This window comes from Netta rufina (assembly GCF_964035555.1).
Source record: "Netta rufina genome assembly, chromosome: 3".
NCBI classification, from domain to species: domain Eukaryota; kingdom Metazoa; phylum Chordata; class Aves; order Anseriformes; family Anatidae; genus Netta; species Netta rufina.
Genome location: NC_140125.1, coordinates 83367899 through 83439987, shown reverse-complemented (window position 1 = coordinate 83439987; position 72089 = coordinate 83367899). Strand labels below are relative to the sequence as shown.

General features: G+C 38.1%; 2 protein-coding genes across 4 annotated transcripts in view; one reads left to right on the top strand and one right to left on the bottom strand.

The window, feature by feature from the left end:
- Positions 1-8168, bottom strand: part of ENPP3 (ectonucleotide pyrophosphatase/phosphodiesterase 3) — a 41830-nt gene extending 33662 nt beyond the window's left edge. The window contains exons 1-4 of the mRNA XM_084284685.1: positions 8048-8168; positions 4841-4919; positions 2205-2327; positions 1002-1127 (exon numbers count right to left, since the gene is read on the bottom strand). Coding sequence (XP_084140811.1) covers positions 1002-1127; positions 2205-2327; positions 4841-4919; positions 8048-8164 — 445 coding nt within the window. The 5' untranslated portion in view covers positions 8165-8168. The remainder of the gene's footprint in view (positions 1-1001; positions 1128-2204; positions 2328-4840; positions 4920-8047) is intronic.
- Positions 8169-12340: 4172 nt separating this feature from the next.
- On the top strand, positions 12341-49633 carry MED23 (mediator complex subunit 23). Of its 3 annotated transcripts, none has more exons than XM_084284676.1 (30): positions 12341-12449; positions 13398-13429; positions 13540-13627; positions 14412-14536; positions 14683-14794; positions 15574-15672; positions 16203-16304; positions 17172-17241; positions 18995-19107; positions 20306-20401; positions 20996-21013; positions 27461-27661; positions 29172-29315; positions 30475-30620; positions 31264-31509; positions 31685-31827; positions 32390-32564; positions 34272-34435; positions 35559-35683; positions 36132-36337; positions 37266-37446; positions 38276-38446; positions 39365-39581; positions 40365-40601; positions 42118-42283; positions 43258-43330; positions 44375-44589; positions 45445-45565; positions 47632-47763; positions 48480-49633. In XM_084284676.1, exons 1-30 carry the CDS (start codon positions 12384-12386, stop codon positions 48651-48653), a joined length of 4158 nt encoding a protein of 1385 aa, XP_084140802.1. In that variant the 5' UTR covers positions 12341-12383; the 3' UTR covers positions 48654-49633. The 3 variants fall into 3 exon arrangements, with proteins under 3 accessions (XP_084140802.1, XP_084140801.1, XP_084140803.1); XM_084284675.1 differs by having other exon boundaries at positions 12343-12455; XM_084284677.1 differs by lacking the exon at positions 20996-21013 and having other exon boundaries at positions 12343-12455.
- The last annotated feature ends 22456 nt before the right edge of the window (positions 49634-72089 follow it).

The following is a 72089-nucleotide window of genomic DNA, read 5'->3' as shown; positions in this document are numbered from 1 at the left end:
AATCCAAACTCCTTCAGTCTTCCCTTGTTGGCCACAGCTTCTGACGTCCAGGTCTTTCTGTTCTCCCTTGAACCTACACCTGCTTCACATTTCACATTCACTCATTTATGATAATGATCTGCCCATCCCTTTGGAAGAAATAAGGGAAATAAAAGAAGAAGTAAGAAAATCATGAAAGGAAGGAAAAAAAGAAAGAAAGAAAAAAGAAGCAGTGGCTGTTAGAGTTCTTGGCTTACCACAGAAAACTCCTATCCTAATAAGCAGCCAGAGGTGGGGATGTACACTGATCTTAATTAGGTCAGTACTCTCTGCTCAAACAAATTAGCATCTAGCCAAACTCTTGACTGTTTTTAGCTTCCATTTGCATTTAGGTGACAAATATAATATTGCAGAACTTGACTTCAATCTCAGCCACCTCACAATATACAGGAGTTCTAATAACAGATAACATGTTTTAAGTCACCAGTATACTCTTCAGATATCATATCTGTAATCTGATTTTACTAATGATGTTATGTTTAGACAGAGTCTGTATAAAGCAATTAAGTATGAACAACATTCAAAATAAGTAAAACAAACGAAACTCATTCTATAAATTAATTTCTATTAAAAAGAAAGGGAAAGTTTTAATTAGGCTCATTACTACTACTATAAGTACTTCAGATTCCATGGAATTTGAAGCTGGAACCATGTCTCCAACTATTTTTTGGAAAAAAACAAACAAAAAAAAACACAAACACAAAACCACATTCGGGATACTGCTGCAGTATTCAGAACACTCTTTCTTATGAATGACAGTTCTCACACTTCTCTCCAGAAATCTTCTTCTTCCTAGTCAAAAACACCAAAAGCTTCACCTCAAAACATCTTCATCTTCCAAGATGTAACTATAAGAATCTAACCTTGAGAAACAAATGTATCGACCTTTATATTTCTAATGTTTGAGCAAACATTTATTTCACAGGAACATTTGCATAAAATCCTTCTGACTTCTGATTTACCTTTGCAAATGCTGTTGTAATTTACACAGCAGTCTTTATTCTGCAAACAGTCATCAGAACAAGAACAGTAACTTCCAGGTAGCCTTTTCTCACCACAACGGAAATTAGTGCATCTCCAAGATCGGGCTGAAAAATGTAAGAAAAAGATTACTATAAAGCTTTTGTTAAACAAGTATTTATATGTCCTACTTGATTTACTTTAAAAGTTTCATGTAAGAGGAAAATTCAACACATTTAACGCATAGAAACACATAACATGTTGCTGCCGTTGAATGGTAACATCAAATCATAGAATAATTCATTTTAGAAAGATGTTACCAAAGTCATCTTGTTCAATGCCTTCCACCCTTCATAAATAAATAAATTAATTAATATGAAAGAAGGCAAGAGATCTTTTTTTTTTTTTTTTTTTTTTCTTTCTCTTGTGCTTAATTCCCAGCAGATAGGAAAAGATCTAAGGGATCTAAGGGTCTAAGGGCAAAAGCAGGCAGAAAGTGATAAGGATGAAGAAAAACTGAACTGCTGCCAAGACAGCATAGGGACTAACTGGAGAAGAATCTGGACTCAAAGCGGAAATAAATTTCCGGGAAGAACATTGCAATCCTCTGATTCCATTAATTCACAAGTAATCCCCAAGCCTACATAAGGTCAACGATATACTTTACAGGAACTCCCATTAATTTTCAAAAGGACAAAAAGTTCTGGTGCACAGGCATTGTTTCAGACCCCTAGTCAAAGAAAACCTGTCATTTCATTCACACTCGTCCATAACTTCATCTGGACCAGGAAACGTGCACTACAAATGCTCTGGTTATCTTCAAAAGAGTTGGCTGTTCTGTGCTGCTGTGCTGTGCACTGCTGCATTGCACTGTGCTATACATGAAGTCCATAAAAATTGCTTCAATTAATATTTTTGCCTAAAAAGCATGTCTCTTCATAAGAAAAAAGATGAGGATATAATTTGAGAAAGAGGTGGAAAGGTTTCATGCTAGGCACTCTAACAACCTGAAACTCAACACCACTGGCTTCCTCCCTCCCCAAGTCAATATATGGCATAGCAAAGCCCAAAACCTTTTCCCAGCATGGCAAGAGGGCCTTCTGTATATCAGTGTAAATACAAGAACTGATCTTTTTCCAATTAGTACTATGCAATAAAACAGAACAGAATAGAAACCAATGAGCACGGACTGCTCAAGACCATACTTGGCTCCACACAGGCATCTTCATAATCCCAGCAGCAGTCTTGACGCTCTTTGCACCCACTGTCACACTGACAGCCTGCCACCTCTTTCCGATAGGGCTCATCACATTTGTGTCTGCAGCTGACTGCAAAGAGAAGGAAAGGGATCTCAATGACCAGGCTGCAAAACAGTCCTGTCCCAGCCACATCAGATGAATGGATCATGGACATGTAAAGAAAGGTGATTAATTTTCCAAACCAATTTCCCAAATCATTTTCCACTGCAGCCGCTAGTGCACAGGTTAGACCAAGCAACATGAGAGTCATAAGAGGTCCTCTGGATGCTGAAGGTCCTGGGTTTTATTTTTCGTGTGCTCACCCGGGACTTCTGGCATAGCTGTTTCTGCTGCACTTCTCCCCAGAGAGGCAATGCCCAGGTATCCCACCCTCCCACTGGTGTCTCCTCTGCTTGTTTCTGGATTCAGGATGCTGAGAGAAGAGCAACACCCACCCTGGGTGTGGGTCAGGGGCTCCCTGAGGGCTCTGCAGCAGCCTCATCTGGGCCAGGGCTGACAGTCCCCAGGCTGAAATGGTGCCCTGGGTCCCGGGTGGTGGGGGGAGGCCCAGAGTGCTGGGCAGGGCTTATTGGTGCACTCCTTGGCCTGACCACATCTCTCCCACCTAATCATCAAGAAGTGCCTTAAAAAACTGCAGGTTTGATGGTTTTGACCCAAAGAAATAAAAGGGACCACATAAAGGGCCCTGCACAGGAAATGGAGACATGCAGTTCCTCACCACAGCTCTGATACCTTCAGCTCTTGCTCCCTGCCTCTGGGACATCCAAGGGCAACTCCAACTCTCCAAACATCACCTGCAGCTCCACACAAACCACAGTGAGCCTTGTGTCTGCAGTCTCTGTACTGTAGAAGTACGGTCTGAACCAGCCTGAGCACCTACATTCCTAGTGTTCTCATCTAGCCACAGTTATATTGCGATGGGTATCCTATTATGCTTTCCAAACGGTTCACGCTTCTGCAAGGTGGACTGCCTACAAAAATCAGGCTTTAATATTCACTATGTATGGATATGGAGCTATGAGCTAAGATTGCTTTTTTTTTTTTTTTTTTTTCTTCACATTAGTCAGCTTGTTTCACATGTAGAAAGTTCACAGGTTGTACTTTGCTCTTTATGTGCATACAATACCAATAATCATTCATTCAAGAAAGCTAGGCAAATAATTAGAATAACAAATATGTAATGAGCAAAAATGAATCTGTGAAAAGAAAAATAAAAATGGAAACATGTAATAAAAGGTTGCATTCCATATCTAGGCCATGTTCTGCTAAGGAAAAGCTGTGATTTTTCACAGATGTTTATAAACATATGCAATCATTTTTTCTTCATTTTTAGTCTCTAAAGTATTTTATTTAATTTTCCCTCTATCCATTGGCTTTAGAACAATCAAGTTGTTCAGATAGTCTATCTGAGTTAAAATGATATAGAATATACATGGTGAGTCTTTGTCAGAAGAAATATGAAACTTTTTCTTTTTCTGAAACAGAACTGTTCGTACAATCTGCAATCCATACCTCTAATTTCTTCACAAGATTTACAAAACTGTGTGAGTTCTGTTAAGTTAGTATGTTGCTTCATACTTCACAATGTTACTTCATCTTTCTTAAGTAGATCTGGTTATAAAGGTAGCAAATAAAGTTTGGCAGTCCCTTTTTAGGATTGCTCTGCAACATTTGCAGTCAGAGACACAAAAATTTTCTTTCAGTGCCATCTTTCACCTTCCATTCACTTTCCACAACTATGATCAAGTTCCTCAGGTAAATGTCATTAAAGACTCATGTGGTAGGTATCTCCCTATTTTACACAGAAAGTTGTAATACAACACATGTGCCATCAAACAGTAATTATAACTCCGTTTCATCCTGCTAGGACTGAACAAGTAAAGAGTTGATGTAGGTACATATGTCTGATATATATTGATTAGGAGTGAGAAAGATACCGTGCTTCCTTGAATGCCTCCAGTATGAGATTATTATTGTTTTGATTCTAAGTGAGGTGTTATAACTCACCATGGGATGTTTATTTGTTCTGATCCTGATTGACCCTGACATCAACATGCTATTCCATTTTTTCAAATTAAAAAATAATATTCCACAAATTCAAAGCATTATACTTTTTTTTTTCTTTTTTACCACAGATTTACAGAAATTGACAATTTCACAGAAAATTCATGATCAGTTTTAGCCACCTGAACTATGCCAAATGCACCTGAACTACGAATCGTGAATGTGGTCCAATGACATCTCTTCTACAATACACATTGCTGAAATAATTGCAATGTCTTATATATAATAAGAATGTCCTATCTCAAATTTTCTAAAAATATTATCAAGATAAAAATTCCAAAGCTGTTGTGAACTAGGTTTAACACTTCTAGATTGAGAAGCAAGATGTTCAGTGGTTTAGCATATGTTTTCAGGTATAATTATGTGTACAGATTTTATACAATCCAACTTGAAAAATGCAAGAACTTTATTTTCGTATATGGCAGGTTGTCACAGAACATTTATACTTTATAAAAGAGGGTTTGCTGAAGGCCTTTAGCAGATGTAGCTTAATTATACTGGAAGTATCATAAACATACCTTGCTCCTGGGCTCCACGGTTTAGTCCAAGTCCCAAACCTAGTCCCAGTGACACAACCACCAAAGCAACTAGCAGAAACTGTCACACAAATACACAAAAATTAAAGTTCATAATTGTGATAAACTGTTACATTTATTAGGATTAACTATATGGCATGGGAGGCACAGAAATAATAATCTTGTGAACTGTTTGTAAGGCAACGCCTAAATACTGCACTTTTAACCTATGGCTGATCCTATCTTGTAATCAAGGAATTCTTTGATAGGGAAAAGATAGTAGAAAGCAATGACTGTATTCACCTGTTTTGCAAATTCTTAAGCTTTGTAAAGAGAAGGAAATCCCCACCTTTCTCAACTCCAAAGCCTGTTTTATAGATTCTGTACTTTCCTAAAATGCCCACAGGGTTTTTTTAAAAAACTCGGCTGGACTGAGGCTGCACGTTTCAAGTTTTCATCCACTAGCCAGTTTCTTTTAATGAGTAAGACATTGTATTAGTGAGGTTAGAGAAAACAGGAAATGAACAAGCAGCCCAAGGAAAACACATAATAGAAAGTTGTATAATGGTTGGAAGACTGGGAAAGAGCTGAGGAAACCTTCATCAGCTTAACAGACACTCTAGATGTGCTGGCTAAAAGGCACAGTGAAAAATGACAACCCTCTGTATTGCAGCATATCCATTTTTTACTAAGGCAGTAACAGAAAGGAAAATGTCAGAGAAAAGAACCATAAAACAATCCAGCTTACTTCCTGCTTTTGTTTCAAAGCCTAATTCTGTTTCCCGCCACTTCCGGCAACCATCAGGCACTAGCAAACATCGAGATTCAAAACAGAGTAGAAATAAGAGCAGCTTACCCTCATACTTTGCATTACTGTAATAGAGCCTCTAGGGAAGCACCCTGGGTTCTTCGTTACTGCCCATCTTGCCCCAACATTTCACCAAGTGGCAGCAGCAGAGAGTGCTGCCCTGTTCTCAGGTGAGGGGTAGGTGTACACTTTGCAGCTCCACTCCAGGACACAGCCTAAATGCACATCATTCCTACCTGAAGACTGGGAAGATCAACCTTACTTGCTCCCTGCTGCTCACTCCCTTGTTTTCGGACAGGAGAAATACCCCAGCAGTAGGAATGGAAATGCAATCGGTGAGAGAAATGGGTAAAAGAGACTGGTGGGAAAAGCACGAATTGGTAGGATTGACCAAAGTGGCAGAAGAGTCTCTTAAAGGGAGACCCCAGATGTGAAGGTTTAATGTCACATCCAGTCAAGCAGGACTGAGAATTAGCAGTCGCATCTGGGCTAGAACACCTGCCTCTTTCTGGACCGGGAGCACAATTCTTCCAGTGTACTGTAATTGGTTTTGTTTCCTGAGCACAGATGAGATCAATCCCCAGGGCTTGCAACCTTCATCTAAAAGTTCACTCTCCATTTTACCCTCCATTTTCTTACAAACTTACAGTTTATAATTACAAATTTTTATTTGTAATTGAAGTAAACAGATAATACTAAGTTTAAAGGATAGCTACTACAGCAACTAAATGTTCTCACTGCTTCAAGTCATTAGAGAGCTGAAGTAAAAACCAAAAACTCATGTTTAAAAGGTATAGACACAACGTATTGCATTTTATTACCAAATTTACACAAAGGCCCTTGATTTTGGGACAGTGATCCTTAAGGTAAAATAACATCAGTAGCACCTGTTCAAATCCTCAGACTTTCTACTGCTAACTTCTATGTCTAAATTCATGACTAGGGCTTCTTATTCATAAAACAGTTGTCCCTAATGCATATTCTCTGACTCTCCTCTGATAGTGTGGACCTTCTAGGTAGTGTAACTACTCACTGAGTACACAATTCTCCACCTGATCTTTCAGGAAAAAACTTACCAAGCAAATAGTAGTAGTTTCATGTAGTTTCTCAAAAGCATAAATCAGTGGTGTAGAATATTAACAGCTGACACCTCCAATACTGAGATTTTGTTTCTTATAAAGGCAAGCATTTGAAAACCATTGCATTTGGAAAAACAAATGTTTTATGATACTTAAACTTCTCAGTTTACTCTTCTAAGTACCTTTGGAAAGTACTGTTTACTTTCCTTCCTGATTAAGCATTCTTCTTACACTCTGTCTCGATTAAATTATTTTTACTGATGACTTAAGGAAAACAATGTCTGTTATTTTCACTTCTCTTTTTTTTTTTCTCCATTTCCAATATTTCTCCTATATTTTATGCAATACTTGCATAATGCAGCATTAAATAGGAACTTGCATTACGTGAAATTGTTCTGATGACATAACGCTGAAGAATATCACAACCTGCCTCTCTTTTTCATAGAGCTGTTTTCAAAATTAAGTTTTTAGTCTTTTGAAAATCAGTACCTGTCATCCTGTCATTTTCAGTAAATTCCAATTCTAGATGCGAGAGCTTGTATAAACACACACATACACATATATGTACATGTATGTATAAATATATATACACCTTTAATATTTGTTTCATTTATGGTCAGAAGCAGAAACCTAAAATGTGTATCAGTTCTAACAAAAGATTTCAAAAATGTAGGGGAAAAAACAAAAACAAAACAAAACAAAACAAAAAAAACCCACATTCTTATCTACAAGGTAGCTGAATGACTCTTAAAGCCCTGGGGAAGAAGGAAAGACTTGACACGGCATTTGAGACGTGAGAATGACAATACAGGATGAAATGGTTCATTCATCTTTTCCTATACCTTGCTTCGGGAGTGTTTTTCATCAATGCATTGCCTACATACTCTTTTTATTAATGACAAATCCAAAGACACAAAAGAATAAGCAAAAAGGAACTGGGGATACATTGGCCACAAACAAATTAATAAAATAACATACTGAAGCACTGTCTTTGCTGTGCAAAAGATCTGTCAGTTTATCATAGCAAAAGTCTAATTACTTGCCAGGAAATATATATATAAACATATATGTATATATATATGTATATATATATTTGACAGTGTTAAACTGTTGGATAAGTACCACAAGAACTTTAGAAATCTGCCAGAGAAATTAGTGCCTTAGTACTATAGAACTTTAGGTATCAATTACCAAGCTACCTTGAATCATTACATTAATACAACAAAACTAGTAAAAAGCCTGCAGATTTGAAAATTGTAAAGTTTCTACAGTTCTGAAAGGAAAAAAAAAGAGTAGCAGCCCTGAAGAACAGTGCCTACTTACAGCACAGATTATCTTGTATTTCTGGAGTGTTTTTTTCTTCACATACTGTGATGGTTGTAACATCACATCATCCAAACGTCTGCCTTCATGCATGTCTAGTTCATTGTGACGATTCATTTTGCTGAGGTCTGCCTCTCAGCTGTGTGTATGCTGTGCTCCTTTGGCTCCCCAGCTGGGTTAGCTGCAGCTAAGAGGCTGCTTTTGCTTCAAGTGTGTGTGTGTGCTTTGCTCAAAGGTTTTTAATGAGGTTTTAGCTTTTACATTGGTGATAGGTTTGCAGGAAGCCAAAGTAAGCAGGAAAACTACTCAGCAAGGTCAAAGGCTGAAAAGTTCTCTCATGTAGAGAGAACTGTTCTGCCACATTTCAAGATAAAGATGGCATTAGATAAACTGCAGATTAGGAATAATATGTTGCTAAGCAATAACTTGCAAAAACTACACAAATTTGACTACTCAACTATTTGCCTGTCATCCAGAGTATTTCTTGACTTCAAAGAAAGTATTTGTGATTCTGTTAAATACCTTAAACAAAACCAATACCTAAGTAGATGGTTACCTTCTGCTCTGTGTTACATCTATGTTTTGAGTTCCCTTCCCTTATTTAGCACCAGGGGATTCCTCCCATTTAATTTCAATCCATTTTTGTCATAGACTTCTTTCAGTCTGCTACACTTTTTTTTTTTTTTCCAGTAGTGGTAGATGCACTCCTTAAAGACAAATGGTATACAGCCAAATCAAATTCAATAGAAATAAAAATTAAACACAATTGGAAATGTATTCCTCATTCAATTTGGTGGTTAATGGGAGGGCTGTTTGTTATGGAAATATATAGCCTTCATAGCCTACCAGGATTGAGAAGCAGGATTCTTGAATCATTACCAACTGTAACTACTCAAATGCTTATCCAATTCTGAAGTTGAGTACCACATGAGTCATAATTTAAAATAAATTTATAACATTTATTATAAAAAACAAATCCAAAACCTAGAACCATATGAGTGGGTATGAAGAAAATTAGCTCCATCCCAGCCAGCCCAAACCAACACGATCTCCACACCTTATTATATGCCATTTACATTATGCTTATGTCCCACACTATATAATACTTCTTCATTTAACCACCACGTCCCTGCCCATCCTTTGATATATACACAGATATCATTCTCTTAGTCTGCGGTTCACCTTTGTAAAATGTTCCTGAAATGTCCATGGACATAATCTTCATGACTTGGGTTCCATCTGTTATGGTGGTCACAGGAGAGGAGAGGTAGTGTGATGTTACTGGGTGCCAAAGCCAGCTCAGGTGGGGTCACTGCTGCGCTTGCGTGGCTTTTTGGGAAGCTCATTCTTCATCGGTTTGAGTGGTTCCTGCTGCAGTACTTCCTACAACATGCAACTCAAATCATGGGTTACAACTTAAGGGTCTATCCATACCAGTCTTCACCCTTCGTCCCTTTGGACCAGACTATCAGACTTAACTTTGCAATGGACTCCTCACCCTCACCCCTGCTCCTAACCAAGGGTTGCGATTCCTGTAGAGGTAGTGTTGCAGTGTGGACGTACTTGGAAGGCACAAGTCCCTCTGACTTGAGACACTGCAATTGCAGCCTGTCCGGTCAGCAGCACAGGAAAAAACAGCAAAGCCCTGGCAATTTGCCAGTCCAGGGACATGGCCTTTGCTGTTATCAAAATGTTCCCAAGCACAGCAAAACATGATGCTAAGTGCAGCAAATAGCAGCCGCTAGCAAGCACTAGACTCTAATACAAAAAAGCAAGCAAGACCTGTGGCAAGCACAGAAACCTGCCAATGAATAGCTAAACAGTGTAACAGCTATAAATCTGGCAGCTTATAAATCAAATCTGTTGTTATCTTGAGCGCCACTGGCCCCAAGTTGGGTGCCAAAAAGCACTCTGGTGGGTTAACCCCTGTAGGCAGCCAAGCCCCACCCAGCCACTCGATCCCTCCCTCCCAGAGGGATGGAGGAGAAAACTCTAGGGGTAGAAGAAAAAGAAAACTCAGGGGCTGAGCTAGAGTCAGTTTAATAGGTAAAGTAAAGCCGCATGCAGAAGCAGAGCAAAACAAGAAGATAGAACTTGTTTGCTGTCCTTGTATAACAATTGTGAGAATTAAAGCTGTGTTTTTGCAATAGAAAATACCACTAACCTTGCATATTCAAAAGTGATTGCGCAGGCACATCAGTGAGAAGTATGTTAGGCAGATAAGGGGACAGTGGAAGGTCCCACTGCCCCAAAATAAGGAGGATGGCTACAAAAAACAAGACAAGCAGTTGTGGAATCAGCAAAAACAAAACAAACAAACAAACAAAAGATCATGGGCCCTTCCAGTAATGAGAGAAGAAGAAAAAAGGGGAAAAATGAGAAATTACAGGTTGGTCAAATAAAATTGTACATATATGGTGTAGTAACAAGCATCAAGTAGGTTGTGAAGCTGTAGTACTCAGCCAGTGAGGAAACAGTGGAGGAATCAAGTGTTGGGTAATAGGGGATATAAGGTTATGATACACTTCTGCTGTGGGCTCCAGCTTGCAGGATGCCTGCTATTGCAATCGTGAATAAAAATGCTGCTTCACTGAGATCCTCACTCGAACCTATGTTATTGGTTGCAGATTGTTTCTCATATATATTGTTGCTTGTCAAAATGTTTGCTTGCTCTTTTATATATTTAAAGTCATTTTGTAAGGTGCATTTCCTTTTCTGTCACTGGAATTTCAGGGTCATTTCTTTCTCATGCAAACGTTTCTTTCCTTCCTTGTTTGGTCAGGCTTACAGCTCCTTTTTACTAAACACATGGAATCTGCCATGGCCTCATTCCTTGGCAGAGACAACTAGGTGCAATCCCAGCCCTTAAGACTTGTACTGTTCTTCCTCTTTGACACTTGGGTCCCTTACAGAAGGCACGACGACCTTTACTTAGACCTGATTTGCCTGTGTAATGGCCCTGACTTGGACCTCAGCTCTACCTCAGGGACCAGGTTCTCTGCTATAGGTAAGCTCATATGTAGTTCAGTTTTATTAAAATTAGATCTGGTTAGACAAATATGGTGGTTTCACATTGATGGTCAGCTAAACTCCACCACATGGTCCTCCTGCTCCCTTTCCTCAATACAACATGGGCAGAAAATATGATATAAAAAACATGGGGCTGAGATAAAGACAGGGAAATCACTAACCAATTACTATCACAGGTAAAACAGACTCCGTGTGGGAGAATAATATCCTTTGCTGCTTATTGTTAACAGAGTAGAGCAGTAAGACACTAAAGCAAGCTCCAAAGATCTTCCCCCCATCCACCCTCTTCCACCTCCTCCCCTCAAGCAGCACAGGAGAATGGCGGCTCCAGTCTATAGCACTTCATCTCTGCTGCTCCCTCACGGTCCCTCCCTGCCCCTGCTCCCCGTGGGGTCCCTCCCATGGATGCCGTCCTTCCTGAACTGAGCCTACGGGGGCTGCCCACAGGCAGCAGCTCTTCAAGCACTGCTCCCACACAGCTCCGTCCCACGGGGTCCATCCCCCAGGAGCAAACTGCTCCAGCACGGGTCCCCCACGGGTGGGCAGCAGCTCCCCCCGGACCCCCTGCTCCTGCGTGGGCTCCTCTCCACGGGCTGCAGCGTGGAGATCTGCTCCATGTGGGACCCATGGGCTGCAGGGGTACAGCCTGCCCCACCAGGGGCCTCTCCCTGCACAGGCCGCAGGGGAACTGCTGCTGCCTGCCTGGAGCACCTCCTGCCCTCCTGCTGCACTGACCTTGGGGTCTGCAGGGCTGGTTCCCACTCCTCTCTCCCAGCTGCTGTTGTGCAGCAGTTATTACTATATTTTTTCCCTTCCTTCAATCTGCTCTCCCAGAGGCCCACCCAACATCACTCCCTGGCTCAGCTCTGGCCAGCAGCGGGTCCCTTTTGGAGCTGGCTGGGCTCTGCTCCCAGGGGCCACCCCCGGCAGCCATCCTCTGCTAGCCCTTGCTGTGCAAATCCACAGCGGGAAAGGCACCACGTATGAGATAAATCACTCTTGGGACCTACATGCATTAGGGAGCTCAAGACCATCTTACGATCCACTTTTAAAACTCAACATTGGGTGTGGCATTTGGGGCAAACTGCGTGGCGCAGAACCCTAGTTATAAACTTAGATTAGGTTTAAAATAAAGGCAACTCTTCCCTTCTCTCCATTCCCTCCCTCCCTCCCTCCCCGCCCGGAACGCAGAGGCGGCGGAACGCCGGAGCCGCGCAGCCGCTTCCCGGGGCGGGGAGGGGAGGGGACGGCAGCGGCCGGGACCTTCCGGCGGGGGCTGCGGCGGGCCCGCGGGGGCGGCGGGGCCATGGCGCTGCCCATGGCGCCGCCCATGGCGCCCATGGAGACGCAGCTGCAGAGCATCTTCGAGGAGGTGGTGGTGAGGCCGGGGGGGACGGGGGCGCCGGCCAGGGCAGGGCAGGGCAGCGGCGGAGCCCCCCCCCGCCTCCTCCCCCGTGGGGAATGGCGGCCCGGGGTGGTTCGTGGCGTGGTGTGTGCCCGCGCCTCGCCGGCCCCTTTGTGTGGCAGAAACGGCCTCGTTGCGTTCCTGCAGCTGTGGCTGAGGAGATGCCGGGCTGGCGCTCTCGCTGCTGCTGTTACCGATCTCGTGGGCAGCAGTGAACCCGCCTCGCGGTGCTGTGAGGAACAGGCGGGCGTCAGGCCTTGTGTAGCAGCTGGAGAAGGCCGAGAGTTGCATCCAGGGGCATTTCTAGGCGTTGCAGTTGGGCATAATGGCATTTAAGAAAAAAAAAAAAAAAAAAGCTTTAAAAAGATAAACTGGGTATTCATAGATAATCTACTGCAAGGCCGTATGATCGCTTCATGGAATTTTAAAAGCAATGGACTTAAACTCAGGTGGAGCAGTGACTGTGTGTCCAATTGATTTGTGTAACCAAGTGTCCTGAAACAGGAGTGGGACAAAAAGCTTAGCAGGATTCAGAAATACTAGAAGGATTTCTTGGAGTGTGGGAGGAGAGCTGCAGTTACAGAATTAAACGATTTCTACAACTTTGGGACGTAAGCTAAGAAAGAGCCTAGCATAATAGGCTGCCCAGGGAAGTGGTGGAGTCACCATCCCTGGAGGTCCTTAAAAGACGTTTAGATGTAGAGCTTAGTGATACGGTTTAGTGGAGGACTTGTTAGTGTTAGCTCAGAGATTGGAGTCGGTGATCTTCCAGCTTAGATGATTCTGTGATAACAGAAGAAATGCATCCCCCTCTGATACAGTCCCATTAGAGCCCTCCTTAGCGCTGTGTCCTGCTGGTTAGGCACCCTTGGAAAACCTTGTCACAGCGGCTCACCTGGGGCTTTTCTCTTGCAGAAAACGGAGGTAATTGAAGAAGCTTTTCCTGGGTGAGTGCAATGTTAGATTTTTTGTTTGTGACTTTCTGTGTAAATGCATTTTTCTACTTGTACTCTTTCACTGTTGTAGTGCTAATAACCAATTTTCTCATTTGCATTAGTATGTTTATGGACACTCCTGAAGATGAGAGAACCAAACTGATCAGCTGCCTGGGTGCTTTTAGACAGTTCTGGAGCAGTCTTTCCCAGGTTAACATTTAATTTGTTGCTTATATATATATATATATATATATTTTTTTTTTTTTCCTGCCCATGTAGTAAAACCTTGTCTAGCAGACAAACACTGAAGCTATAAGGTGTGTTTCCAGTTATTCAGAGTCTGATTTCAGGTATGGCCCAGTAAAGAATATAGGAAGACTATGCAAGAAAAAGATCAGCTTTTACATTAGTAAGATTACATTAGTAAGATTACATTTTACGATTACATTAGATTTTACATTAGTAAGATTAGTTGTTCAGCAAAAGTTGTGCATTTCTAATAAAGATAACCAAGTGAAAGTAGTAACTGTTCAAAAATAACTTTTTTTTTTTTTGTAGAAGTGAATAATTAAAATGAAATGAAAATAATGTTTATGCTCAAAAATGACCTTTTAATAGTTGGATACCTCTAGGCATTCTTCTTGTAATGGGAGATCTATTTCATTTTCAGTCAATTTGATTATAAATGATACGGGAAGAACAGTATTAAACAGTTCTACTTTATTCTCTTCTGTGCTGAAAGTATGTGAAAAACAAAGTTGACTATAGAAATCAGTTTCGGGTATGAGATGAGACTTCAATGGGAACTGTTTCCAACATTGTATCAAATGACTTGTAGGGAAAACTGAATGTTGGACAACTGGACTAAAAACACTTTAAATTTCATTCTCATCTCCTGCCAGTTTCAGTTCTTCATGATAGGAGATTATATGAATGTTATGGTTTGTTTCACTACCCATAAATACATTGTTTCTTCCCTTTGCTGTTTTTTCAGGAATCCCATGAACAATGTGTGCAGTGGATTGTAAGATTCATTCATAGCCAGCACAGTCCAAAAAGAATTTCTTTTCTTTATGACTGTTTAGCAATGGCAGTTGAAACTGGACTTCTGCCACCCAGGTAAGTTAAGCCACAGTGAGTCAATAAATAGGATACTTGAAAGCTGCAGTATTGCAGGGTGCTCTGTGAGAGTGTTATTAAAGAATGTGAGAGCACATACATGCTCATAATCCGACATTCATTCTTGCATTATCTTCTTCTGCTAGGATGGTTTGTGAATCTCTGATAAACTCCGATACGCTGGAGTGGGAAAGGACACAGCTATGGGCCTTAACATTTAAATTGGTCCGGAAAATTATTGGAGGTGTAGACTACAAGGTATTTCCCCCCCCCCCCCCCATTCCTTTCTTTGCGAGAAGATGTATTGCTTTATGGCTTTGCTTTTATGCTTTTGTGCTGGTGAACTCCATTGTTTCAAAGTGTGCTTTGTTAATGAAAGAAAAAGGTAACTGAGTGAGGCCTGTTTTAATGCTTTTTCGTAACTGAGCTTTATGTTAATAGATAATTCTGTACAGATATGCAACTTCTCCTACTCTCTTTTCTAGCACACAATCTTCCATCCCTTTATTGGTTACTAAATATCCCTAATGCAGTTGCATAAGTGGTACATGCAGAAAAGTAATGCTATCAAGCAGTAAGGCTAAAGTTCTTGCATTTGCTCTGCCCCCTGTTGCTACGTAGGAAAAGCAATTCTGAGTCTTTGGCATGGTCCGACTCCAACAAAAGGAGCAGAAAACCATGCATATCTCTCAGAAGAAGACCGCTCCACAAATGTTGGTGGGTGTGTTAGAGCAAACCCATAATGCACAACATTGTACGTTGGGCAGTCTGCACAAGACGTCATATGTTGGGTATCTGTGGATGCACATCAAGATTTCAGCAGTTATTTTTTTTACCTGGGGTATGCCAAGATTGAGAAGTCCCATAAGAGGTTTAATGCCATTAGTGTTCACATTTTCCCTAGCACTCTGTCTGCTGGCACTTAGCAAAAACCATCTGATTTCACTGAAGATGCTGTCTGGTCGTATTCACTGTGTAATTTATCTGCCTGAAATGAAAAATATCCTGGAACATTAATTTTGTGTGCTTTCTTTTAGGGTGTGCGTGATCTGTTGAAAGTAATCCTAGAGAAAATCTTAACAATTCCAAACACTGTGAGCTCAGCTGTTGTGCAGCAGCTTTTAGCAGCAAGAGAGGTAGTTATCTCAATTTTACATGATGTCACATCAGTCTTTCAAATAGAGCCACTCTAGCTATCAGAGTTGATACAGATCAACAGCAAAGACCTGTTGTTTTCTGTTACTGTGTTTTGTACCTCATACGAGGAGCTTTTTGGGGATGCTGTTGTGCACTAAAATCCCTAAAGGAAAAGTCAGACCTCATGTTTGACTTACTGAAGTAAGTTGTATGAGATAAAATGTTGAGATTAACTACTTTCTTTTTTCTTAGTTAGTGAAAATACTATTAGTTTTCAACCTTTTATAGGCAGGCATAAAGGCATAGTTTTACTTGAGCTTAAACAGCCTAACTTACAACTAAACAGCTAACAACTAAACAACTAAAGCCAGATTTTAATCTAATGAACTATCAGGGTACTACTTAAGAAAAAGTATTTTAATCTTGCTAGTATTTATTTTTATGGATTGCCCCAGACTAGTAGACAGGCCATACCTTTGTCTATCTTATCCCAACTTTTTTTAACGCTGATACATTCTTCTACTTATAGGTGGTAGCCTACATTTTGGAAAGAAATGCATGTTTGTTACCTGCCTACTTTGCAGTTACAGAAATCAGAAAGCTGTATCCTGAAGGAAAACTTCCCCACTGGGTAATGACAAGATATAAAATCATATAATCTAGAGTTTTGTTTTACGGAAAACAAAACATCGTGTCTCTCTCTTTTTTTTTTTTTTTTTTGCTTAACAAATTTAAAGCGAAGATTTAGAATCTTTTAATGGCAAATTCTGTGTTTAGGTATGTCAATTAAAGGTATAGGCTTGTTGTGATGGGATCAGCAGATCCCTGTGTTCTTGCATGAAGTTGATGGCATAGTTTTGACCTCTAGCTTGGTGTTCAAAAGTCTTGATGCATTGAGTTGGGTTTGTTGAATACGTTTGGATACACAGGTCATGCTTACCAACCAGATTGTGCTCTTTCTGTAGTGAGAAAGAAAAAAAGCACTTTAAATTGCTGACTGAGATGGTTTTGTGTGTTTAAATTCAGTTCTGTGATAAATGTCATGCAATAAAAATGGTCATTGTTTCTATAAAGAATGTAATATTGATCTGGAAATAAAAAAATATGGTGCTTTATTGTTGTGGTATTGTTATCCAGAGATAAACAGAAATTCTGAAGTTTATTTTGTCTTAAAATCTTTGTTCCTAAATAGCATACACTGAAATAATGTGGTATATGTAAAAGAAACCATTATTATAAAGTTATTAACAGTTATTATTGCTCTCATTCAAGTGTAAAGTGAGAAGAGTGCTTCCTTCCACTTTACAAGGTTACATTTTTCTTTTTATGGTTTCTAATTTCTGGAGTATTCTTCTGACTTCTTGAAATGTGTAGGGAGATAGCTATTTTTAGTAGATTTCTGTGTATTTAACTAAAATGCATGAACTTTTTTTTTTTTTAGTCTTAAATAATCTGTATCAATATATGCAATTGATATTGCATATCTTTTCTCACCCAGTTACTAGGTAATTTAGTATCGGATTTTGTGGATACCTTCAGACCCACAGCAAGAATAAATTCCATTTGTGGTAAGAGAATGACTTGTATTCACTAAATATTTTGTTTTATATAACCTTTTGGGGCATATATTCATCTAAGCAAAATGATTCAGAGCTTATGTCTCGTGTAGTATCTTTCCTTTTGTTAGTTTATTTTCAGACTTGCTTCTCCAGTTTTTGCTTTGAAGGGGAAAATTGATATTGATGAGGTCAAAAGCATTCAAGTTGATAGCAGAAGTGTACTTCTTGTTACATGGCTGTGTAGTTTGTATCTACAGTAGACCTTAAGAAAATCATAGTGTTTCTGCATTTAAGGATTTTGAGATAAAACAGATCTACCGGCTGGTATGTTAGTTTTAGAATATTTTCTGATTTCAATTTCCATTGGAGCTTTTGTAGCTGCTCAGTTTCATCCCTATTGTGGCAAAGTTCTCTGTGAACTTTCTAATTCAGAGGAGAACAAAAGTTTGCTGTTTTAATTGTGATGCAGGTTGTGGTTTTCTTTAAAAAGATAAAGATGAAAAAGATAAAGATGTCTTCTGTTTGCTTTGAGAATTAAGTAACTTTACGACCGTTGCATTGTTTCTTAGCTCTTAGCAAGTGTTGTTGCAACTGAACTTAAAGAATGAAGAGATTAAGAGTGTAAAATCATAATGTCCCCAAGCATTTTGATTCCAAAGCAGTTATTTTACATGTATAAATTGAGGAGAAGATACAAGTATTTATACTTCTTGTTTTATGTGATAGTGTTATGATTGGTCTGGACAGCAGAAGTTATGGAATTTGAACTGAGAATGAGATTGAGGTCAAAGGTGGGGCACCTAAATTTAGATGGTTACGCACAGATGCACTAGGGGCTCAAGTCAGATGCTTGGTTAAACAATTATGTTATAAATATAAAATTATTATATATATAATATATATATATAAATTATATTATAAATATGGTTAAACAATTGAAATATATCCAAGGCTCTATCCTATACTATCTAATGAGTCTAAATTTATCCTACAAAAACTCTTGGTGTGCAATCAGCTGAATCACGCTGGCCTACACTGACTTAGTTGACTACGTTTCCTGCAACTGCAGGAGGAGCACAGACACTTGTATTTGACTAACATCATCTTGAATGGAAGCCTGCCCACAGGATTCTTTCATCCATAGGGGAAAAGAATAGGAAAAGGAAAAGGGAAAAGAATAGCTTACATGCTTAAACTAGTAATACCATTTTTGTTGGAAGGACCAGTGTCCTAAAAGTTAATCCGTAGGCCAAGCAATGGCATTAGAACAGTCTTTGGGTAAACTGAAAGGTCTTTGGGCACAGAGATTGCTTCTCTATAGATGAAATAAAACTGACAATTTGTGAAGCACTTTTTCTTTTTTCTTTTTTTTCTTTTTTTTTCTTTTTTTTTTTTTTCTTTTTTTTTTCTTTTTTCTTTTTTTTTTTCTTTTTTTGTGGTTTGGCATACAGTATGAAGTACTGTGATTTTCCCCCATGGGAATTAGTGTTTCTTTTAGATTAATACTTGCAAATACTTTAATTTTCAGGGTACCCAATCTGAATAGAAGGGGATTTAACTCCTTAGATACTTTGTTAGTTGAGAAGTTGAACTTTCTGTTGGGGAAAATAAAATCAGCTTGAAGCAATTCTATGGTAAAAAGCTATAAACAATGGAAATGTAAGGAGAGCATAAAAGTGGCTGAGGCTACTTTTTGGATCAGAATGATTAATGATAAGCCAATTTCACTGTTGTAGAATTCATGATGTTTCATTGCATGTAGGTCGCTGTAGTCTTCTTCCTGTGGTAAATAACTCAGGTGCCATGTGTAACTCGTGGAAGCTGGATCCTACAACCCTTCGTTTTCCTTTGAAAGGTCTCTTACCATATGACAAGGTATGCCTTATTAAGCATCTTAAGCCTCTTTATGTTCCAGAAATACAAAGGTTTTATATTGTTGGGGGAAAAAAAATCAACTGTGAATTTCCTATTGGTCAGCTAGGCTAGCATTGCAGTTGTAGATGTTTTCCCTGTGTTATCTATTTCAATGACCTTAAACTGTACGTGGAGGAACTTTAAAGTAGCATGTAGTGTAACTGCTGCCCAGGAGGCTGAAGAAAAATTTGTTTCATGTTCTTTGTTGGTGTGCGCTTCTGGGAGCAAGTGGGAGCAGAGAATTGATTGAAAAATAGTTTAGCAGTGAGGAGATAAAGAGAATGGGAAGGTGATTTCTTCTTTTCTGTGTTCTTTGTTATTCCATGGGAAAGATACATTTGCAATTCAAATGTAAATAGAAGTTAGCTTATTTGAAGTTAGAACTCTGGAGTGTGAAAGAGTGGTGTACTGAAAGAAGTTAACAATGTAAATGAACGGGACAAAAATCCAAGGTATCCCATCCCAAATAACCTAGGCCTCTAAGGAAGGATATAGAAGATCTAATGTCGCATGCTGTTCACAGTCCACAGCTATTTTCAGTTTAGGGGTTTCCTGAGACAAGCTTGGATTCTATATTTAATAACCATTTCTTTTCCCAATACTTGTTCAGTCTTCTCTTGAGCCCATGTAAACTGTTAGCATCCTCAGTATCCTTTTGACAAGGAGTTCTACCTTTCAGCTTTGTTGCGTGAGCTGTTGCCTTCTATTTGTTTTGAATCATGCTTCAAATAACTTTTTTTCTTTGAAGTGATTCAGATGTTGGAAGATACAGTGAGCAGTTCCATATCTGCTTTCTTTGTGTCACTTGTGATTTTTATGGATCTTGGTCATGTGCTTCCTCAGCTGCCTTACCTAGCTTCCTTTCAGTTCTTGATGGTCTTCCAGAGTCCTGCTCGCAGTTTTCCAAGGCTGTTTTCAGAAAGCATGACACCCTGTTACTGGTTTTAAAGAATATATTTCTATCTAGTCCCCATAACATCTCTAAAGAGTTCTAAAGAGTTGCAGTTATTTCCTTTCTGTTGGGTATCAGAGCAAAAAAGATTTGCATAAGTAGATCATAGGTAAAACACTTGTTACATTGTTAACTCAGTTAAATAGTAGTATTAAACGTCATCTTGAGGCAATATATGTTTGTATATGTTTGCTTTTTTTTTTGAAGGATCTGTTTGAGCCGCAGACTGCTTTGCTGCGCTATGTGCTGGAGCAACCGTATTCAAGGGATATGGTCTGCAATATGCTAGGTCTGAATAAGCAGGTACTGTACTGTGCTGTAACACATGGTTTAATTCTGCATAGAATCTGCACTATTCTTTTTCTCTTTTCTTTGCTATAGCTAACTAAGCAAAACAGTTTAGGTCCAGAGAGTGATTTTTTTTAATTATTTTTACTATTTTATTTTTATTTTATTTTTAATGAGATCATATTAGGTTAATTGGACACTGTTGTTCCTATCATTTGGATATTGCTTTACGAATGTTAAATTGAAAAGTAGAGATTTAAAATATGATTTTTTTTTGCATTGCTTTTTTTTCCTATAAGGCCAGCCTCAAGTACACCTTTGACAGACAGTAGGAGACTGCTAGCTCAAAAAATAAAAAATGGTTCTTGTTCCTGTTTTTAGTTTTCAAAATGTTGTATTTTGTTGTATTGGCATGTTACAGTACTACAATAGTGGAACGCTGGGTTTTGTTTTATTATGTTTTTTCTTTTTATACATTAGAATGGGAGGGCTTAGTCTGGCTTGGGGATCCTTGAGGCTGGCCTCATAGTCACTGTTTTGTCTTTTCTTTTTTTCTTCCTTTATTTTTGTTCTGTCCTGTCTTGTCCTGCCCATCCTCCAATGCTCTAGACCTTGAACATTGCTCAGGTATGTTCACAACCTTACTGTTGTATTGTGACTAACGATACGCTGGCCGCTTTGTAGCCACTGATTCCAGTTAGAGAATACATGTACAGTCAGGGCTTGAAATTGGCAGGACCATTAGACAAGGGCAAATTGTCAATACAAATCTCTTCAGATATGAGAGAGATAGCATAATACTCTGACAGTCAGTGGTCCTTTGGTCCTAAGATTTTGATTGGAATGGACTGCTACCATTACCTTTACCAGTCATAAGTACTTTTATTGCTGGAATTTTCAGATGAAGAGAGACTCTTAGTTCAAGACTTCTTTCCTTATGCAGGTGGAAAAACATCCACTGCACTCAACTGTGAAATTACAAAGCTGTAAATACAATCCTTGTTAATATATATAAAAAAAAAAAAAGCATTAGGAAGCCTCTGTAACAAACTTCCCAACAGGCAATTATAATATTTTTCAAGCTAGGTAAAACACAGTAGTGTGATAAGTAGTTCCTTAAAATTTGGACTACCTGTGGGGTTTTGTTTGTTTTTGTTTGTTTGATTTAAAAAAAAAAAAAAAAAAAAAAAAAGGGGCAAGCCTGAGCAAATCAACCAAGTAGACTTTGTTCAAAATTTGAAATGCACTACTATATTTACAGTTGATCCCTTGTTACAATAATAATTCCTCTCCTATTTAAAAAAAAACAACAACAACAAAAAAACACAAACAACATTTCAAGCTTTATAAAATGGCGTTGCTGTTTGCAATACTATAGTGAAGGTTGTGTCAGTGTTTCCATTTAAGAAACTTTTTTCAGATTTTTAACTTGACTATAAAATTTACATGATTCTGAAACCTTGTGTATACTTTCTATTTTAAGTGAAATACAGCAATGCTCCCATGCTCTTTCTGGATTGAGACAATGTTTTTGAATGCACGAATTCCTACATCTTGGCAAACAGTACTATACTGTTGTATGCAACAGTCTTCTGTATTTGAGACTCTTAAAGCAGCTGAAATGTTAAACTTCAGAAATGAGCTGCTAGATTTAGTGTTCAGGCGAGTAGTATTTGTATTTTGGGTCTTTTCCTGTGTCTACATTTAGATAATAATTTAAACTCTTCTTGTATGTATATTGTAGCTGGTAAATCATACAAGACTACAGGAAAAAAATATTAAGCCCATTTTATTCTAACTGTTTGTGGTCTGTGCCTTAGAGTCAAAAAATGTCAACATTAAAAATGCTGTTTATTTAGTCTTATTTTTCCATCCTATAAATATAGTTGATGGAAATTCAATTGAATTAATTAAATATATTGAAGTATACTTTTTAAAACTTGGTCAGTAGCGTATGAATTTCTACACAAAGTTTCAACCTGGCATGAAATTTTATGGCCAAGGAACAAACTTGAAGAATGTAGCTTATAAAGGAAATGCTGACAGAACATGAACTATAGCTGTGCTGCTACAACTACACCAGCGTAAGGATGTTTAGGCTGCTGTGATTCAAAAGTGCAAATTGAGAGTAGGGTGGTGTAGTGGTATAGAACAGGAATACTATATGTTCTACTGAGACATTGATATATCCTGTTTAAAGCTGTGGAAAACATTACAATTTTAATCACTTTTTAGGTACAAATTAATGTTATAGCTGAATTTGTTAATGTATCCAGCCTATCAAAAAAAAAAAAAAATAATAATAGTGTGCTTTTCACAAGTTGTGTTACTGCGTTGGTGTTTTCAGTAAAATGGCTGATAATTTTGTATTTTATACGTAGAACTGAACTAACCTCTATACGTTGATTGTCACTGTAATAAAAGATGCTTAGCAATGCAAATAGTTCCAAGTTTGTTTCAAAAATGAATACGGAAACACCTCGAAGTGATGATCAGGCATTCCTTTTTATTTATATGAAGCTGCTTGTATGCCCTGTCAACTATTCACACAGATCCAGTTGCAGGATTGGAGCCTTCATTTGAATCTTTTGGCATCACAAACTAGGTATGGTTCAGCAGATCGGAAATTTGCCCTAGTTCTCGAATATTCTTGAAGACGAACAATGAAATTCTCTGGTTCAGTCTTAACTAAGCAGATGTGTGTTAGAAAAATGTTCACTCAAACCGTCTGAGTTGTGTAGAAAATACATATCCAGCTGTCCGCTAACCTTGCAGAGAGAAACAAGAAGGTAAAATTTGGTATGTTTCTGCATTCATATCTTCCTTTCAGGAATTTAAGTTTTGATGTGGGATTTTTATGAGCTTTTTTATACTTTTACCAAGTCTACGTATGGCTTTAAGTCCAGATGCGGTAATACAGACATCAGAATATTCCTTCTGTTGGACTGTGGGGTTGGCTTTTCTTTTCTGCTGGTGTATAATTCTGTGTGTGGTAGTATTTTCTTTTCTACCTGTGTGAATTGGTTTGTAGGAAGGAGAGTTTTAAATTGTATCTTATCATGTCTCTTCATATACATGGGTAGTACTCCCAATACTTACCTACCTTTTGAATAATTTTGTTGAAGTATTTAACAATCTGTGTGGGTTTGGTTTTAGGGGAGTTTTTTGTTTGTTTGTTTGTTTTTCTTGGAAAATGCTTAAAAGCTTAGTGTCTTACATTGCCAAATTAAGACTCAGTTTAGGGATCATATTTAAGGGAGTACTTAAAAACACGTGCTTCTTTGAATCCAACTTTAATAATGTCTTAAGACAATCGTGAAATTGCATTTGAACATTTTGCTTTATATTATTACCTTCTCTGTACATACAGATTTACATGAAAAACGTCCTTTTAGAATAATTGAATCCTTGAATAATTAATCTGGATTGTGCAGCAGTCCTCTAAAAAATGAAATTTACTTAAGCTTAATGTAAGCTTTGATTGATTTTAGTTGGGGAAAGTTTGAAAAAAGAGGTGATTTTTCAGGTGTCTTGTTTCTATAATGTTATACAAACTTTTAATTAGGACATACTGTATTAGTGATTTTGCAAATAGCCTGTGGTGATCTGCAGCTTTGACTATGAGATGATATGGACTGTGCTGTGTTCAGGTGGATGTGTAGTTGTAATCTCCCATAGCGACAGACCAGAACAGTTTGCTTAGGGAAGTTGTTTATTTGATGTTTGTCATCGTGGAAGTAGAATTCAAATATCAAGTGGAAGGAATGACATAACTCAAAAACTGACTGCCCCTTGTATTTTTGAAGTATTACATATTGATGTTGGGGACTTCCTGGTATTATCAGTGTTAGCATGGCAAAGTACTTAAACTAAGGGGTGTGATTACTTTTTTTTTTTTTTTTTTTGATACATTTTTGATTGTCTGTGTGTTGGGAAGGCTTGAGAGCACTTCCCTTGTTGAATCTTACACCATTTTTAATGAGAAAAACGTCAGAATACTCACAGAACTAGCTAGGAATAGAATCAGGTGTAATAAAAACAAACTGTAGGGGCTTGTTTTGAGTCTTGGTAGCATGCAGTTGTGGAAAATGGAAGTGAGAGGGGGCTGTAGTTCTGTTTTGTATGAATTACTTTAGCCATTTAAATTACGCACTTTGAATTTGACTTCTGAAGGTACCTGTTGCTCAGCAGGATTCTGTCTACTGAATCCATTATTTACTAAATATTTTCAAGCTAAATGGTATTTCTTAAAGTACTTGAAACAATAATGACCTGCAGCTAGCCTTACCGACTTCTTAAAATAATTCTGTTTTAGGGAAATCTCTTAACAAAAACAAAAAAAAGACAACTGAAGCTTTGCTCTGCTACAAAAAGGTACCACTGGTCCATTAGAGGGCTGGTCTTGAGAGAAATTTTAGTATCGAATTGTCCTGGTAGTACTTTTTTTTTCCTGTATCTCTTCATCATTTAATAATATTTTCAGTGATGTTATGTATTTGTCAGATATTTAAAGGTTATTGTCAGGAATGAAATGGAGAGTGTTTATTCACATTTTTGTAACTTGGTTATCTTACTTCTTATTTTTAAAGACCAAAACATAGTTGTTTTTACTGCTGTATTTTTCCATATATAAAAATACTTCCAAAATCCCAAATCAGTTTTTATTTGTTTTTAATTTAGAAACACAAATTCCTGTTTTTGAGGAAAATCGGCCCTTACCTGTATCTTTATCCATGTCTCAATACGTAGAGAAGTTCTCTTTCAGTTATGAGTAGTTAATAAAATAAGACCCCAATCCTGCGAAGACATAGGCAAGTACAGTATTTTATTTGAGTGCTCCAAAACTCATAGATAGAAAATTTCTGCTTAAATATGTTCACTGAAAATACAGAAAAAAAAAATGCCAGAAAACTAATTAAAGAAGATAGAATAATAAATACTGCTATGTTTATCACAGAATGTTGTGAAGCAATAAAAGGATGAATTTCAGAATAAAAGGATGAATTTATTTTACTAGTTTCCTGGCTCCTAAACCTTTCCCAGTCTTAGAATTATTGAGAATACTGAAAATTCCTACTGGAAATTCTGGCTTTCTTTTTAACAGTAATATTTTCCTGTTGTATTCTTTCAATAACTTTATCCTAAATTAATATAGCCTAACATGATTAGGCTTTTGGACATTAACCCAGTGCTTAGCAAACTATTAAATTTCAAGCCCTGTACGTAGTAGTTTTGCATGCTGGATTATAAACTAGTCTGTAGTCTTGTCTGTTGCACCCTGCTCTGCTTCATAATTAGTTGCTTGGTGAGGGAGGGGGGCCGGGGGAGGAGGGGATAACAAGAACAAAAACACGACGAAACAAAACCGAAGTGTTCTCAACTGATGATGTTAACATTGCTCTCTGTAAACCTGTAGCGTGGTTGATCTGTGGCAATGGCATTGGCATTGTGTACTGGAAGAGAAGGTGAAACAGTAACCGGTGCTTTCTATTCTAGTTAGAGGTTTGTGTTAAGCATGCTTTGAGAAAGCACAGCTAGAATTGGAGCTTTCTGCAGTTTGGAGCTGGCAAAGAGCATGCAACAGGGGATGCTGTTCACTACATTATGCCAACTTTTCCCGTTCTTGCATTTTATGTTCAATTTAAGACAATATTTTCTTTTTTTGTTGTTGCAAAAGACTACCATTGATGAAAGTTAGAACAAGCATCCCCTTTGAGCATCTCTCTTTCCTTTTATTATTTCTTACTTTATTAATTAAAAGGTGTTTTTAGGCTGCCTGGCTAGTAAGTCAAAGAACTCATCTAAGGCATCTAAACTCATCTAAACTATTTTATGAATATTTGGGTAACTTTTTAAAAATTTTTTTTACATATGCCTTTTTGCCTCTAGAAAGGGACCTTGCATTTTCATGATTTAGTATTTGAGCAGCTCAGTTCCTTTTCTTTTGTATCATTTAAAGTAATAATGTTTTCTTTAAGGCTGCATTATGTTACAGGCATCAGATGTAAAAATAAATAGAAACGTGACCATTCCTGACTGAAGAGAGATTGTAATGAAACAAGCTGAGATTAGATTAGTTCCATAGTTCTAGCATTGTCTGAAGTAAGTTAAATTCCACTCAGCTTTCTGTTTTTAGTAATAGCAGCTTGTAGCACTAGCTATACAAATATGGAGTAATACAAGGTTGTTGCACTTGACGTTTATACTTAAATTTAATATTTGTGACCTGAGTTCCAAGCTGGTAGTGGGGCTGGCTTATGTACATCAGTGCTAACATACAAATCTGAATGTGTAATGCCTTCCGTACTTGATTGTTGTTGAAGGTCATTAGAGAAGGTGTGTTATTTGAAATGATTTGTCTGATTGCTTACCTTGCCGTGGAGATTGTGGCAGTCTAAATCCAACAAGTAAAGTGTTCATCACTGTAATACATAATTGCTGTTCTATGCACAGTATATAGAACACACTGTTTACATCAGATTAGCTTTCAAGTCTTCTTGACCGTGCCTTGTACCATGTGGTGCTGTGTCAGTAGGACTTGTAATTTTAGGGGTACTGACCAGTTCATTCTGCTGCTAATTGTAGGTGAGCCCAAACTGAGGGTGCGAAAGAGAAGGAATGGTCATGAAACACCTGTACTGTGTATTGGGATGCTTCCTCTGGTTTTGTCAGTATAATTGGTATTTTTTCCTTTATGGTGCTTTCTGCTTTTGAAACGTACTTTACGAGGAAAGGGAAAAAGAACAAAAACTGTGTTAAAAGAAGAAATTTTTTGTAAGTGCAAGATCAGCAAAATAACATTGGGCATGAATTTCTTTAAAATACAGGGAAATTTTATTTTTTTCGGTGCACTGGTGATCTGTGTTATGGAACTGAGTAGGGAATTACCTAAAAATCATCGTGGCCTGTAACATAGTGCAGCTTTAATACAGTGGCTTATCCTTAACTTAAGTTCAGACTTCATTTCATGCTTCCCAGCCTTCTGTCAAAGTACTGTACTATAACTGCAACTGTACAAGCCCTGAAGTTAATGGTAAGACTTTTGGAATACTGTATCTGATCTCTGCCTTACAGCACAAGCAGCGCTGCCCTGTGCTGGAGGACCAGTTGGTGGATCTTGTGGTGTATGCCATGGAACGGTCTGAGACTGAAGAGAAGTTTGACGATGGTGGAACCAGTCAGCTTCTGTGGCAGCATCTCTCCAGCCAGCTCATTTTCTTTGTGCTCTTTCAGTTTGCAAGTTTTCCTCATATGGTCCTGTCACTCCATCAAAAGGTAAATTGTTTGTATCCCTCCCAGTTGGTAAGAGAGATTTAATAATAATTAAAATAAAAATAGAAATAATCCTCGCCCCTGCTACCTCTCCCAAGAAGTACCTTATGGGTAACGATCAATTCTTTTTATTATTGTGCCCTGTAGAAACAAGTCAAACTCTCAAGTTACGTTGTTGTTAGGTAGGTCTGTTTTCAGTTTATTCAGTTACAGGGATTATACAGGTATTATATTTCAACTCAAAAAGTGTTAGTAGCTAGAGCTGGGAGATAAACTGGCATAATTTATAAGGTCTGAGTACTGTACTGCTGCATCCAATATACATCAAAGCTTCTAGCAGAGCCAAAACAGCCTGTACTAAAGAAAGCTAAAGCTAACGAGAGCTAAAGAAACATGCCTTGTAAATGAATGCAAGAATTTTTAGTTTGTTTGTTTAACCAATCTAATCAGAGCGATTTAATCAAAGATCATTTGTCCAATTACAGTGACATTAGTAATTACAGTCTATAGTTATTGTTACTTCCTAATAGTAATATTGTTAAAAGTGATACACTTCCTTGTATTTACCGTCTCCTTTCTGAATCCTAAAGGTGCTGCTGCCAGTCTTCCATTTAAAAAGGCTAGAAAGGGTTACAGTAAGCCAGCAGCATCCTGAGCTCTCAGCTGGGAGAAATATGGTGTTCATGATACGAAGAGAGTGTTCTTTCTCCTCGCTATAAGATTAGTTTGTGGCTATTTAGATAAAATTTCTAGCGTGCTCCATCTTTGTGCATGGTTCTGTGTATATCCAAATTTCCTATATGTAGTATGTTTTACATGGGGAGGATACTTTTTTCCCTGCCCTTTTTGGTAGCCCTAAAATTCAGTTGTTTTCCTATGATGACTGTCAATGAACCTTTGGTAAAGCAAGTCAGTGTTATTAAAACAATAGGTTCTATGCCACAAAACTGTACAGATCTAAGCTGAAAATCAAGCTAGGTAAGAGTATAGGTTGATAGAGTATTTGTTATTGCTGTATCAGACAAACTAAACAAATTACAATAAAAAGATACTCAGGCAGGCCCAGAGAGTCCAGATGAAGCGAGTCCAAGTTATTTGGGTTCAGAAACTTTCTAAATAGTTAATATAAAACCTATGGCCTTCTACTATTGTTGTTGATATTCCTTTTGGCTACAAGGCCACAAGTGACAGCTTAAGGTCAACATTTAAGAGTTGCTGATTTTTTCAAAACAATGACACTGGAGAGCTAAATACATTTTAAATCCTACAGTTAACCTTTGTGGCCCTCACAGTCTGTTTCTCTGTTATGACTAATGCATCCGTTTGCCAGCTTTCTGAAAACACGACGTGTATTTCTATGATTCTATAATTTCTGTCTATGACCTGCTATTAAATGCCCAATAATCTCTGAAAATTGAAACTATTACAGCCTGCTTTTCTACTTTCATGGGAATCTTTACAGTGTTTTTTCTTCTGCATTCAGTATTTGTCTGTTACTGAGTGTTTTTGACAGTTGGCAGGCCGCGGTCTCATTAAAGGGAGAGACCATCTGATGTGGGTGCTACTGCAATTCATCTCTGGCAGTATCCAGAAGAACGCTCTGGCTGACTTCCTCCCCGTTATGAAGCTTTTTGACCTCCTTTATCCTGAGAAAGAAGTAAGTCTTGTCTATGAAATTGTTTGAATTTGTAATTATTATTCAACATGACAGTTCCATACATAGGTATTGCTATTGTTGTTGAGTTAGTGTTGCAGCAGTGTGCTGCATAGTTACAGAAGTTTTGAAATTAAATCAAAAAATTCAGTATTTCCTAGCTATATTTTTTCAATAGCCACACTTGGGCAGTGTTTCTGTAGTCAAAAGAAAAAACAAAACAAAAAAACCTCCTAACTCATGTTTTGCCTGAAATAGGTCAGACTAAGGTTTTGAGGAGGGGATTGTTTCCACACGCAGGATACTATTAAGGAATAATGTTATGGAATTTCATTGCTATGTCTGTCCTATAACAGAATAATATGTTATCAGACGATTCCAGGAGCAAGAAAATGAACATGACACTTTAAATTCATTTTGTATTAATGGTTCCTTCTGCGGCTGTAAATCAAATCTTAGTCACAGTTGGTGCATTCCTCTAGAATGAAGGTTCTTAAGACAGGGGAGTTAGAGGAAATATTTAAACTTCACCATGGCAGCATTTTTCTCAAAACATCTTCATTGTTTGCTCTTACAGTGCCTTTTATTTGAGGTCAGTAGATGCATTAGCACAAATGTGTGGCGTACCAAACTGATAAGGGTTAAGTGCAGCATTTTTTTCTCCTCCTAGGTTAGTTTTGACTGGCAGAAATTCTGTAGTACAATTTGTTGCATGACCTCACGGTGGCTTTTATCAGTATAAACTCTGAGAAGAGTGACAGGACTGGTTACTTTAATCTAGTTAATGGGCTTTGAGTTATGTTTGTTTCAAGTGTTTGTGGGCTTAGGGCATTTCTGAGCATTTTCTAAATGTTGTCAAAGGCCGTTGCTCTTAAGAGGGCCTGTCTTACTCTCTTCTTGATTATGCATTGCTGCCATCTCACTTGTGGTGCTGAGGCATTAGATAATTTGCTATATTTCAGAACAATTACTGAGGTCTAGTTGTGTTCCAGAGCTCTCGAATTAAAGTGATTGACGAGGAATAGAATTCGTCCTTTAAATATGTTGCTTGTGGTGTTGCGAGTGAAGAAGAAAATCTTAACCTTGAGAATACTGGCTGTCTAAGCTGGTTTTGTGTACATTAATACAACCAACATGTCACATTCACTTGTTCTTTCTGTAGTGTATTCCTGTACCTGACATTAACAAACCCCAGTCAACTCATGCTTTTGCAATGACCTGCATTTGGATTCATCTGAATCGGAAGGCCCATAGTGACAACTCCAAGTTACAGATTCCCATTCCTCATTCTCTTAAACTTCACCATGAGTGAGTTTTGTTTGTTTGTTTTGAGTGTGTGAGTTTGTTTTTGTTGTGTTTATTTTTGTGTGTGTGTGTGTGTGTGTGAAACTTTGATTTGTTTCTAGAGATAATGAAATAGGACCCTTCAGGTCTGTATTCAAAATGTATTCTGTGATGGAATGCTGATGGGGTAAGGGTTATCAAAGGATAAAAGCACTAAAATCTCAAAGTCAAAATACCTCATTAAAGAGTGCAATGCTGTTATACTTTAAAGGAAATTGTTTTATGTCTAAGAGTGATAAATCTTTTCTACCAATAGAGAATTGGAAAGCAAATTGACTACCTTGTTTTATTATGTTGTGGGTTGGAAAGTGTGTATAAGCAGTACACTGGGGTAAGTTTTGTCTGGAAAAGTGTGTTTTAAAGTGTAATTTTTCTCTTAAGGTGACAGAAAAAAATGTATCTTGAACTGTTTTTACTAAACGGTGAAACTAACTATGACATAAAATCTAGTTATTTGATGTGATGCAATTGATAAGTATTTTATTTTTTCATGCTATTTTATATTTGATTTTTGAGCTGTGGATATTGTGGCTCTAATGTTGGAATGTGTGTGTATTTTTCTTCTTGCTTCTTCCTACTTAATACATAATCTGTCTTTGGCATGCAGGTTTTTGCAACAGAGCTTAAGAAATAAGAGTTTACAGATGAATGACTACAAGATTGCCTTGTTGTGTAATGCTTATTCAACCAATTCAGAGTGTTTCACTTTACCAATGGGTGTCCTGGTAGAGACTATTTATGGCAATGGCAACATGAGGATATCTCTTCCAGGGACTAATTGCATGGCATCAGGGTCTATTACCCCATTGCCAATGAACCTCTTGGACTCACTCACAGTTCATGCAAAAATGAGGTACAGTATGCAATGAGTTGTCTTTTTTTTAACCTGTTAATGCTTATGTAATTATCATCAGGACAACTTTTCTGTGTCTGAAAATGTCACGTTTAGATTTGTTGACTTACATAATAAACTTCTTAACTTTCAAGTACTTGATTTTGATCAAAAAACATTTTCTTTCTTTCTTCAGTTTGATTCATAGCATAGCTACAAGGGTAATTAAGTTGGCTCATGCAAAATCTAGCGTGGCCTTGGCTCCTGCTCTCGTGGAAACCTACAGTCGCTTGTTGGTTTATATGGAAATAGAGTCCTTGGGCATCAAAGGCTTTATCAGTAAGAAAGTTTTTCTTCCCCCCTTCCATCTTTTAGTTCAGTAGCATTTTCTTTCAGTAGGAACTGGAGGCCATATCAAAATCTAACGATGCAACATCATGAATACATGTGTAAATTGTCTTAATATTAAAAAACAAACAAAGAAAAACTAATAGTTACCCTAGTGCTGCAGTAAATTTCAGATGAGAGTGCTGCAGTCCCTTTATATCATAACTTGTACTATCAGGACCTTCCTAGTCAAGCTGTCTTGTATAAAGAAAAATAAAAAGCCAAAAAAAAAGCTTAACGGAAAATCTTAAGTAAAGGTATGAAATTGTTCAGAAATGATATTTAATTTCACTTCATAAAATAATTCAGATGTCTGCTGTGTATGTTCAGCCACAAGATTATTGAGCTCTGCATGTTTACAGCCTCTTAAAGCAGTGCTTGCACATCTGCTGTTTGGAGATTCAAAAAAAAATCTGACTTGCAAATAAATATAATGATCTACAGTATACTCTGTAGTTGTTTTTTGAAGTGTAATCACTTAGAAAACTTAACTTTACAAACTCTTTTTCATAAGGTCAGCTCCTGCCAACAGTGTTCAAATCTCACGCATGGGGAATTTTGCACACTCTGCTAGAAATGTTTAGCTATCGCATGCATCACATCCAGCCTCATTACAGAGTCCAGCTGCTCAGCCATCTTCATTCCTTGGCTGCTGTGCCGCAGACTAATCAGAACCAGCTTCATCTGTGGTAAGTGATGGTTACCATGTTTAATCGTTATCTCCGATTGCTTCTTCAACCTGTGTTGAAAGTTGTGTAACAACTGTTTGAAATTGGATGCAAATACTTCCCAGTCTTACTTCTGTGAATGTGGTGTTTTGTGGAACCTCAGCAGGTCGTGTTTCAGAGATGCAGTTAGATGTTAGCAGTACTACTCTGCAGAGTTGCACGAGGCAGCCTCCCTCGCACAGACATGGCAGAAGTGTCACAGGTGTGATAGGTTCCTGTCACACAGTAATGTGCACCAGCACCATCATGTCAGGAAGTGTCAGAAAACTGTTGAACTTCTTGCACTGGAGGAAAAGTGCAATGCTTGCTTCTTGCAGTCACGGTGATTAATTTGTCTGCCTGAGGGGACTGTGCTTGCTTACTCCTGTAGAAGATGTGTAATTCCATTACAAGAATTAAATTTGTTCCATTTAATTCGTTAGTATAGTTTATTTTTAGTCAGATCAAAGAAATAACCTCATTCATCCTGCATCTGTAAAGGAGTTAGCAAAAAGCTGTGGTGGTTTTATGTGAATCTGAATGGATCAAAAAATGGCACGTCTTCCATCAGTATAATCACACAGTAAAACAATGGCTAATCTGCATACAGGAAAGATGGAATTAGTAGTTGAAGCTGTAGAGTTAAAGCTTTTCCCTAGGATTAACTGTGTATTGAGTTTAACTTACTGTTAAAGTGACATTTTAATTTTTGTATTTCTTAAAGGTTAAGCTGCAGACCGAGATACAGTTTGTATGCTGAATGCGGGGTTTATTTGTTTGGTTTTTTTGAAGTCCATTTATTGTTACAGAAGGATACTTCTAGGGGGGAGGCATGGAGGAAGAGAGAGCAACCTCATTATTATTGGTTCACATCAAGGAAATCTAATTGAACTTGGACTGAAAAATTAGTTTAAATTGCTCAGTTGCTTATTCTTTACTAAGAATGAAGAGAACAAGTGAAGATAAATTTCTCCTTCAGTCAAGACCTTTTTTTTTTTTTTTTTTATTCACCTGAGTACTGTTTTGTCTTGTTAGTTGGAAAATAAAAAACCTGATCGTTAATCAGACTGCATAAGCATGCATAGCATGTAACTAGATAGGAGTAAACTAATATATGGCTTTGGCATTTCAAAGACAATGCTGTAAAAGTCTCTTAAACTGCTTCAAACTATCTGGTGTGAAAAGCACTCTCAATTAGAGTGCTGGAAGATAAAGTGCTTCTCATTACTTCATTTCTTTAATAAGTGTGATTTACTGCTGTCTGCTTCAAGGTGATAGCTTTGCAATTTTCCATGCCTTATTCATGGTTTTTTGCTCTGTTCTTGCGTATATATGTATTTTTTTTCCATATATTACATGTTTAGATTAAGACATTCAAAAGATGACAGAAGGGGGAACTCTAAATTGGAGAAACTCAAGATTCTTTTTCAGGGGCTCTGTATCTGGAATTTTCACTAAATCAAAGTTTGAGAGCTTTATTTGAAAAGAAAGTACTTAAATGGTTGATGAGTTTATTAAACAGGGTGGGAGTGTGGCGGAGAATTTTGTCAGAAAGTTGAGAACATTACTTTCAAAACAGATGCTTCTGTATTATATGAAGCAGAAACTGGTGGAAGAGCATATATTTCTGGTATCTTAGAAGGAGTAGTATAAGCACTCTTTGCTAACTAGGCTGTTTTCTTCTTTCAGTGTTGAGAGTACTGCTCTAAGGCTGATCACAGCTTTGGGCAGCTCAGAAGTCCAACCACAGTTCACACGATTCCTCAGCGATCCCAAAACAGTTCTTTCAGCAGAATCAGAAGAACTCAACAGGGCTTTGATCTTAACTCTAGCAAGGGCAACACATGTGACAGGTAATAATGGTACTTCGAGATAAAATCTAACTGAATAGTAAAGTCAAGCTTCTTCTCTAAATACCATTTAACAGAATATCCCAGAAATGGTACGGTCAAAAACATTTAAAAAAAAAAAAAAGCATATTTTTTATTTTTTTTAATGAAAATAAAATTGTTTTTAGGGAAGGGGCTGCTATTTATAACAGAAATCAGATGTTAAGAGCTGTTTTTTATGCAGAGATATAGTGTGACCAGGTTCTTCTCTCTGTCTTGTTTTCCCTTTCATTATTAAATGTTTGGATTGATTAAATATGTGCCATTTAAGGAAAAAAAAATCACAGAATGTTGAGAACAAGTTATGTTGCTCATTCAGAAGCCACCACCTATATAGCTTACCTTTAAGACAAAGTAATGCATGTTTTGGATTCCCTTTCATGGGAAAGGGAAGGGGCAGAAGCTTTTCACTGGTATTTTAATATGTTATTAATTTGCAGTGACAGTGGTCAGGTTTTTGATAGCTTGGAGAGGGATATTTTCTCTAGCTCATTTGTTTAAATGGGAAAAGTACGGTTTAAATCTGGAGACTCGGTGGAGAATTAGAACAACTGATTTCACAAAAGCTGGTGGAGGAAATTTGAAAGGGAAAGGGTTTTGTTATTTTACCTTTGTTCAATCTTTAATGTTGAGTCAGCACTGGGGCTGGAGGAAGATGAGTTGTGTTTTTTTCCAGAGCTTAATTGAGAAAGGTACTGCTGAAGAATATTTAAAGCAATACAGAGTCGCATCTAGCAATTTTTCCATCGCTAATTTACTCAGGATTTTTTAAAATTAATTCTAATGACTTAATTAGCAAAAGCATGTCTTGCTGTCATTACAGGAAATTAAATACAAAATCTTAAAATCGCTTGCTTTATTTCTAGCTCAAAGCCTAAAAATAATTTCATTACTTTAAATAGCATAAAATATCTTGTTCTACAAAATATGTAAGATTCAGAAGAAGGGGGTAGGAGAAGTTTATCAAAAGGGGAAGCCTGTTGAACTAGCAGAGGCCTAATGCCTTTTACTACAGAAGAAATACATGTAAGAAATAATTATTTTCTGTGTGTGTATGAAATGCTAATGCCATCAATCCGTTTTCTAGACTTTTTCACAGGCTCTGATTCAATTCAGGGAACTTGGTGCAAGGATATATTGCAGACTATCATGAGTTTTACTCCGCATAACTGGGCATCACATACACTAAGCTGTTTTCCAGCTCCACTGCAGGTAATGGTTTCAAACTGATGATTTTATAAGTGGGAAATACTTATTCTCTTTGTCATTTGCTTGTTGGTGAGATTCTTCTCCTGTCCATATGCTCTTCATCTCAAGTCACTAAAAAAACAGCATGATTTTAATGCGGATCTTCAGAAATGTGTTAGCTTTTCCTGTACTCTAAGGCCAAGTTTGGCGAGCAGTTAGTACCAGTGCAAGGTAAATCAGATCTTTCAAAACAAAAAAAATAATGGAGAAGCTTCTTCTCTTGTGGCAATTTGTAATATGACTTATAGATAAAACAGTTGCTGTGGTGTCACGGTGAGGCAACAACCATGTCTGGTAGGTTTTTATTGTACAAGGAAGTAGAAACTTAAAACCTGCTAAATCACGTTAAGGTTGACCTGTGCAATGTTTTGTTTTAGGCTCTCAGTCACACCAAAATCTACTTTTATTTCAGGTATTCTTCAAACAGAATAATGTACCTCAGGAAAGCCGTTTTAACTTGAAGAAGAATGTGGAAGAAGAATATCGGAAGTGGAAGTCGATGACCAATGAGAATGGTATAATCACTCACTTTTCTGTGCAAGGTTCACCCCCGCTTTTCCTTTGTCTTCTATGGAAGATGCTGTTAGAGACGGATCACATTAATCAAATTGGCTACAGGTGAGCTTAAAAGCTGTGCAATTTCAAAGCTGTTACAACAATGTTTTCTGTTCTGAGGACATGGGCCCTGTGCATTACAGCTTGATTTGTACTTTTTTATTAATTTGGAGCATGGGGGGTAAAAAAAGAAGTGGAGCCTACATATTGGTATATAATAACAATTTTGCATTGTTTAAGGTTGAATACACCTCCTAGCTGATTTTTTTTTTTTCTATACAGTGGTCTGTATGTTCATCTTGGTAAGAGAGGTGTAGGCAAGGATGTGAGGTGTTGAATTCAGAAATTTACTTAGCCTTTATACACTAATAAAAGCTATATATAAAAATTAAGATGAAAATTATATACGTAGGTCTACAATTTTTTGGCTTGTTCTCTGTAGTAACAGCATCAGCTCTAGTCCTGAAAAGTAAGATTATTCTTTTTCAGTCATCATTAGGTCTGTTGAAACAATGAACATATATAATAGCATATGTTATTCATCCATGCAAACAGAAAATAGCAATATTTTAATGTTAAGGTTATATTAAAAGCACACAGAGCAGGAAAATAGAAATGTGTTGCAGAAGATCACGCAAAGAGTTGTGTAACTTTTTCGGTTATGTGCAGAAAAATGCATAACTAGAGCATGTATTCTGAGCAGAATGCTACAGGTAAGAACTGTTGAACTTGACGCATTTCTTCTATGCTAATGCGTCCGGATTTAGGAATTCCTTGCTTATGGGATGGGGCTTGTTTTGTTTTTATTTAATAAGGTAAGGTGGTGTTTTTGTTTTTGTTTTTTTTTTAAGCAAACATTTTTATAAAACCCACTCGTTCTTGTAAAATAGATCGGTTAAAAATGTATTAAGAATACTAACATTGATTGGTTGCTTTTATAATCTGTGCAAGTATCCTTGTTAGAGAGACTTCTTTTCTTCTTCCACAACAGAGTACTAGAAAGAATTGGGGCTAGAGCTCTAGTGGCACATGTCAGGACATTTGCAGATTTCTTGGTGTATGAATTCTCTACCTCAGCAGGAGGCCAGCAGCTTAATAAATGCATTGAGATTCTGAATGATATGGTATGGAAATACAACATTGTAACACTGGATAGACTGATACTGTGTTTGGTAAGTATTGCCTTAAAAGAAAGGATGTGAGAGGTTTCACAGAACTTGATCCTTGCATTCTTCGTCACATTTATGGGAGCAATCTTTTTAAAAAATGCATTGGTTTTATGTATTGACTATTTGCCAACCCCAAAATCAAGTAAAACAGTAGATTAGTTCTGTAAGCAACATAGAACTCAGTCATACAGTTCTCTGAATCTTCGGGGGAAGATTTTCTTGGTTATTTAACGGCAACCATTGAATTAATATTAATGTATGTTATTGTTGTTATGCTATGGTGTGGAAACAAACGTGAAGTCTTGTAGCCATTAGAGTTTTTCTATTTTTGCTTGGAACCCAACCTTTTTCATGTAGAAAAATAAGGGAGAAATAGCATTCTCTGACTTTCCAGGTTATTCTGTAAAATAAAGAAAAGCAGAATTTACCCAGAGGAAATTAAATTGGGTTTTAAAACTTTAGTCCAAGCATGTCAGTGGCCAGAAGTTTGAAGAAATTTTAGATTCGCTATCGTTAATTGGATAATTTCAAGAAGAGAATTGACAGCCTAAAGAGAACTAGAATTCACAGTAACATACTTTCACTGGGAATTTTTTGAGACTTTTTGCCTGTTGAATAGAAAATGTGATTGTTAGGTTCTGTCATCTCCTGTGAAAACTACCCCTATTGTGTGTCTTCACTCCAAAAATACAGTTGAGAGATCACGTGAATTTGTGTGTAAATCTACAAGTATGTAATGTGCAGTTCCATAGGCTAGCCAATGATTAAAGGTTCTAAAGCAGACACTGATATCAACTCTAATTCCACGTTTTCTGATCCTTTTTGTTTAAAGGCTATGCGTAGTCATGAAGGAAATGAAGCTCAAGTCTGTTACTTCATAATTCAGTTACTCTTACTCAAGCCTAACGATTTCAGAAACAGAGTGAGTGATTTTGTGAAGGAGAATTCCCCAGAGCACTGGCTGCAGAATGACTGGCATACTAAGCATATGAGTTATCACAAGGTATCAAAGCTAATAAAATCCTTTTGTTGTAATACTATGCTATGGAGTTCAGATCAGCTAAAAAGTCTTTTTTTCCTGTAAATTACAGGACAGTTCTGTAGGCTCTTGGAGTTAGTTGATAAGTATTAATTTATTTAGGCTAGTATTAAAAAAACAATGCTATGTTTATGTAATAATGTTAAAATTATAATGCAATGATATCTAAAGATGGAAGCATCTGAAGGGTTGGTTAGAAACTTGTTAATCTAAATCCAATAATTTTAAAAATTATTTAAAAAAAATAAAAATAATTAATTTTAATTATTTTAAAAATAATTAAAAATTTACTCAGAATAGATGTCCTGTGCATCAGGGAAAAGATATCTGTTCTCATATTCCCCATCCCTGCAGTGCTAGCACAGAGCCTGGTTATGGTGTCTTCGCTCCTATATCTCTTAGAGTCTGCATACCAAGCTCCCCTGGTGTTATGAATGCCTAAGGTTGCAGTTTCCCAGGGAGTAATTACATGCATATTATACATGTTATTAGTGTTCTGACTTAGTACGTAATGCAGAAACTTCTGGTAGTGCTGATTCCCCTAGATTTTCTCTTAAACCACTTGACAGGGAAAACACAGTCACTGCCTGCTTTCAGCTTTGCATTGGTTTCCTTAATGCTCCTTTATGCCCCTTCAAGTGGTGGTGAAACTTTGTATATTTTTTTTTCCTGAAGGAGTTGTATGTAGGAGTCATAACCACTATTTAATTTCACTCAGAGATAAATTTTCTTCAGTGAGATTTACGCTGGTAGCCTCTTATTACATTCATGTATGATGATAAGGGTTATGAAGTGTCTTTTTAAAGCAATGTCTATTCTGAATATTTAATGCAGTGCTTTTAAAGAAAGAGCTTTTAATTTTGTTGGATTTCTTCCCTTCAGAAATACCCTGAAAAGCTGTATTTTGAAGGCTTGGCAGAGCAAGTCAATCCCCCAGTTCAGATTCAGCCACAGTACCTACCAATTTATTTTGGAAATGTATGCCTGCGCTTTCTGCCAGTGTTTGACATTGTAATCCATAGATTTCTGGAACTGCTTCCAGTGTCTAAGTCACTAGAAACTTTATTGGATCATCTGGGAGGTTTATACAAATTTCATGGTAAGTTATCTGGGAATGCAGACTTTTTATTCCAATTGTGACAATTCTGTTCTTTCTCTTTCATTGCCTTCATTCATAATTTTGATCTGCTAGCACAGTGATGTTTAATCCTTTCCTATTCTGTGAGCCCTATGCACATTTCCATAAAGAAGTGTGTTCCCTGGTTAGTGTATTTCAGCCTACAAATAGTGAACTTGCTTTTATTCTGGTAGCTTTTGCTAGTGCATGCTTAACACCTTTCCCTTTCGCTCCCTCCTAGTAGTGAGTACTTGGACTTGTGTCTTAACAATCTTTCTGTTACCAACACTGAAACAGACAAAAATCAGAAACAAACAAAAATTCCTCCATCTATCTTTGTTTAAGGTGAAATAATTTAACCTGACTTTTTAATATGCTTTTTACTGCACTGTTACAGTAAGTTTTGTGTAGATGACATAGCTATGTTATGGCCAGACATTTTACAATATTCTTTTACTGTGATTTCATACCTGGAGTCTTCCTATTTAATACCTTTTATATGAAGAGGTGATTTAGTGGATTAGTGTCGGATAGATGATTATGTTAATATTGACGTTCTGTGATTGACCTCTACCCATCTCCCCACACATCAAAGTATAAATGGAAGACAAAAGAGAATCAATGTTGTATAGTGAAATAAAGAACATGAATCCATTCTAAATACGCTATTTTGAAATACTGCAATTTAGTCTTAGGGAACTCTTGATTTTAACTTTGCCACCAGAAATGTAACGCTGCATCCTGTTCACTTTTTCTTCTTGGCAGACCGTCCTGTGACTTACCTGTACAACACTCTTCACTATTACGAGAGGCATCTCAGAGAGCGCACAAACCTCAAGAGAAAGCTTGTTCATGCCATTATTGGCTCTCTCAAAGATAATCGCCCACTGGGCTGGTGTTTAAGTGATACTTATCTCAAATGTGCTATGAATGCCCGAGAAGATAATCCATGGATTCCTGATGACATTTACTATTGCAAACTCATTGGGAGACTAGTAGACAATATCCTTCTTAAACTGTGCATGAAATAAGCTGTGCCAGCATCTCCTAGCTTCATTTCATCAAAATGTAAAGTTCAATTTCCATCTGTTCAGCCTAAATTCATATTAGGTTACTTCAGCATATTTTAACTGTATGCATTTGTTTCTAAAGGTGTGAAGAATGTCAAAGCAGTAAACCAGTTAAGCAGATATAGAACTGACTGGAGATGATTAAATATGTATGTATATTCAGTGGTCCTTTTGACCAGTACAGAGCAATACCTTTTAATTACAAGCATTATTTAGAAGATGAAAACAAAGTTGTAATATGTTTCTTCAGTATTTCTTTCTTATTTTGTGTAGGGAGTGTGCTCTCCTAGTAAAAGCAGCTTGAAAAATATGGTGAAAATGATATAGACTACAACTTTATAAAAACTTCACTATTTATTCCATTATTTCAAAATACTTAGTGCATTCTAAATTGAATTGTAATTGTGTCATAAAATCAGCTTGACATAAAGCATGATTGTTTAAAGAACAATGTAGAACATAAGATCATTTTTTTTCTAGTGCCATTACCAGTATCACTAAGAAAATATGTTGTAAGCAGTGCCACATTTAGGCATGTATATAGCTGAATATATATAGGTGAAAGTCAGTGTACGTGCTGTTAGCTACTGCTGACAATCTGTTTTTTAGGTGGGAAGAACTAGAAATTATATCTTAAACACAAACCTAAATTTTCTTAATTGTTGCTTTTTCCTTGTTATGGTTATGATCGCAGTTGATTTAAATTCCTGTGGAAATAACTAGTGAACCCATGCAGCTATGTTCTAGAGAACAGTGCTAGACACCTTCTCTTTCTGGGTTAGCTTTGTGGAAGTTGGCCAGTTTTCTGGGTGTCGTGTCTCTTCCTTCACTTATCTTCCCAAACCTGCCTTTCCTTTGAGTAAACTTCTTCCAAGTTACACATAATCTATCTAAAGAAACCTAAAAATACATAAAACCCTGCTTTTATGCAAATGTCAACAGTGTGGTGGGAGATCTTTTCTGTGTGTAGCTCAGATGAGCTAGAATTCCTTGTGAAAGCAGAGTATTTTCAGACTAAGCAGGTGCTCACTTTGCATAAACTGTCACCCTGGAGTTCTGCTAGGAGATCATATACTGAAGCAAATTAATGGTTTCAGATTATGCAGAGTAGAAAATTCTTGTTATTTTCATCTTGTCATGGAAGCAGATGGTGAATGAGATGGTTGGTGTTGTTTTGTTCCACCTCTTAATCAGGGAAATTTATCCTCTGCATGACCATGTGTGTAATGCATCTGTAACTATGTATTTGTGCAATCTTCAGTGACTTGTATTGATGCTCTTGGCCAGATGTCTTATTTTTATGAACTGTGGTTATTTTATTAGTTCTCAGTAGCTTATCTTTCACTTCAACTCAACTATGTGTATGTGTCATATAGCTATATTTTTAAATACCATGCTGCTTACACAAATCTTTGTTGGGGAAGCTTTTTTTCCTTAATCATTGTCACCTATGGCAGGAAAATCACCTGGTCCGTTTCCAAATTGTGACTGGAGATTCAATGAGTTTCCAAACCCCGCTGCCCATGCTCTTCATGTTACCTGTGTTGAGCTCATGGCCTTGGCAGTTCCAGGAAAGGATGTGGGCAATGCACTGTTGAATGTTGTGCTGAAGAGGTACGTTGCATCTCTGAAACTGTTTTCTGTAATTTATTGAGATTGCTAAGGTAGTTTGTGATACTCGTTTTCATTGATTTTTATAATTTTTAAGTATAAATAATAACATTTTTAATTAGGTGTTTTTGGAGGACAAACAAAGCTATAGGGGTCAAGCAGAAAAATGGTGTGTTGGATTCCTGTACTGTTGTGGATTGTGTGTACTTCAGGAACCGTTGATTCAGCATGATGAAAAGATGGAGGGAAGACCTTGCACTAGCTAGCTAATGAATTATCCAGTGGGTTCAGCAGCACAAAGACTAGAAAAAGCCTGTTGTCCTTTCAGCTGGTGTTGGAGGAAAAAAGTTGATATGCAGAGAAAGGGACAGGAAGCCTTGGCAGGATTCCAGATCCTTGAGATGCTAGTGTAAAATCAGAGATACTTTAAAACGGTGTAGTGTACCAAGGCTGGCGTTCTGTAAGGATGCATTAAGCTTGACCCATAGTTCTGTTTCTTGATTCCTAGCTCAGTCACCATGAAAAGAACTAAAGTGAAAGGAAAGACCTAGTATTCTTTCAGTGACTCAGATGTCATCTTTGATAAGCAATGATAAACTGAAATGATTTTTTTTAGCCTTATTCAGCTTAGTAATGTATTATTGTTAGCTTTGTTTGTGGCATATGGAGGGAAATAGTCAACAAAGGGACAAGTAGCCTTTAAGCGCTCAAGTCTGTTTGTAGCAATCACAGTGTGATTACAGTATTTGAAGAAAACGTGATACAAAAGCAAAATCATGTCTGAATAAAATTTTGCTATTGGCATCGTAGTGGTATTAATATTGTCTGTTAGCTCTCCTACATAGCTGCATATCTTTGTATAGTTCTCTCAACTTCGTGAGAAATTTTCTTTGTATAAGTACACCTTGTTCTAGGTACGTGAAAAGCACAAACTGCAGTTGTGAATTTCTGAGACTGAGTTTTCTTTTTCTCTGTAGTCAGCCCCTGGTGCCAAGAGAGAATATCACAGCTTGGATGAATGCTATTGGACTAATTATCACAGCCTTACCAGTAAGTCGATATGTTGTACTTTTAAATAAAAAAAAAAATAATAATCTTTTTTCCATGTAAAGATTAGCATCTTCCTGGAACATGTTGTAATTTTTTTTTTTGTAGTTTGCAATGTGACAGCCAACATCTGTAGATTCTGCAGAGCCATTCTGAAGGCTACTTCCATGTTAGAAAAACATCTTTTTCTACTTACCCAGCATGGAAAAAGTGAACAGGCTTTCTGTTTTTTTATTTTGTTTTGAGTCGGGGGGAAAAAAGTGAATCACTCCTATTTAAAACATATTTAATTTCCACATCTATAATATTAATTATAGACTGGAGCTATGAAGATGAGAATTTTCATAAGACTTCTGATGCAAATCTAGTGTTTTTTATAAATGCTTACACTTGCACATCCTGTATCTCTTAAATCATGTAAATAAGATGTGCCTAAGACTGCAAAAGCAAGTATATGTGGTATTAGAGATCATGTTTCAGTAGAAATGTTGATCTCCTGAATATAAACGGTATCTGACCAGGAATGTCTGGATAATTTTGATCTTGTTTACATGTTGTTTATATGTGCAACAGTTATTTTCACGAGGACTTCTGTCCAGCAAAATGGTTCCTTTCCTTGGAAGAAAGACAACATTAATTATGTCCTTATTTTTATTTTTTTTTTGATACGTGTTTCTCCTGTTCCTTCTCCTTGCACCTTCATCTATATTCTCTGACATTTGTACCCTTCCTTTGTACCCTACTCAGAAAATTCTTGGTCTCTTTTAATCTGTGCCCTGTTTATTTTGGAGCTCTTTACATTAGCTTTCTAAATAACCAAGTTCGTAAGATACATCTTGATAATGCCACACCCTTTAATGTGTCACATCCACTAACAAAGATGTATTCTGTATTGTGCTTCTTAATTTTCAGGTTTGTCAGACGTATTTATAAACTGCCATGTAGTTGAAAGCATCTTAGAAATATGATAGTGGTAGAGAAAAGATGAGGAGCGTTATCTTAGATGGTGTTCCTTTCAGAAGGAATTCAGGCTTTTTGTTTTTCCAGGAGCCATACTGGATTGTTCTCCATGATCGCATTGTGAGTGTCATCAACAGTCCCAGCCTGACATCAGAGACAGAGTGGGTTGGTTACCCGTTCCAGCTGTTTGACTTCACAGCATGTCACCAGTCTTATTCTGAGATGGGTTGTAGCTACACTTTGGCTTTGGCACATGCTGTCTGGCATCATTCTAGCATTGGACAGCTGTCTCTTATTCCTAAGTAAGTGCTATGATACTTGATGATTTGTCTTACTCCATGCATATTGTAGATAACAAAGCTGTACTGGTAGTATTTATACAAGCACATATCTAGGGGGCAGCACCAAAACCCACCTGATAAATCTCAAGGTTTATTCCAGCTCCCTATTCCCCTGACATGACTCTTGTGTCTGTTAAGTTTCAGAGCTCTCATCTAGAGTGTGATTGCCTTTCATCTGCCTTTTTAAATTTTGATTAGCTTTTATGCTTTTGTTTGTTCCTTTCATGTTCAGCTTTTCTTAAAGGCACTGATTGTAGAGTAGTCCTAAAGCATCAACTGTAATTGGCAAGTGTGTCCTTTATTCTGGCAAGTACCCTATGGCTGCCAGCTGAGATGCTTTACTGACTGAAGGATGCAATAGTGGTCCAATTAGTCATTAAAGCAAGTAAAAAGTACCAGAAGTTGATGAGACTTTCCGCAGTGCTGTGTTAATGACAGAATTAGCAGATGTCATTTACAAATACCAAGTTGTAATATACTGGACAGAAAAGTGAAGGTAGCATGATGTATTCCTGTCAATCATTTGTGAGCGTTGATTTAAAATCGGTGTTAAAACTTCAGAGCAAAGCTTTCTCGCTGTATATGGCATTCTGCTAAGCTCAGGTGGGATTGTCTCCTTGAGACAAGGTTCTAGTCTCGTGATAATGTCTGGAAATGTTCTACACCTTCACTGAAATAGCTAGTATTTTCTGAAGTACATGGTAATTTCTAAAACGAAGACTCTGATCTGCGAGAGAGAATCCTATGTTTTAGTTAAAATTTGGGCTGGGGGAGAAAAAGTGCAATTCAAATAGGATGTATCTTAAAATGTTACAGGTTCCTCACAGAAGTGTTGATACCCATAGTGAAAACTGAGTTCCAGTTACTCTACGTTTACCATCTTGTCGGTCCTTTTCTTCAACGGTTCCAGCAGGAGAGGACACGATGCATGATAGAGGTAAAGTGTAGCTCTTGGATTACTTTATGCAGTGTATGGTATTTTTGCTTTTCAGTTACATTAAAGAGTAGAATGCGACAGAGATCTTTCTTATAAACATTTAGAATTGAATTCTATACAAATAAAATGGGTTTTAAGGATCTGAATTGCTGAGTTGCTATTCAGCTACCTTGTTAACTGAAACCCTGTCCATTTGGTTCAGGATGAAACACCCAGCACTTTTTTTTTTTTTAAGTGACGTTTGCTTTGGCTTTCAAATTGCATGCAAAATGTGCACCAGACTTAGTGTGTTTTTTTTAAAAAGCTTCTATGCGGGTTAAAGAAGGTAAGTAAGAACTATGTACTGTGAGAATGAGGGAGCACAAGCAGTTTCTTACACTGATATTATTGGGGGGAAGAAAGGGAGAAAAGAGATGGAGTTGGCCAGCTGCCAGATGACCTAAATAACTGCAGGTAGCAGAGTCCTTTAGAGAAAGACAAGCTAAACATGGGAAATGTGTCTTTACATATTTGTGCTGACAGCAAATATCTGCTAAGCCTGTATGGCAAGTATGCATCTCATCTCTTTCTAGAGTTTGATCAACATAATATAAAGGTTTACCACCACTACTAATTGTTTTTCATCCCAAATTACCCATGTCTATGCTGGGGATTTCAATTTAAATCTTCTTAGGTTCCTATTAGATCTACTGCTGCAATATTTTCCCTCATTTCGTAATAAACTGTTCAGTTTACATACATTGTTTTGTGAACAAGTCACAAAATGTAGGAAGGCATAAACAGTGAGCTTTGAACTGTTGTTCCTATATTTCTGGATGTATTGTGAATACAGGATACTGTAAGGAGCTGTATCGGTTGAATAATCATATCATAGTGTTTCTGTATATTTCTTTACATATTTCCTTCAGTTTTCCTACTGAGCTGTGCCATTTTCTGATTCTTTAAGTATATTTTAGAAGCATGAAACAAAAAAATACATACATCATCATCATTTAAAGGTTGGACTAGATGATCTTTGAGGTCTCTTCCAACCTAAATGATTCTGTGATCATTTGGGAATCCACAAATCATTTTTTTTTTTATTCTTTTCTCTTTTTTTTCTCATTTTCTTATAGCTACAATAAAAGTCACACCAATTTTTATTTTTTTTTTTCCATGAAATAGTCCTTAAGTACTGGAGGGCAATAGAAAATGCTGTTTAGGTGTGGAGCAGTATCTTTTTATAGGCTCCTGTGTAATACTGTAAATAGCTAGTAAATACTGCTTCGATGAGTTTATTCCTCCCTCAGGAAGGAAGGGTTTTGGTCTTTTTTTCTCTGCATTGAACCAAAATACAAGAAAAGATGGAAAGATGATAGCTTTTTATGTTTCTTAACATTCCCATACTACTACTTTTCCTTTGCAAGGAACTGATTTCAGTGTCAGAATATCATGATGAGTTACTCCCTTCAGAGTAGGCAGCAGCTGTTGTGTGACTAAAATGACAAGTCACAAAGTTCAGATTTCACATTACCATTTTTAAATGGTCAGTCTTACATAGGTTTGCACACAATGCCTCCTTTATTAAGTATACGGAAGCATTCTAGTTGTAGAGAATTCATCTCTCTGTGGAGAATGCTTAAACTATTAAAGTGCACTGTATGTATTTGCCAAAGACCTAGCTGTAGTCTAGGTACAAGCTAAAACAGTAATCTGTAGAGTCTTCTCTCTGGAAGACTCAAATACCTATAACAAGTTTAACACAAGATTTATTAGCATCTACTTTCTCAAGTTTTGTAGGCACTTATTCAAAGCATATTGCAGGCAGTGATGTTCAAGTATTAGTTATGTAACGTACCAAAATACCATCACTACTCTCGCTGAAAGTTAGCTTTGGAAAAAAGAATCATTTAGACAAGCGTAATGGGATTGGTTAGACTTGCCCATTTGTCTTTGCAAGAAATAAGCAGTTAGGAATCACAGGTACTTAAAAAGCAGTATATTTATTACACTGTTGAACTGTTTCTGTTCTAAATCACTTAAAAACCTGTTTTGATTTCGAGTGTTTTTTGTGTCTGTGGAGACAGATTGGAGTGGCATTTTATGAAATGCTCCTGAATGCTGATCAGTACAGCTCGCACCTGAACTACATGGATCCTATCTGTGATTTCTTGTATCATATGAAGTATATGTTTACAGGTGACAGTGTGAAAGACCAAGTAAGTAAACAGTCAATAATGATACTTAATTATCCTTTTTCCTTATGGCAAATTAATATTTTTAGGAGTGGTTTTTGTATGTAGCATTAAAAAATGCTTAATTGTTGACTGGGCTCTCTGTATGCAAACTGGGGAGTTGGTATATTTTTATACAGGTAAAACCTTTTAGACACGGTAGGCTGAGTATCTCAGATTTCTAGATTTTCTGTAGTGTGAAACTTCAGATTGCAGCTTGAAAACTTTTTAAGTACTATTATTAAATAACCAGTAGAAACAAAGCTGTCAAACAACCAAAAGTTTATATAGCTTTTTCCTCACTTCAGTCCATAGCTTTTAAGTTTTTCCTTAGTTTCTGATTCAGCTAATATAACTTGTCTTATGACAGAAACAAGAATGTAGCCATAGTTGGTGGAAAAGTAATTCAGCTAGTTTATTTTATAACGGTGTGGGCTTCCTTAAAGTGATTTGTGTTAATCATTTGCAAAGTGTTGCTGTACAGCTATTACACCAAGGAGCGGTGTAATAAGGTTAGTTGTCAGGAGAGGTCTGTAAGTTAACATGGTGAATAGAACGTTATGTGATTTACATGATTTACTGCATCTTTTTCCTTTTTTAGTTGTGCGTATGTAATGGTCAGGTACAGTGGTCAAAATACTTCTATTTTACCAAATGCATTTGCCTTTATTATTATTTATTATTATTATTTTATTTTACAGGTTGAGAAAATAATTTGTAATTTAAGACCAGCTTTGAAACTTCGGTTACGTTTCATAACGCACATCAGCAAAATGGAGCCAGCAGCTGTTCCACAGCAACCTCTTAGTAATGGCTCACCAGCACCACAGCCTAGCCAAGTGCCTGTTAATGTTGCTTTGCCAGTTACACAGTGAAGTGAAGTGTTAGGTCAGCCTTGGTGTGATGGTTTCCTTCTAGAAGTCAAGGTGAAGCATCATCTGATCTGCAATCTGGTATGCTGTGTAAAAGGAAAAGAGAACTGCGTGCAAATTTCTGCTTCATTTTCTTTTCCATAATGAAGTTGTCCAACTGTATACACACCAGTTTTCCTGCCTATTTATGTCAGACACTAAATAAGGTATATGTTACCTTTCCTTGAAAGCACTGAGTAAACTTTCTCTGCATGCAAGTACATGGATTTCTGAAGAGTTCATGGTATTCCTGCTCCCTAACCTGATCAGAGTCACCTGGATTTTTCCTTTTATTTGTCTATGAAATGAAAGGACACTCAACACATGTAGCCTGGTAGGAAAAACAGCCTTTATAAACTTGGCCTCTGCATTATTAGAAGTTTGTATTTTTTTGTCCAACAAAACTTAAATTATTCTCATCTTTTGGGCAGACAAAATAAGTTGTTATACAGAAAATCTCCTAGAAAAAAAGATTGCATCAGTTGCATTGGCTCAATTATTCTCAGTCTTTGGGAGGATGTTATGAGCTTTTGAAAATATCTGTAAATTTTATATGTACAGTTTACGTTCAACAAATGAGCAGTGGGTTTGATCTAGCATCAATTACTAGACTGTTAGATTACTACCCAGAGGCTGTCTAATGAATTTATTATGAAAGTCTGCACATTCAGTTAAAGCTATGCTGGTTGTTATTTTATCTTTCCTATTTGGGAAATGGTGTAATTTTTATCAGGTCAATCGTATGAATTTTATTAATATCGATATCTTATATTTTAGATTTGTATAATATTCGACTTTAAGTTTTTTCTGTGTACTGTGTTCTGAGAGTTTTGATAAGAGAATTGAAAGACTAAATGCCTTGTAAATACTCGTTTGTCAATTTTTTTTAATTAAAAACAAAACAACCAAAAAAAGCAACCTTTTATGACTGTAGTAGTAGTGTTTATTTGTTTTTCATAAATTTTGTGTTAAAAATAAGGATACCGTAGCAAGTATATTTCCATGGCCTAAGTTTATCAGCTTCACAATAGTACCAATTTCCACCCATTTCAGAGTCTGATTTCTTTCTCTGATGTATGCCTTTTTCTAAAAATGTGATAGTTATGAAAAGGAGTTGTTGACTCTATGAGTAGAAGTGTTTTTTGGTTGGTTGGTTATGAAGACTGTCAAAAAGGGACAGCAAACCTGCATTGCTGGAAACTGCCCTCATTTGGATTGTATGCTTGGATCCCAAATTCTGCTAAGTGTAATTTAAGTAAGAAAAAACTGTGAGTGCTTTTCAATTAATTTGTCTGATATAAAAACATGTTTGCTTATCACATGCTACATGTTTGGTCTAAAACATGTTGTGTTCCATTCCAGTCAAGTTATTTTCGTTTTGATAAAGAGGTGAACACAACTGGTCTCCAAAACTCCGGTGGGGACAATCCTATCCATAGAGGCATTCCCACAGGCTTTCACAGCAGATTCTGATGGTGGCTTTGAAAGCTGCTGTTGTCAGTGAAACAGTATTAATAGTGGTTCTCTTCCTAAACAATTTTTGGAGCACACAAACAAAGGCCTGCAGAACAGCAAGTTACCTGGCTATTCAGGTAGTCATGTTATGACTGAATTATCTTTAACACTGCAGGCATTTTCCTGAATTGTCTCACTTCATATTGAAATAGATTTTTAGCTTGATGTGGACTCTGAGTGTTCTTTTAAGTGTTTAAACCTCATCTGACTTTTATAGAGAATGTTTATTTAGGAGACTTGAGCGATGTATGTAGCTGGTTGAGTCAGTGGAGATTGTTCAAAAAAGTTTGCATTCCCTCTTTAACCACCAGAGGGAGACTTCTTCAGAAAATCTCATCGTTGTGTGTGTAATGCATCACGGCATCATGAATACTCAAATCTTCGGAGTTACCAACATTTTTATCCAAGATTTAACAACTTAGAAGCCATATTGTCCTCTTGTCCTAAATGTTTAAAATATGGTTTGTTTGTGTTTTTGGTGGTTTTTTTTTTTTGTAAACAAGTTTGCTTAAGGACTTGCTAGAGCTGTGGGATTCACAAAATCTTCCAAACACATCTAGAAGGCTTAAAGCTACATGCTTCTCCCTCTTAATTGATGTGATTGTACAGAGAGAACCTGGAAGAGGATTAATGAAATCAAAACAATAATACACGTTGTTATGATAAGAATAAAGGATTAGTTTTATTTTAAAGTCAATCACTTGATGCATGCAACTGTTACCAGAGTTGATAAGAGATTTGTGTATTTAAGCACATCAAAATGTAAGCAATAAGGGAGATCAGTATATTTGACTTGGATTTTAGCACTAAGACCGTTCAGATTATCTTAGTATTTGTGGGCTGTACCTGAAATTGTGCAATGTTTTCTGAAGGTGCACCAAAACAGGGTAAGATCACTGCAAATTTTTGCTCTGTTAGTTTACCTACCCCTCTGATTCTCCCTGAGATGGGTTTACCTCCATCATGCCTACTGCTGAGAGTAATCTTACAGTAGTGAGTCAACATTTGAATAAAATGATCATGCAGTAACCTGCAGTACCCTCTCCAGCTCCAAAAGGCGGTGAATGTTCTTGGTTTTCACTGTGCCTTTGTTCCAGCCCTCCTGTTTCTTCTGTATCAGCTGGTAGCTGTGGACAGAGAGACACTGTTTTGTTTCTGCATTCTTCTAAACATTTTAATCAAAAGCAAAATTTTACCTTCCCTTCCCATGTACTTACATTGTGTATAAGCTATTTATGTGCTCTTGTACAGTGTAGTGCTCTTCAGATCTGGCCCTTCCCCTCATTAGTTTCACTCAGGGATTGACGTGGGACTTGGTGATACGCATCTATTGTGAGATTTGATAGGAGTGAGTTGTTTTTAGGATAAATGGGCTCCTCCTAATTTATTTTTTTTCTCCTGAAATGTGTGGGGATATACTGTAATCAAGCTGCTGCTTTTTATTGGATTTGCCCCTATCAATGCTTCCTGGGAGCTTACACATGCCTATGGTGCTCTAAGCCCCCAGCTGTGAGGGGATCCTATTTGATTGCAGGCTCAGCTAAGTCAAGGTTCCCTGTCCATCAAGGAGAGCCATCCTTACAGTTACTGCCTCCCAATCGTGAGGGAAGGTCACAGACAGCAGCAACTTCACGATTCACAGACTTGCGTGCTCTAGGCAGAAGCGTTTCTGTGTCAAGTCTGACAAAAGCCAGAGATGCTGTTCATCTGTTCCCTTGAAAATGGAGCTCTAACTACTGCAGGTGACGGATTCAGCTTGATGCTTGTTTAGTCATGCTTCTTGGCACTTGGGGAGCGGCACCAAATAGGGCAGGTCTTTGCCTTTGGACAGCAGCTTCTCACCTGTCTTCTCAGCAGAAACCAGCCTTCCCTCACGTAGGGCAGAGGTGAAGCAAAGAGATTTGACGTTCTTTCCACCCACGGGAAAAAGCAAATGCACAAACAGCAGCAGCAGTCTTGGCTTCCTTGTCCTTGAGTCTATTGCAAAGTAATTATTTTACTTGGGTTTTTTAGACTGTTAATTTGCAGACCTTTGTATGACTAAAATTCCATTTATGCAGTTTTTGAGAAACTCATCCCCATGACATACAATACTAGTCAGCACCTCTTGGGCATCTTTGAAGGACAAAGCTTTCACAAAATAAGTCCTATCTCATGTTCATATTTATGATTTCTTTTTTCTTTTCCTTTTACAACGGTTGCATTTTACTGTAGGTCAGGTCATTCGCTTTAAAAGTGTGTACAGGCAGGGCTGTGCAGAGCAGGGATGCACGGCACCTTCCCAGGGCAGCTCAGGGCTCCTCCATCCCCCAGCTTTCTCCTCCCACACCCAGCAAACCACATGCTAAGGTGACCCCATCGTGAACCACTGAGCCATAAGTTCTTGGTTTTCTGCAGTTCCCATACTGGCATTTCTTTGACTTCTCCGTGCTCCAGCTCTCATTGCTGTTGATGAACATGGGACTTAATCTTTAAAGAGAACAGAAGAAATCACGTTAATCAAGAAAGTAAGATGTCTGTTCACTTATTTCTTAGTATTATTTTAAGAGGAAATCTAAAAAAACCCTTGGGAATTCTGGAAGAATGCACTGCAACATATTTGCCACGCAGCTTTGATAGATCTGTTTTTTTCCCCAGTCACTTGAACACAAGGGCATGCATAGGATTTTTGCCACTGGCAAAGGGATGCCACTGTGTCATTTTATTTTCCACAGCTGTGGCAACATTCCCACCTCCCAGCCTGCAAAGAGTTTGATGAAGCTTACTGATGGTGCTTTTGCGTGTTCCAGAGGCAGCTTGGGCCACTGCTTTCTTCCCTTGAAAATAAGCACTGCAGCCAAAATGAAAATAACAGGATGCTATAATTGCATTCTATTTTTCTCTTTGTATGTGAAGTCAATATTCAAGAAGATGTTGGCTTGATAACGTTTCTAGCCAGTGTGCAAGCAGAGCCTGCAGTACTGCAAGCTGTGAAACAGATTTTTACATACACGTTCCTCAGCTAGGCCTTATTTACATTAGAAACATATGTAAGAGTATGTAGTACATTCAAGCTGTTCTCACACGGAAGGCTTTTCCAGTGCAGTATCCCAAACCACGGGTACAGCCCTCACCATCGTTGTGTGAATGAAAAATAGAGACCACGCTTGAGCATGTGTCGTGGTGCTGGAGTGGCAAGCGGTGTCAACCTGTCAGAGAAAAGAAAGCCCTTTGAAACAGCTGGGACTCCATAAAAATCCAATTTATATGATCCATCAGAAAACTATTTCTTTTGCTCAGTTAGATGACAAGCTGACAAAGCTTGTTTTAAAGAACGTTTTCAATTTGCTTAATAAATTATAAAAGGAAACTTGCAAATAGCTTATTTCATTTGCAGTGACATAAATCCCAAACTGATTTTTCAGTAGTGTTATGAATTATATAAAGTGATTTATAGGTTTCCTTGGCATCAGTTGTCTGTCTTTCTCCCTGAAATTAGACAAGCTAGAAGACAGGAAAGTAGGACAGCATTAAAAAAGGATTAGAATAAAACATTGCAGAGTGGGAGTATTTGGAACATTAAAATATGAAATGCTGGCAAACTACAAAGGAACGAGGGGCTAGTGGTTGAGGTCCAAGAAGGGACTGCAGGAATTCATATTTATTCTTCTCTGTCACGGCCTGCCCAAGTAACCTTAAACAAAACTCTGAGATTCACTCTGCTGTTAGCATCCATCAGTAAAATATAGCCAATAAGGCTTCTCTGCCTCCCTGTTGGGCTGTAGAGCACCCTTATGTACATGTGAGGGACAAACAGGGCTGGGGGATTGCCATGGGGGAATCACAGGAAAGATGATAAAAGAGCATCCTTTCCCACAAGCCTCGTCCTGTCTGCTTCATCTTCTGCAGGGTTCCCAAGCTCGTTTGGCTATTACACTGTTGCCTTTGTCACTGTCATCAGCAGCTGACCCAGTTTCTGTGCTTTACAGAAAAATTTCAATTGTTTGGTCAGCATCTGTAGGATCTGAATTAATAGTTTAATAATGCTCTGTGCTAAATCTATCCACAACTTGGGTATCTCAGGTAAAAATACAGAATTATTAAAGGCACAGGTGGATTTTGTTTCCACCAGAGAAAGAAGGGTAGATAATGATGTCTCAGGCAGACTCATAAGCATTCAAGGAGCAAAACCATTTTGATGCTATAAATCAGTTTTTTACAAGCTGTTCTACACACGTTTTGTTTATTCAAGTAGGTGATGCTTCCTGACAGAACCTCCTTCAGTCAGAGGAGCAGACGGTGCTTCTTTTACTCTGGAGTTGTTTGTCTTGGAAGGAAGGACATCTACAGAAGGAGGACAAAAAAAAAAAAATTAGAAAAGGTATGGGAAGCCTGCTGACAACCCCCCTACAGCCAAATGTTTAAATTTGTCCCTGCAGTAACTCAGTCAAGCCTCTCAATTTGACACTGTGAGAAAGCGTTAGTCCAGCAGAGAACTAGGACCTTGTTTGTAAGCAGAGCTGTGTCTTTTAACCAGGCCAGCGTGTCAGTGCATGTAGCTCCATGACACATCCATAACACATCTGGTGCCCCTCATTCAGCTTTTCCACCTTGCAGTGTGTTTTCTGCTTGCCTTTCCATGAGGTGGACCGGGGTGTTTTTAAGCTTTTCCACCTTATGAAGTGGTGAAGTAACGTCACAGCTGTGAAAGAGGAAAGCATTGGACCCTGTCGTTGTTTGCTTAGTTGTATATCCAGGTGTTTTTGCCACAAACAACAACCCCTGTGGCTGAGAGGAGTCTGGTGGGCAGGGCAGATGAGAGCAGTGCTTTGCTGTGAGCACGGGGGCTGTGGTTCAGCACCACTCCGCCTGAGAACAGGGCGATGGTGGCTGCTGCCACTGACCCACGCTCGAGTGCAGAGCTAGTTTCCTTTCCTATCCATACACTTCTGTGGATAATAAAAACAATACTTCTTGTTTTCTCATCTTAAATACATGATATAGAAGAAACACTACAGGGAAGGATTTCTCCCTCTGGACCTCAAAGGCACCAGTGGTACCAGAGGTACAAGTCTTCACCATGCACTGTGGTTTTGTTTGTTTTTCTGAGCAAGTATTTCCCAGCTAGGCCTGGGAAAAGAAAGCAAACTTAGGCACTTAGTTACCATTTCAAGAGTTAACACTGGTATACATGTATGCACCTTTCCTGTCTCCTTCCCCTTCCTTTTCACTTTCCCCTTCCCCCCTTTTTTTTTTTTTTTTTTTTTTCCTTCCTTTTTTTCCCAGGCATGCAAAAAACAGCATTCTACCAAGAAATGGGGAACCTGGGCTTTTACTGAGAAGTGTGTGTAAATCCAATTACTGCAGTTTTACCAATGCAGATGCTAAGCTTTCAGCAGTGTGCTTAACTTTGTGCACAGCAGCTAATCTCATTGCCTTCACCAGGCCAGATTAATATATCTCATTTGTGCACCTGTAATTGCGAAACAGAAGTGGTAGTCATATCAATGACAGTAAGCCATTTAGGCAGCTAGAGCTCATATTTTTCTCACATGCAAATATGCAAGACCACAGTGACCTGAAAAACCTCTCTTCTGATGGCGTGAAGTGGTACTTGACTTCCTCAGTGCTCACAAATCGCCGTCTCATCTTGCTGTTACCAGACCACTTGTTCCAGAACAAATATTGGTGGGACTTTGTTGTTTCAGAAACTCTGCTGCAGAGAAACCTTCTCATATCATGTTAGTCATCCTCTTCTTTTCCTTATCCCTCTTTTGTTGCAAACATATTCCTACCATTTGTCTCAGTATTCAGAAGGAAAAGATTGTTGGTCGAATGCAGCAGAGCCTGGGCAAGGTTACTGCTACCAGGTCTTACAACTTCAACTCTCATAAATTTTTGGGGTGTAGGGGTTGTCAGAAAACAGGGATTTATACTAGTATCACATCCTTTGTCATAATTACAGTGCTGCTACTTCAATAAAAGTTACTGACTTCCAAGGGAGCTGGCTTTTACGTCACCAAGAATAGTTAAAAAGACTGGAACTGGATGCATGCTCTGCTTCAGAATAGATCATCTTTCACAGTGCTGTGCCCTTGTCACATAAATGCTCAGCAGATGATAGATGGCATTTTAGTGCTGTTTTACTTCTGTATGTTCTGAAGATCATTCATCCAGGCACAGTGTTTGTGTTTACAGGGACTAGTGCTGTAGCCACAAGAAAGCTGTGCATTAAACACAGCACAGCCAGCTAGTCAAAAGAGGTGATTTTTCCACTGTATTTAGTTAAGGTATGGCCTCACTCTGAATATTGTGAGTGGTTCTGGGCTCCACGATATAGAACGGATGCTAAGATACTTGAAAGTGTCCAGGGGAGGGCAACAAAGCTGGTTACGGGGCTGGAAGGCATGTCCTGTGAGGAGAGCTTAAGGGCACTGGGTTTGTCCTCTGGAGAAGAGGAGGGCATGAGGCGACCTCATGGCTCTCTGCAGCTTCCCGAGGAGGGGAGGCACAGGGCAGGTGCTGGTCTCTGCTCCATGGTCACCAATGTCAGGGTGTGTGGCGATGGCACAGAGCTGTGCCAGGGGAGGGTCACACTGGGCCTGAGGGAAAATGTCTTTACCGTGAGGTGGTCACACGCTGGAACAGGCTTCCTAGGGAGGTGGTTGATGCCCCGTGCCTGTCAGTGTTCAAGAAGCATTTGGAATTACAGCCTCAATAATATGCTTTAGCTTCTGGTTAGCCCTGAAGCGGTCAGGTAGTTGGACTGGATGATCTTTTAGGTCCTTTCCAACTGAGATGTTCTCAGCTTCTAGACCTTGATGTGGTAGTGCACCAAAACCATTTGGAATTGATTTTAGCAGAGCAGAAGTGTTGCGAGGTATTCAGTAATATGCAAATTGTAATTTTGTGCATTAGAGTAAATATGAGAAAAACAAAACAAGGCCATGAAAGTAAAAAAATGCAAGTCTGGAGTTAACTCAAACAACTCATTTACAAAGGAGGAAAGTCAGAAAGCATGTATCAAACAGTAATAAGATTATGACACAAATGTGCACCTTACACTAAACATAAGAAAGTGTATCACATGCAAGATTTTATACTCATCAGTTGTTTTCTTGGTTTTATTATAGCAATAAAGAACAGTGATGTTCCTTCATTATTTGTCAGCTAGGGAAAGGCTATTATCATTTTTCCAACTCCTAAAACTCTGTGCCATAGCACAGTGGGAGATTCACAAGCTCTTTGATTAGGGCATAAATCACATGGAATAGAAAAAAAAGAAAAAAAAAAAGAAACAAGAAACAAGAAAAAGAAAAAAAGAAAGAAAAAAAAAGGAGAAAGAGAGAGAGAGAGAGAGAAAGAGAGAGAGAGAAAGAGAGAAAGGAAGGAAGGAAGGAAGGAAGGAAGGAAGGAAGGAAGGAAGGAAGGAAGGAAGGAAGGAAGGAAGGAAGGAAGGAAGGAAGGAAGGAAGGGAGGGAGGGAGGGAGGGAGGGAGGAGGGAAGGAAGGGAGGGAGGGAGGGAGGAAAAGAAGAGGAGAGGAGAGGAGAGGAGAGGAGAGGAGAGGAGAGGAGAGGAGAGGAGAGGAGAGGAGAGGAGAGGAGAGGAGAGGAGAGGAGAGGAGAGGAGAGGAGAGGAGAGGAGAGGAGAGGAGAGGAGAAAGGAGAAGAGAAGAAAGGAAAAGAAGTCTCTTTGTAAGTGTGGTTCCAAATGAGACAGAAAGGAAGGCAAGATGCACTCCCCTGTTTTCTTGCTATGCAGAGAAATTCCTTGATTTTGAGGATCTTGTGGTAATATAACAGGATACAAGAAGGCACCAGAACAGAAAAAGTTGGAAAGGTGCTTTTTTCCCCACTAACAGATGAAACAAAATCATATTTCTTAATGTGAGATTCTATCGAGGGAAAAAAAAAAAAAAAAGCTATAATCTTAGAAGTGTTGAGTTGAGAAGCACTGACATAATATTTAATAATTTAATATTTGAATTTAAATAATTTAATTTTTACATATTTAATATGCAATCTTAAATAATTCGAGGTGAGTCAATGATTTAATAATTACAGTTAAATATGAAATACTTTTAAAATATGCATTCCACAGTGTTGCTATGCAGAATAGCAGTACACGCAGATAACCATGTTTAGGTTTTATTTATGTTTTGAGATGTACTAATATTGGACTTGAGATGAAAAGATGAAGTTTGAGATGAAGTTTGAGAAGTTGAGATGAAGTTTTTCTCTCCTTCCTCTTGTCCAGGACTGCTATATGGTCTCTATAAAAACAGTAACTTGGAGCCAGAGCATAAGAAACAGTAAAATAAAACATCTTCCTTTCCTTAGCATAGCCTTTCCACATTCATAAGCAACAGTTCAGGAATATGATGTTTAAAGTTGCATTCATAGTATTCCTGTATAGTAGCAATTAAAGAATCCTTTCCAGTTCCTCTCTAAATCTATACATCATGTGCATACATTTACATAATCCTCGGTGCTATAGCATCCCTAGCTTCACTTTAGGTACATCCTCAGATGCACCTCAGAGAACTCTTGTTTATGTAGGTCAGTTTTGCTAGTACTCTCTGCTGCCCAGCATAAGAAGAGGAGAGAAGGAAACCAAGAGACCTGTTTTGGAAATGTCAAAATGCTTCATGTTAATGCTGTTGGACTAAAATGGGTTGATGCTTCATTCAAAACAACAGCTTTTGGTATAGAGAGGAAGCAAAATTAAGGGAAAAAAGATGAAAGGAGTTTAATTACACACAACATATTTTGTTTTAGTTGAATGAATCATCAAATTGTTTAGGTTGTTTTCATCTGCAAGGATAATGTTTGTTTTGGCTTGATTAAAGCTATTTGTTTCCAGGATTAGGGGAGGCCTCTTACTGTAGTCCTTACTGCCTACCTGTGGATTTAAACCCGTGCCTTTAAACCCCTGATTTAGTCTGACTCTGCGCCCTTTCTGAAACCCTTCAAAAAAGCCCAGATTTAGTCCCTGTCTCTTTGGACCCTGACACCTCTCTGCACTCCCTGCCTTCACCTTGACTCTTCCCATTAGTCTTGTGCCTTATCAGTGTGTTCCCTCCTGGGCCATGAACAATTGCAAATGTGGCAAGTGTCCTTGGGACAACCAACTGCTGATCTATGCAAGTGGAGAGCACACTGAAAACTTTATTTTACTAAATGTGTTTGCACAAAACTTTTTTTTTTTTTTTTTTTTTTTTTTTTTACAGTTGTTTCTGTTCATTTCCCTCATCAGAGCAAGGTCAATAACTCTTATGCCTGCCTAGTTTTCGTTATACTGCATTCTCTGTGATAGAGTGTTTTTTCAAAAGGGTCCTTTGTTTGGATTTTGGCAAAGAGAAACAAGACAGCAACAGCACTAAAAAGCAAACAAACAAACAAGAAAAAAAAAAAAAAAAAAAAAAAGAATAAGAAACTGCCTTATTTTAATCCTTGAATAATTTAGATCACAAACAGAACAAATTATGTCAATAAGCAGCTACCTCATGAGTGAAATAGATGTGAATTTTCTAGTTTGAATTCCTCAGCAGTCACGCTATCATAATCCAAAGACAGGAACGAACCTTTTATGTTATTGTCCTAATGATCACATTTTTTGTCTTAAATGAGAGAGAGGTTGATTGACTGCACCAGAGTCAGGTGGTGAAGAAAAGCTATAATGCTTTTACTGATGGATAGGAGCTGACACAAAATGCCTGGATAGTGTCATTCCCATTTGAACTGGAAAACCCAATCACTGAATGCACAGAGTTTACAGAGGCAGAATTTCACCTATTTGTTCATAAGATCCAGCAAAGGTAGATCAAGTGGAACTGTGAGTGTGAAAAGGTGTAACATGCTTGGGAAATAAAGCCTTAGTGACCCAAATTCTCCTGTAAATAATACATCTGAGTAAAAATAAAGGAATTGACAGGAAATGTGTCTCATACGACTCACATAGTAGCTGTTCTTTATAAAGGATATTTTTTCTTTCAACTATTCTAAAGCGACCCAGTAACTTGTAAGATTTACCTTGCTGCAGAAACCATATATATGTATTTTTAAAGGCCAGTCACAAGGTTCTGCTTGTTCCAGCAGCTCCACAGTGAACAAGACTTCTTGTTATTTTTTGTTTATTTGCAGGTTTTTGTTTTGGGCAAGATTTCATAAGTCGCCTTCTTTCCTGAAGACCTTTAATTCTCTAGTGCCTTCCGTTGAAAATACCACAAAATCTGGGAACTTTTATTGCATTAACTTTGTTTGGATCAGTGTCTGGGTGGTGAGACTGTTTTATGTTTTGTTAATGGTGCACATCTGAACAGCATCAAGTCTCATAGGATGACAATCACTTCACTGTGCAAGGCGTTGTGCTACAGATGGGAGGAGGTGGATGGTCTTGCACTAAGGCACTGGATGGATCAAAAGTCAGAGGACATGGCTTGCATTGTTTACTCTGTGAACCTGAGATCTTGTCTCATACACCTGTGTTCTACAAGGGTGTTTTCATGAACGATATTTTTCATGTTTGATCAGATACTGTATAGGGGCCATAAATAAAACTGAATAAAAAATGTGACTTCCACTAATTGTTTTAGCAAATTCAAGGGAATCTTCATATAATCTTTCCTAGTACCTTCTACTCAAATCCAACTGAAAATAATGGAAACATGAATTCAAGTTGACGATCTGATATTCTTCCTAAACTGAGAGGTTAGATTACCATTTTTTTTTATTTATTTATTTATTTTTCAGGAGAAACATTCAATGGTGTTGAACTTGGTTTATTTTCACTACATTTTTTTATCATTTTATTAACCAAATAGCATCTGTCTTCATCATTGTAAGGGCAGGTGTTCAGTAAAGACCCAGACTGAAGACTACTGAAGTTTATGCAAGTCATTTCATAGACTCTGAGAGGAGATACTGATTGAAATGAAAAATAACCTCAGAAATTTCTCTATCCTCCAGTCCAGTATCCTCACTCATAGACATTCTGTTTATTTCTTCAGTTTGAGGTCAACAAGAGGGAAATTTCAATGGGAGAAGACTTATTTGAAAAATCTAATATAAAGTGTCCAAAATACAGCAGCAGAGGATAAAAACAAAAATAAAATCTGGAACAACCAGTAATGAGCAGTATTCAGAATGGCAAATCTGCAGAGGCAAAGTGAACAGAATCTAAAATGAATGACACAGCCTGTTATAAGAAGCAGGATTCTTTTATGCTGGATTTACTTTTCTTATTTTAGGGATCGATTTTAAATGGCTCAGAAAATGCAACAAAAGGAAAATACCATGACAGGCAGTATTTATACCTGGTGGGCTTTGTGAGTACACTGGAAGTGCACTTCTCTGAAATTCCTGAGCACATATTACAAAGAGAAAATGATGATGGGTGTTTTCTCAAATTGTTTTGTTTATGGCCTCTTTTCAAAGGAACAAATTCCTTCCTCCCAGGCACTTCCCAGATCTCGGGTTGCAAATGGAATGATTCTTTCCCCAGACACCCCAAATGTCCCTCTTCCTTCTCCTTCAGCTATTCTTTTCCCTCAAAGGGCGTAGCACAGCATTTGGGGAACACCAGAACAGTGTTTTGGCTGCTATTTATTTGCACTTTCTCCTTCATGCTGAATGTCCCTGTACTTTCGGTGCTGAATCTGAGTCGCCTTTTGTCCTCTGCTTTCAATGATTTCTTGCCAGTCTATCTATAGAAGTAATAACAAGCAAAACAGATGGTTTTGTTTCAAATTCTCTGTCTACCCTGACAGTAAGACTAGGCAGTACCTGCAGGTTATCCCCACCATATTCTGCTAGATTAAGAAAATTTTCAAAATTGGCAGGTGCGTTATCCTGGCCTCTTATTATCTGAAACCGATGTTCTTCTATTCTGGATTCTTACATGAATATAAAGAACTGAAGCTCTTTACAAAATGTAAATTATTGTAAACATAAATATCTAAAATGTCATCAAAAACTGACAGTATCAAGATCAGGATCCCTAGTTCTAGCCATCAGTTTAACAATAACAATGTTTAAATGCACAATTCCTCAGAATTTTCTACAGTAACCTATTTCGTTGCATGCCCTATATAATCTTTAGATAAATTATTGAACTAAGTACATTACCTTTCTATTTTATAGGGGACTTGATTCATTTAGACTCCTTTCCAACTGTGTAACTGTTCCCCTTTGCACATGAGATGAATGCCGATGAATTTATTATTTATGGTGAACAAATATTAATAGTTCATGATGAATTTCGTATGGTGGTTGCAACAGAAAAGTTTCTATGTAAAAACAAAAAACCTACCTTGTGACATACCTTTTTCTGCAAATGCTTTTACTGCTTAACATTCACTGTGTGAATTATACTTGATGGATGATGACATTGGTTTCATTCTGCTTTGACACCAGCAGTGACTGCTAACACAGTGATTAACTAAAAGCAATGGCATCATTACTGAGTGAGTCATTAGCATCCACAGAGAAAAGCATTAATGAGGAGGGGAAAAAAAAAAAAAAAAAAAAACACACAAAACAACACACAATTGCTTAGAAAAAAGCACAAAGCACAAGATGGAGTATTTTAATTTGTTCAAAAATAGTTGCTGTTCCCCTGCCCCTATAATTAAGGTCTTATTAATTTAGGATGGGAATGGATAAGAGACACACATGAAGCTTTGTGTGTCTGCGTCAGATCAGTGAGGCCCATAGCCCTGAAGAGAGAGACCCGTGAATCACAAGCACCACAACCACTTCCAGAAGGAGAGGTTCCTTCATGGCACAGGCCGTGGGAGAAATGTGTATCAGCTTCCTCTGTATTGATGCTTACTTCTGTATCAGCTTTTTCCAGCATGCACATATGGACAATGTCAAAAACTGACAGTTTCATCAAGTCTGATATGATTTATTTTCAGTGGACTCCTAACAACAATAAATAACAGGCAGAAGATGCAAAATCCTACATCTCTTCAGGTCAATGGGGGAGTTTTTGCTATTAATTTAAGTATGTATGGGCATTCAACCACAACATAATGATAACCCAGCACCATTCTGAGTATATTTGTGTTGAAACTATGTCCAGAAAGTTCTCAGGCAAACAGACACTGAAATTAAGGATGAACCCAATGTATTGTAGTAAATGAGGTCTGTATCAGGCTCCAAGTCTGTGCCTGACAAAGGGAATTTTTTCTCAGAAAAATCTGAATTGACATCCTGAGATTCTCTGCAGGAACATTGTACAAAAGGGCAGAAATACAAAATTTCCTGATTAATTCCACTGAGCATATTTAAAGGAAACAAAGCATTGACCTTGTCTAGATCATTTGATTGGATGGGTGGACAGTAAAAATGACTTGCATTTCCAACACATCCAGAGAGAGATCACAACAATGAGGGAGCAAAGATTAAAGGCCCATGCCTGACAGGTTCTGTGTGTCTTGAATCACAGAGTCAGAAAATGACAGAATAATTTGGGTGGGAAGGGATGCCCCGAGGTCCCATCTGCTCTGCCCTCCTGCTCAGAGCATGTAGTCAGGGCTATTTCCAATCAGGTCTCCTGTGCCCACTGGGTTAACCTCTGTGGAAAGGCTCCTGTGAACATCAGTGGGATTGCACTTCAGCAGTTCAGGTTCACATTTAAGAAGCCTAAAATTCATCTAAATCCCTGGGACAAGAGTTTGCTATTGGCTCACTCTTCACTGCCAGGAAAACCTGATAGAAAATACTAGGCATGGGGATTTGGCTGAAAATAAGGTGTGGTTTAGGATTTTGGTCTTCTTGAGTCTAGGGCTTGTCATGGCCTGGCCTGTTCTGCTCAGTGTTAGTCCATGTATTTCATCAGCCAGAAATGGGAATGATTTGGCTAAAATCTCAAGATTTCTGCGTATTAACTGGCATGCTATGCAAGTTCACATGTTAAAATCTCAGCACTGAGGATGTATTGCAACATTTTTGAAGGTGAAACACAAAACAAAACCAAAAAAAAAAAAAAAAGGAAGAACAACAGAATAGCTGGAGGCTTGCATCTGTCAAACCCACTAGGTGTTTTGCATTCTGTTTACTAAACAACAGCTGTAGCCAAGCAGTTGGATGGCCCAACTATTTCTGCACTGATCTTGAATATAAATCCATTTTTGCTCAGAATTATATTCTAATTTAACACTTTAATACCAATTTCAAGATGATTTGGAGATAAGACTAAGCAGAGCTCTTTTTAAGGAATCTGGGCTTGGATATCAAAGGTGTTCTAGGTACTACTCGTGCAGACTAGCCAGGTGGGGCTTTAAAGCTTTAATTGCTAATGCCAGAACAATGCAGAATCCAAGTGTCACTCCAGTGGTTCAGGTCTGGGCCAACACAGCTGAAGTTGGGTGGCTGCTCCATTTGACTACAGCACCAACTGGGAGACCTCCATACTTCACTGTATAGAATAGGTGTGCCTTAGGATCTTCTTGATGCTAGTGTTATCATACATTAAAAGTAGTTAAGCACTCAGCAGGAGATTGGACCAGATGATCTCCGGAAGGCCCTACTAACCTAAATTTTTCTGCAATTCTGTGAATTGACAGGCTACATTTTAAGACTATTTTCCCTGCTCCCCAGCTGAGGTTTTATGTAACTCGTCATTGCAAAGGCTGGTGATTCAAGGTTGTTAAAGGAATAGTTTAGGTCAAACCCATCCTGAAGTTCTTCTGGTCTTTCATATCTTATCCAGACATGTGGCTCCCACAATCCTTTTGAAAAGCAGCAACATCATACTTTCAAGAACAGCTCTGTGTAAGAACCTAGCTAAGTGGAAGCACGTACCTACAAGTATTCCAGGTCAACAGGACATTGAAATGTCTAATTTTCAGTCATGCTTCTCTCTAGGCCATTTATTTCCTTATTAAATTCATAGGGATAATTTAATAACTAGTTTAATAAAATGCAGCAAGTAAGAAAGGTGACATCTAGACAAGCTAATGAATCTTATCATTCCTTACCCATGCAAAATGGTGCAGTTTGAACCACAAGGCTTGAGGAACCTTACACCAGCGTATCTCACAGCTATCTTATCCATTAGTCCTCTGGAGATGGAGTCTAATACCATGCAAACAGCAAAGAGAATAATACAAATCTTCCTGTCTCAGGTAAGCCCTCTAATAAGTGGTTAAGGCAGTGAAGAAGACAGTATCCTAACCATGGCACCAATTTCATTCTTCAGATATGTCAGGATGATGGATGCTCTCTACCAGCCCCAGCACGGCCCATACAAGGGAGGGAGTGACCTCCCTCAGAAGAAGACTTTGTGGGGCTTCAGTGCTGCAAGCAGGAACCTGAGGAGCTTACTGGAGGGAGCACCAATGCCCAGAAATTTGAAGAAGTTTGCAGGTCGAAATGATGCTTTTTAAGAACACATATTCTAGGGACAAGAGGGTAGCTAAATTGATCTGTGAAGTCAGTTTTCTTGTGTGGAATGGGCTCTCTTTTTAATATAAGTCAACAGATAAGTAAACAGAATATGAGCATTAAATTATACTGTATAACACATAGTGCTTCAAGGTGGAAAAGAATAATCTGTCTCATAGTCTTTAAAACTTGTGTAATCCTAGTTGAATCATATTTAAAATCTATTAATCATTTAATTGCATGTTTTTCTTTTAAATTGATGCATATTTTCCAACACGTTGTCATGTAGTACTTTTTAATGTTTTTGATATAAGAAAAAAAAGTTAAATACTAAAAGCAATTATTTTATAGAGTGAAAGAGAAGGAAAATGAAAGCAAAAACAGCTCATCACTTCTCTGCCTGGAAAGGAAAGTAGTTCAAACTGATTATCATTTTATCTGTAAGTGTTGCAGGCTTCTGGTTACTGTGAACCCTGGAAGCCCTGTGCATTAGCACTTCAGTTTAGCAAACAGAAGCCTTGCTGTTCTCTTTGTTTGGAAAGGTTTAGTTCAGAATTAACAAGCTGATAAAATACGTTGCTATAAATTTTTATAAGAATCTGTGACAGGTCACATCACTACGTTGTCATGGTGATGAGAAGTGCAGATGTCAAATGCAAACTAGAAAGTGGTATATATGATGGTCTGATTTTGAAAAAGATTTTATTAAAGCAGCTTTCAGGGGGCTCAGATGTTCTTTTTTTCCAACAGACTGCTTAGACTTCAGTAGCCAGAGGCCCAGTGCAGAGATGCAATGCAACCCTTGGTCTGCTGGCTTCAGTGGTCTGTGGACATGGCCATTGGGAAGGTACTGATGTGAGACAAATGCATTAGTTTTCTCTTTGCACAGTGACAAATTCCTCCTGGGGACTAAGGCCCTACAGCTGCTTGAAGTACATGTAAACTTAATGAGGATTATTTTTAGATGACTGTATTTGATGTATAGTAAATGGGGTGGTACTCTTAGTAAAATTTGCTTCTATCTGAAGTGTATTTTCTATCACTGCCATTGACCAGGTTTGTCTCTGCTATCTCCACTGCAGCCTGGCTATTTCTTTCCACTGTCCCCAACAAGGTAAAGGCAAACCCAATGCTGAGGAAGTAGAAAGAAAAGGGAAAGAAAGTGTCACATCATGTTGCATTGTAGGTTGGGGGGAAAAGCTGTGGTGTTCCAGCCTCTGGAACCAAGGCATCAGTCAGAATTTTTCAGGCCAGTCCTGAAAACAAATGCTTCCTTTTCAAAGTGAATACCATATATGTAAAGTGCATACCATACCACAATGTCTAACAGCACTATATTTAATTTTATGTTTTCCTTACAAATTACCTACCAGGTAATAACCAGGAGAAAGAAGGTTGCCTTCTAGTACTGAAACCAGCCTTCCCTCAGTCCACACAAGTCCCTCACATCTGAGATTACTCTGACCATGCTGCAGTAGCTATTACCCTGGCACATGAAAGTTTGTGGCAGAAAACACACAAACACATATGCATATATGTATACACATACTGCTGCAACCTATCAATAAGAATTAAAATTCTAATTTGCTCAACAAAAGCATAGAGTAAATACATGTATACTTCACATACAAGTTGCTGACAATGTAGTGTAAAAGTGGCAATTTAAAAAGCATCATTGTCTCTACTGAAGGCGAGGGAGACCAACTGCAGGTCAATAGTGGCATTGATCAGGAATGGACTCCATGACAAGGATGATAATATCAAAAGCATTCCTCCCTTTCTGTATGATTTTTTTCCAGGTTTTAGTATCTTCTGTTAGCTACTTTGTGTTTGCACCACAGAGGGATGTTTTTGATACATGTGTTTGACATAAGTTCTTTGTTTCCTTTGTCATGCTCTAAAACCAGTTCTGCCCAGCTAAGGCTGCATCCTTTCCATCAACTGTACTTGTCTGCTACTGAATTTTACTTATATCCCTGGGACCTCTGCTGTGATGCCCCTCAGGCCTCTCAAGGCCTCCATCATCACTATTTGCTTGTTCCCTTGGCAGCCAAGGCCTACAGATCTCCTGGTGACATTATGAGTTCACAGAGCAGTCCCTCCAGGGCCCTCTGAGCTGTCACCCCTGCTAAAACCCCTTACAGATCTGCTGGGCCTGAGGAGGAGCTTGGTCTGTATCAGTGCCGTGTGCATTAACAGAGCCTCTTACCTGCAGATTGTCTTGACTCACCTTCTCATGAACCACACGAGCTGACTGGATGTGGAGGAGGTCCAACTATGCCTATCACCAAAATCCAGGTAGGGCAGGACATCCTTCAGTTATGTTTAAGGACTGACATTGTATCTTTTATCTCATGCTCAACTTTGGAGCAGAAGCTGCAAAGTGCAGGCAGTAGATGGCTGTATGATTTATCCAGGTTTCCATCAGGAGGTTACATGCGTCTCTGCCTGTAATAATGGAGGGATAACTGCAAAGCTGGATTATTTCTTTACTTAAAAGGTTTTTCTTATGCAAATTCAATAAGCAGATTACTGAGAGGATACCTTTCATGTTTTCCCATCAAGCATTCAATTAGTTGAACTCGTACAGCTGCCTCACCCTTCTCTTGTGTGCAAACAGATTAAAAATACTAGTATTGCAGACAACAATCCTATGGAAATTTTATGCAAGACTTCATTCTCCCACCACCTTTTTTTTTTTTTTTTCCTGAACTTTGAAACTTGGTCCTTGTCAGGCTTCCAGCTCTTGCAGAAAGAAGCAGGTATGGTGACTGCTGGCTCTGGGGCCTAAGACGAAGGGGTGAGATAACCAGTTACTGCCCACCTTGGTCTGCTGGTAGAGGGGAAAAGTTTGGTAAGGAGCAGACATATGGTATGGGACAGTACCTAGCCTAACGCTTGGTGTCACAGGAGGGCTTTGGTGTCTGTGCCCACCCACAGAAAACAGGAAGCTGAAGCCAGACAAGCACCTGCTCTGACCCATGAAATATTTTCTTCTGAAACTTAGATGAAGATACTAATAACCACAGCCATGTTGATGGAAGTAACTAATCTATTTTGTAAGACTGCATCTAGAGCACCGTGTCCAGTTTTGGACCTCCCTATTACAGGAGAGATGTCAATACACTGGTCTCTAGAGAAAGGCCACCAAGAAAGGGTTGGACAGGAAGACATGAACATGTGGTGTCAGAGAGGCTGAGAGAAATGGGTTTGTTCAGCCAGGAGGAGATATGGCTTTGGGAGGAAATAATGATGGTCTTCATCAGCCTTATGTATTAGAAAAGGTCTACTCAGAGGTGCACAGTGAAAGGACAAGAGGCAACAAACACAAGATGCAACAAGAAAAATTGTGATTGGACATAAGGAGAAAAAAGTTTCACAGATCAGGCCCTGAGATCAGTGACAAAGATGCCGTGCACCGTTGATGCTCAGCTGGATGCAGCCCTCAGAAATCTGCTCTATTTCTGTGATTTGGAATTTAAATTGGAGGTATGAAGCAATGTTGCAACAAGAGAACCCAGGATTCCCCTGTGCAACATAATTGCCCAACAGATTTCTTACTTTGTTTTTCTGTTTAGATTTAGTGGCATTTTTTGTCCCTGTCCAGATATATCACATCCTCTTCCCTTGACATTAGCTGAAACATCTCCTACATCTAATGTCAGCGACAGCCACCATTACACTCCCCAGACTGAAGCACAGTTGGTATTTTGGGCTGCTCTCAGTGCAGTGTGGACACCACTCTAAGACCATCTTAGAGACACGTGGAGTCTGAGTATCGTTAGCTTGGCTTTTGAGTTTTGACCTGTTAGCATGAGCTGGCCTTTTGAGCTCCATCCTGCTGAGATTTCATCAGGGACTTTTTGCCCTGCCGAGATGAACCCCCAAGTGCAACATAAGCAGTTCTGCTCAGTTGGTTGTGTAAACAGAGTGTATTTCTGACATCACCAGATCTTGATGGGCATGTGTGTGGTTGAAAGAGAAAGAACAGAGTCAAGACCAGAGGGATTTACTTAAAATGCATTGATATTTTATTTATACTTTGAAGATCAGCTAGTAGTAAATGTCGAAATAATTTTAAGAGAGCTACAGTCATCAAAGTTTTGCACAGTTTCCAAACCCAGTTCTCTTTGGCTGAGAATGCATCTAATCAGACAGTGATTCAAACTGGTGCATTCTCACTGCAGACTTTTCTTTCCCCGACGATTATACTATTTTATGTGGGCCACAGATGTTCTGCCACAGCAAATAACATGAAGATCTGTGAGTTTCTTTTTCAGAGATGCTTTACCAAAAAAATGTGATTAACACTGATGATTCAAGAAAGGGTCGGAACATGTATTTCTCAACAGAAACGTCAGAGATAAAAAGAGAGTGGTTGAAAAGCACTTACAACAGACTATATGAATGAGGTACATGTTTGCATTAACCCATGTTGCTGTGAAAAAAAGTAAAAAAATAAAAAAGTAACAACAACAAAAAACGTGGCCTGAGCCTTCCCAGAATTCCATGGAGATACCTGCAGGGGCAGCCTAGACTCATCCAGCTTGATGTTTGGACAGAAACTCAGTGACTGAAAATAATATTATTGAGCAGGTGCACCAAACGAAACTGAAAAGGGTTCTAGAGGTCAGAGTTAGTAAGAGGAAATCTCATACGTTAATTCAAGTATGTTAACCTCCTTCACATTATTTCCAGATAAATAGAAATATGACTCATTTCCAGATATCAAAAAAATAATAATAATAAAAGTGACTTGAATGACTTGATAGAATGGCAAAGGGAGTGTTCAAAAAGCAACTTGACTAGAAGTGCTCTGAGGACATTATTAAAAACATGGTTAGCTGACAATCTGAATTAATTTCTCTGTATACAGACTGACATATTGCTTCATCCAAATGCTACCTTTGGTAACCTGGCTCTTTGCCTAGCCATTTCAGATGACATTTGGTCAGAAGCCTTAGATGAAACAGTGATCACAGGGATTTCAGTTTAAATCATTTCACTGAGTAGAGGATAGTAGTAAAGGCTGTAATTATTCATCAGTTTTGGATGATACTCAGCTTCTGAAATCAAGGGAAACCTTCAACTGACAGTAACAGGCACTACTGTGGAATTAGGAGTGATGGGATGTGGCCTTCATTTTCTGTAATTGTCCCAGCTGCTACCACAATTACGATCATTATTCCATCCAGAGCTAATGCTCCTGATATGGAAGAAAAGGGGGGATGTTTGGCTAATCTGTTGCTGATGGTTTAAAAGTCGAGACTTCTTCAGATGTCACATGTTAGTTGCAGCTCTGGTACTTCTACTGCTAGGTGAAAATTAATATTGAATCTCTCATGTCTGCTAATGATCTGTGTGAAAGAGACTGTGTTCAAAGTTCATTCGGCAATGCATGTTGCATCCTTCTTTTAGGATTCAGTGCCACTGTTTGAGGGACTAACAGAAAGGAAAATGAAGATCTGCCAGTGGCCAGACTCTGGAAAGTGCAAGTGACTTTCACGGGTTTTAGTGGAAATTTAAAACAGCAAATCTTTTAACTTCTTGTGGCCTTTTGTTCTTAAGAAACAGCTTGAGTTTTGCACTCCATGAAAACACAAGCACAGGAAATCAATACTTAAATCAAGTATTCTACAATGAATAGTAACACCCATCTCACCCGTAATGAAGTGTTTCATGATTTATCAAAGACTTTTCTGTAATACATTGTATTCACTGTAGCAAGAAGCAGATCAGAGTCAAGCTCTTGGGCAAGTGTATGACCATCTTCATCTGTATACATTCTGATTTTGAAACACATAATTTAATAAGTTATTTCACTTTTACATGAAAATACTTTTTAAAAGGGCTATTAGTGAGAACCAACCCAGGTTACAGCTCTGCCACAACCATGTGTAGCACAAAAGGCTTTTGGTCTGTAAGAAATAGCTCAAAAATATTCATAGAGACTTACACAGAGGACAGGAGTAGAATTGCATGTTTGTTTGTATTATTTTTTTTAATTTGCCCTTTATTTTTATTTATTTTTTTCTATATATCCTCAGGGTTCAATTATGCTCCCCACTATATCGTCACAACATAACTATTCCCTACCTAATACAAGTTAGAGAATCACAGTATCATAGAATATTTGAAGTTAGGATGTCGTCTGGTCTGAAGCCCCTACTCAAGCAGGGCAAGTTAGAGCCCCATGCCCAGGACCATATACAGATGGCATTTAAACAGTCATATAGTAGACCCTGCACTTCAAGTGTGTCCTCACCAGTGCTGGGTAGAGGAGAAGGATTGCCTTCCTCTTCCTGCTGGCAACATTCTGCTTAATACAGCCCAGGATACCCCTGGCCTTCGTTGCTGCAAGGCCACATTGCTGGCTTATGCTCAGTTTGGTGTCTACCAGGATTTCCAGGTCCTTTTCTGACAGACTGCTTTACAGATGTGTGGCTCCCAGCATGTGCTAGTGATTGGGGTTATTCCTACCCATTTGTAGGACTCCACGCTTTACCTTGTTGAATT

What these genes read in the sequence shown, in the direction of transcription:
- MED23 (XM_084284675.1), top strand. Translation starts at nt 12,384, where the DNA reads ATGGCGCTGCCCATGGCGCCGCCCATGGCGCCCATGGAGACGCAGCTG. An exon ending in ACAGTTCATGCAAAAATGAG is followed by an intron (nt 31,510 to 31,684) that starts GTACAGTATGCA and finishes TTCTTTCTTCAG; the next exon opens with TTTGATTCATAGCATAGCTA. An exon ending in TAATTATCACAGCCTTACCA is followed by an intron (nt 43,331 to 44,374) that starts GTAAGTCGATAT and finishes TTGTTTTTCCAG; the next exon opens with GAGCCATACTGGATTGTTCT.